Here is a 72,089-nt window from a genome sequence, read left to right as displayed (position 1 = left end):
TAATGGAAGTTGCAGGGCAAGAAATTCAAGATCAGGTTAATGATTCTCAAGACAATTTGTGGACAGGGAGCAAGCGAGTTATTCTTCCTGACACAAGCATCATAAAACACAGAGTCAGGCAACACACACCAAGATGTTTTAAGACAACAAACACACACCCTGCTCTTACAGACTTTTTTCCTCCATGTGTGAATACCACTCTTGAAGGACAGTTAAGAGATATGGGCATTATCCTTATGTAAGCCTTAAAGGTCCCTTTAAACCATAGCCACATAAGTGCTTTCCATGTTGACAAAGTTTAGCTTTACAGTAAATGTCCTCTCGGTGTTCAAGACATTCCACTTGAGCAAACAAAAAATGTCTTATTTTATTTACTGCACTGCTATAACAAATTTCAACCTCTGGACATTCAAAATAAGATCTGATATGTCAGTGGCATTTTGTATGGAAGAGTGAATGTTTCTGCAAAGGCTACAACTGTAAATCGGAAAGAGCAAGAAGAACATGATGGACACTGTGCTCTCTTGGTAGGTTGCAGGTCCCACTCTCTCTGTTCCTCATTGGGCGTTTACCAGACAATCATATGACCACCAACATTGAGATGTGTCACATGACCAGGGCGTGCAGCCACATGTCTGTTATGTGTGTTAAGGGCGAACACATAGTGTGTGTGTGTGTGTGTGTGTGTGTGTGTGTGTGTGTGTGTGTGTGTGTGTGTGTGTGTGTGTGTGTGTGTGTGTGTGTGTGTGTGTGTGTGTGTGTGTGTGTGTCTGTGTGTGTGTGTGTGTGTGTGTGTGTGTTTATGTGTTTATGTGTTTGTGAGGGAGTCAATATATCCGAAGATGGTTTTGGTGAATAGTAGTGTGTGTAGTACGTGCATGCGTGTTTTGTGTTTGTGTTTGTGTGTGTCTCTCCCTCTCCCTCTCTCTCTCTCTCTCTCTCTCTCTCTCTCTCTCTCTCTCTCTCTCTCTCTCTCTCTCTCTCTCTGTGTCTATGCCTGCCCTGCTGCTACCTGTGTTTTCATACTTTCAGGAAATCTCAGATGCTTTCTCAAAACTGGACTACTGTATGCATCAACATGATGTTTATCTGGGAATGCCATTAATAACTACTGGTTACACTTCTAATGTCCATTAACTAAGAAGGTGCTACAGCTGTCAAAACTCAGTTGTTTCAACTTGTTTTGATAAACTTTATCTGGTGAAGAGAATATTTTCATCTATCTTCACCATGCCAATGGTCTGTTACTGCATCTACACATTCACCAATTAAATGACACAAAATGACCATTTGTTGCTGCATAGCGCCCTCTAGAGTTGCAGCAAACCAGTACAAAAAACTGCGATGCGCACGATGCTACATTAAGTCTGATTATCCATCACATTCTCGTTTGGTGCAGGCACAACCAGCCACAACTAACCATGACTGACTTACAAATACTAAAGATGTCAATTGCAACAGCTGAATGATATGAATTTCATGAAATCAAACCATGATGAATTGAAAGGCACACTTCCGATTTTTACAAAAGTGTGTTCTATAGGACTAAAAAAGTTTCAATTCAAATGTAAAATTGAACAGACAATAATGCTACATTTCCACACGAAGAGTGTGGACAATAAAGTCAGTGCTCATCCTCTCAATTAATCTGAAGATCAGTGTGCAGTTATTCTCCGCCATCAAACACCAATGAGCAGCAAATGTTATGCAGAAATGTATAAACCATTGACCATTATAAACCATTTTTACTTTGCAGTCAGAGACGGGCAGAAGACAAAGTCCATCTGTTACGCAGTTATTACATTATCCATCACATGATTTGGTTAACAGTAACACCTTCTTTTAGAAGTAACCATAGCATTTTACAGAGAAACACCCTGAATGATTATAACTTCGGAGATCTCATCTTTTAAGTCGGCCTGTAAGCTTGTTTTTAGGCCGAGATCTCCCTCAAGATATATGTTTCGAAGAAGAGACCAATCTGATCTAATATTAACAACTGCTAACTTTTACACAACCTTCCTAAATAATAAACACGAGAGATGTGGAGTGGACACTGGACATAGCCAAGGTCGGCAGGGATAGCTTTCTTCAAGAGTCACATTGCAATAACCCTTCACAGTCAAAGCAACTGACTGAACCTGTGTTGCAGAAGTACATATGCATCCCTGAATTTCTTTGAATTTCTTTCTAGGGTACAGTAGGCTAGGTTCTAGATATGGGTATGGCGGGGGTAAGTTTCCACTACAGAGGCCCTCTGACGTTGCCTGCCTATCTGCCTCTGCAATTGCAATGATGCAGAGGTAGGCTATGTAGCGTGAATTTGTTTTTGTTTGTTTGTTTTGTGTCATCATAATGACTGGTCTGTTTTTCTTTTCAATCAAAGATATGTCCCAGTTTATGCACTGAATAGTAGGCCGATAATTCAGTTCATTGTGCTCGCTTTTTTGTGACTATCGTGACGTAAAGGAGCCGTGACGCGCTTCTCTCGCTCCATACCTGATCTGTTTTTATTTTTTATCTCAGCGCGCAAGGTTGGCGTCGAGGTGGACATGTCATGATCTCATCACTTTGTTGCCTTTATGGGCGAGAAAATGAAATGTTTCCATTCACAAAACACAACCAAAACACGTTGATGTTTTCTCTATTAGGTAAGATATAACAACAGCTACAGTGGCCTTTTTAATGCAATCTTGTCACTGAAAGACAGTAAGATATAGGCTAGGCTATACTATACGTCAAAGAATGAACAATTGGGGTCGTCCCATAGAAAATAAATGTAACCAACCGGCCACCTTGGTATTTCAATATAGTTTCCCCATGCTAAGTGGTTGGATAATGCGACTTCAGTCATGAAAATGACAGGAGACCCGGTTTCCTGGTTTTCACCACGAGTCGCGGCCAAAAGGTTATGTTGGTCAGTTCTTACATTCTCAGGTAACTGACTATTCGAATGAAAGCAATGACCTACATTTTCGCTTGGTTTGCTATAGTTTCATTTACATTATGGTCACTTGCTCTGCGGAAATTACTCATTTAATTACTCAAGTATTTTCAGCCAGACCTCTTGTAGAGCATCCCCTCCAGTTCCCTCTAGGGACGTGTAGCACACAGGGGACTACAGGCAGACTCCAGGCAGACTCCAAGAATGCTGCTGTGCAGGCTACGGCTACTCCTACGCTCCCGTAGAGTGGCATTACCTCACCTCTGTTGTTTCCGCAAATCAGGGAAAAGTTGTCACTTTTCTTTCAGTTTCCTGTTGTCAGTTACACCAACCACAGAAACAATGGGAGTCATGAGCTAGGTAAGCATGGGCATCCGTCTATATAAGGGGACACCAGGGCTTACCTGCAACGTGGCCACAGCTCCGTCTCTGATAACAATATTAATAATAAACAAATTACCAACTGCAAGATAATTTGAAAAGGTCCTTGATATGGCTAGAATCCTTTGTTTTGTTGTGGCTTTGTGCCTTTGGCAAATGTGTGACGGACTGTCAACAAACTTGACAGAAAAGACTTGGATCCGTTACACAGTGAGCGCGTTAGAAAGACTGAAATACCAGGTGAGTGCCATGCACATCTTTAAGTAATTGGTTCTTTGCCATGCAGGACCATGTTTACTCAGTAGGCTACATGTTGTCAACATGCCTTCTAACAATTATTTTTTTTCTCAGGGAAAAGAACTAGAAGGATGTTCAAAGTCAATGCCTGATATTTCAGTGATTACGCTCAGTAATGGACAGGTAAGTTCACTAAAACTTACACAACCTTTATGATCCATTTAAAGAACTATTATATGTTTTGATAGTGAATTGAAATGATAAAACTCTCTTCAATTTTCCTTTTGCAGCTAAACGATTCCATGATAGAATTGACATTTCGCCTGGCATTAAACCTTTTCAAGAAAAACGTCACCCATTCTAAATGGGACATTAACGTGTTGGAGGGTGTGCTGGTACTTCTTAAACAGAAGACTGACATTTCTGTGAGTTCCACTCTAGAAGCTTGATGGGCTACATATCATAGATAGGCTATATAAAGCACTGCATTGTTTTGCATTTTGCACTGCATTGTTTTTACAGGCTATTAAAGGTTGAATGATTTGACGAATATTTTTTTAAATGTTCTAAATTGTAGGATCCCACTAGTCTACACACTATAAAGATGGTCCAGACCCATTTTACGCAACTTGAGGATCTTCTCTCACATGAGGTATGCTGTGTTAATGATCGTGACGTACCCATCAACTCTGAAGATCGAAGCGATTTTAATGTTATACTGCATAATTCGCAAGTTAACGCGGCAATGTGATCTCTTCCAGAACTTCAGTATGTGTGCCTGGGAGACTGTGCGGGAGCAGGTGAAGATGACTTTTCACAGATTCCTCATTCATATCCGTCAGCGCAAAAGGAAACACAACTAAACACACATCTAACTAGGCCTATATGGAAAATCGTGTGTGTGGCATATGGTCATTTTATTTTTCCAAGAGGACAAAAATAAAAATCAGCTGTGGAGACCAAAAGCCAATATTAACTTACCAGGTCTTCCTTTGCCTATGTTTTGTCGTTCGTTGTTCTTGTAATCTAATTGAATTCAAACTGTGCAAAAGAGTTTGTTTTATTTGTCTTTATATTAATTTAATATTTATCTATTATTTATATTGGCCTAATAAAGTCGATTATTTGTTACCGTTTGTGCCTTTTTGTGTTAATAGAAATAAGTGGTTTTAAATGGTGGACAACTCATTCTCATTCTCATCATCATTGAGAAAAATGACTGCAAATTATTAAATAATCAGTAGTGGACCACATTGGCCATGTTCACCATTTCCCAGCAGCCAAAATTAAGAAGATGTGACTCTTAAATATGGCATGGCAGTTAGAACAGAATTAGAATTAGAACAGCTCCATACTCCACAATTAGGCATGGCAATATCTGTCTGAGCAGACAAGGCAAAGTGATATGAAGATGGTAGCTCAGTGTGGCCATTAGAAAGTCCACCATAATCTCCATGTTACGATTACAAATCAAGATGCCACAACTTTGAGCTAGCAAACACATGCTTTCAGATTAAACAATCATTTTAGAGCCTTGTTGAATCGGTGAATCAGTGTGTCCTGTATAATCCTGTAAAAAATGTGAGTTTTCCTGTCAAAAATGTTTTAGCTCACAACTATCCTCATAAGCAGCCTGCCTCCTCTTGACTTGATCCGATGGTGGAATAACCTGCCAACACTCTAAAAACAGATTGGTTAAAAAAAAAAAAACGACTAATCTTGTTGGTTAAGCACATATTGGTTAATTTAACTAAGACAACTTTTGTCAACTAATGAAGATTGGTTAAATTTTCAACCAATCTTTTTAACCAATATGTTATTCGGACACATATTACACGATCTAATGGTTAAAATAACCTAGTTAGATTGGTTATTTTGTCAACTAATGAAGATTGGTTACATTTTCAACCAATCTTTTTAACCAATATGTTATTCGGACACATATTACACGATCTAATGGTTAAAACAACCTAGTTAGATTGGTTGATTTGTCAACTAATGAAGATTAGTTAAACATTTAACTAATAAGATTAGTCAATTTGACTAATGTGTTAGTGGGACACATGTTACCCAATCTAATGAAAATTGGTTGAAAGTTCAACTAAAGTCTAATTGATCAATTCAACTAATAAGTTATTCGGACACATATTACACGATCACATTGGTTAAATTTGACTCTTTTCATGGTTATTTCAACTAATCTGTTTTTAGAGTGAAGCTCCATCGGAGCAGGGGCGTCCCTCTCTATCTCCAAAAAACTCTTGAAAACACAACTCCTCCAAAAATACCTCCTCTCCTCGCACTACTAACTTGTGTAACCTGAATGCAATCAGATTTAAAAGTGGCCTGCGACATGGATTAGCAGTGGAAAGGGAGATGTGCAAAAGATTTTTAAAACTGTATCAATGTATAAACATCAAAGCATTAAGGCATAAACCTTTGCTAGATGCCATGGCTTGCAGGAACAAATCTCACAGCTTGTGAAACCTTTGACTTTTAAAAGACACACACACACACACACACACACACACACACACACACACACACACACACACACACACACACACACACTTGTACTTGTACTCTGCAAAATGACAATAAAGTTGAATCTAATCTAATCTAATCTAATCTAATCAAATGCAGTGCCATCCGCTTTCAGATAAACAGATGGGTTGGAGCATGCATCAGCAATAGTTATGGTGATAGAAATACCATGCGATGCATTCAAACATATTCAGTGACACATGCCTATGCGCCTAAGGTCTATGATGTTGTTACAAACACTTAATTATTTTACTTAAGTCAAAATATAGATACATTTTAAAAATGAAAAATAAAAATCACTGCACACTGATCACTATTTGTTTTAGATTTATCTGGAGCGAACTCAAAGTGGATACATTTTGGATACAAAGAGGAAGCATTTGCTTTTAAAAATACTCAAGTATTCATAAAGTATTTTCAATATATTGTAGTGTAATATTTATTTTATCAATAAGGCGTGTATCCTTGGTTGACTTAAAAGCTCTTTACATCCATTTCCATTAGCACTTTACCTATTTATGGCTACTTTGTAACTGTCAAAATGAATGCAATAATACTGTATGTACTAAGTTTCCAAAAACAGAAATAGGCGATTCAAGTAAAGAACAGATAGGCCTAGGCCTACTCGAAAAGTAGCTTAAGTCAAGTAAATTCACTGTCCAACTACTCTGCAAGCTTGTGTTAGACTATTTGGTAGCAAGAAGTAGGCCAACCCATCACACAAACAGCAGCAGCAACCAAATCACCAATTATTTGTATTGTTGTTATGATGGAAACAGTCATTTCACCTCACTTTCACTATTCCAGTGTGTATTGTGGTATGACATTCCAAATAGCCTATATTCAATTTTGCATCATTTTAGACTGACGTCATTCAAACGAAAGCGAGAAAGTGAAAGTGGCGCGCCCAATGAAATATACCCGACCTAGCTTCCTTCACTTTTCATTTACGACGTCAGCGCAGTGGGGACATGCAACGCTTCGCTACGCCACGCCACTTGGCAATGTTTCGAAATCGACGAGAATGGCAAAACAACTAAAAAGGAGACTTTAATGTCAATCAACATGGCGCTATTGGATTGGTTTTCTGATTTAACAACGACCTCTAAGATGATTCCTTCACTATGTGCTACATAGTCGAAAGCAAGTAGCTTAACACGAAGACGAGGAAATTGTGGACAAGCAGAAGGAAGTACAGAAGGTAAGATACAACATGTCACTTGTCAGCGAAATGTAGCGACAGAGTAGCCTAAGCTAAACTAATTCACATTGTAAAAATTATAATAAACTGTTTAGCTATAGTTTGAAGATATAGTCGGCCACATAGGCTATTCGTGGCGTTGAGCGGGGCAGGGCTTCGAAAGGGAAAGTGAAGTCCCGAATATCCTTGCTTCTGGAGTAGTGGGGAATTCTGCCGTTTCCCTTTCCATACTTCTCCTATTAAAGTCGCCAACTCAATTGCAAGATGTTTTACTCAAAGAAGTCCTCAGATCCTTTGCAACGAAGCATTTACTCTTCCTCAGCAAAATGCATATCAAATATACATGGATTTGTGTTTTGCTTCTTAGCTTCACTGAAAGCGCGCACTCTGTCTGTGGATGGCTCAAAATGTACGAACGCTATAATGATGAGTGCTTCAAACTTTTGAAAGGCATGGTAAGTGTGCGTTATATACCGCTATGTTCTGTCACTTGTTACTTGGTTAAACGTATGGCATTTTGCGTGTTGCCATGCAATTAGTCAACGTGCAGTCCTAATTAATTAGCACTGCCTGTATTCCTGGTGGACAATTAAATTTTTTTTGGAAAAGTTTACATAGTGGTAACAGATATTTTACTATGAAGATTTGTGAAACATGTTGCAAATAGAGCATCACATGCTTCTGTTTAATATTTGAGAGTAGAGTCGATTGACTTGGATTGTTATACATATAAATGTGTATAAATGTGTTTATTTTTCTGTCTTTGTCTTACATGAAGGGAGGACATTTCAAATCAGATGGAGTGCCCAGAATTCCAAATACCCAGAGGGTTTCAGCCCTATACCTCTCTGCGAACAGTGCCTCGGTAAGACCTTTTTCCTTCTTTACTCCCGTTGCAATATCCCCATGTGCTTCTCCTGCGATCTTGTAAACCTACATTTAGCTGCAAAAAGGATAGACAGCATATCAAATGTTGAAAGACATTTTACTAATTTATAGTAAATATAAACTCATTGTACTGCATTAGAAACCTGAGTCTGTGAATAAAATTAAAAAATAAAAAGTCTGTAAAACAGTTTATGCTCCATCCAAAACTGCTGGTTGGTTAAAACACCACCATACAGAGAATATCCTATTTAGACATGATCTAGAAATAGCACTGTAAAATGGCATGAGGTATTGGAAAACTGTCTTGTGATTAGGCTACATCAATCAAAATGTGTAGGCCTAAATGATTTTAGACATGATGGACTTTGCATCCTCTGGCCTAAAGAGGGGAGGGTCCATGCAACATTAGCACACAGTTCAAAAGCAAGCATCTGTGATGGTATGGGGATGTATTGTCTTTGGCATTGGCAGCTTGTACATCTGGAAAGGCATAATTGACACTCACGGATGTATACAGTTTTTCAGAAAAACAATGGCAAACTGCATTGATTTTACATACATATTACAACAGTTAAGTTCCATAGTAGAAGTGTCTGGGTGCTTAACATGGCCTGTCTGCGGTGCACACCTGTCACAAATAAGGTTGACATGATTTGCAAATCATAGCCTTCTTCTGCTTGTATTTACATTTCACACAACATCCCACGTTTCTTGAAAATGGGGTTGTAAGATAATTATTTGGCCTTCACATCATGATGTACAAACGTGTACTTTTGTCTACATAATGTAATACAATCACAAGAAGCTCTTCAAGTTAAACATGCTCCCTTAAATAGCCATGGCAAAGAGCTACGGGGAAGGCCTTTCCTTATTCATCACTAATCACTTACCAACAAGTGTTGTTGTTGTTGTTGTTGTTGTTGTTGTTGTCATCGTATTAATAATTTGAATCATGTCTTTTTCTTTGTCGTTTTAGGCTGATGAGAAGATCACATTCCTGCACGAGGCCACAAAGCAGATAGTGAACCTGTTGAACAATCCAAATGTGACAGACACTTGGGATAAGACAAAACTGGACAACCTGCTCAACGTTCTCTACCAGCAGTCTACCAACCTTGGGCATTGTGTGAGTTTACTTAATTGCTTAAGATGAACAGCCAAAGAGTCATGATGCATGAACCATTCATTTTGTTTCAAAGAAATACTTTATTGAAGTACTTTATTCTGTTTTCAATATTTATAGGCTACACAAGTGCCGACAAGAATGTCTAAATACAGAAAACCACTGAAGAAACACTTCCGTAACCTGAGAAAGTTCCTGAACAAAATGGTAAATAGTATTTCTTCGCTCTCGTTTTAATCATTCTTCATTATGCAATGAGTGATGAACATGTGTTTGAAGGACAGAAAATTAGGAATCTGTCATGAAGCTTACAAGCTGTGAGTGAAGAATCCAGTCCAAACTCATATTGACCCAGTTATGGATTAGTATAGGTGTGAACACTGAACGCTTGTTGATTGACATACTAATGAACTAGATCCTGCCTCTGTAAAGAGCCTTTAGTAGAAAACATATATGGCTTAAATGTTGAGTCAGGATAAACAGATTCTCTGTGGACTCAATGTGTCCACCACTTCTATACGGAACATTGTGCACTCTGCTGAATAACAACTTTTCTTTGTCTTGTTTCAGAAATACAGCACGCAGTCATGGGAGCAGGTCAGGGAAGAAGTTGAACGTCATCTACGCAGACTTCTGTTCCTAGTCCACACCATGTCCTAGGAGGACTGAGGAGGCGACGGCACACACTGGATTTAGAATTTTCATTTGATTTGGGGACACTTAACTCCCCACACGACGACATGGTGGTGGTCCATCACGGTTGACAATGAATATTCACTGTTGACGCCTTGTATCATTCCGAACATTCGACCGAGCCATCAATGGACAATTAGCTTATATGGTTCTTAGACCATGCCTTGAGAGCAAACTATTTATTGTATTTATTTTATATTATTATTTTATAATGTTTATTTATTGACTGAAAGCTGTATTTATTTTTTGTACTTGAGAAATGCCTGTTTAATGTAGATCATTAAACTCTTTATGATGTGATTCTGTATTTTGTACTTAACTCCATAATAAGCAAGTAGTGGGTTACCGATGACACAAATCATCACACATAAAACTGATAATATAGATGAGCTGTATTCACTAAGCTGATACCTGATAGCCTGACTCTCGCCAGACCCTTGTAGTTCCGCCATGCTCCACCAGAGGCGTTTCGCTGAGCTCCACACAAGGGTCTGGACGCGAGGGCAATCCAAACTCGTTCCAGTGATCAAAAAATGATCAACCAATCAGGAGCGCCGAAGCGAGTGTTTGATTCAAATAACAATGGCGGCACGCAGCGAGGAGTCTTGTGCTGACATTGATTCTGCTATTTCAACCGTTTTGTGGAATCTATCGAGTATTCATTCTTTAAAAGATTAACAGAAAATAGTTTCGAAGACATTTATTGGTGGCAAGGATGTTTTTACTCTTCTTCCGACCGGGTTTGGCAAGAGCTTGAAGAAGCCTAGCACGTCATTCAAGATAACAGGCAAGTGGTTTGTCAAATCACATGCGAGGATGTTTTACAAGGACCCGCCTTCATAAATACATCTCCTATCGAGAAGTCCCAGATCCTTGTGTGAAGCAGACAGCGAACTACAGGATCTGGCGAAAGTCAGGTTAGATACCTGAGCCTAAAATTAGGATATTCTGCCAATGTACATTTTAACAAAAATATTATTATCTGAACAATGAGTCATACGATACTAAAATTGAAAATATACTGTAGATGAGCTGTATTCATTAAGGTGATATCTCAGCCTAAAATTAGGATATTCTACCAGAAATTTACATTTTTAACAAAAATGATTATTATCATACGAAGGACATGTTTGACTATAAGAAACACCTATTGTGCCACGCCAGGATATTTGTATGCTTGACCAATATTTTAGACCCTTATTAGTACTGTATATCACTGACATTATATTGCCAAACGTTTTGGGTCATCTGCCTTGACTCATATGAACCTCAAAGACATCCTATTCTTGATAACAATAGTTTAATATGATATCGGTCCACCCTTTGCAGCTATAATAGCTAAAACTCTTTTGAGAAGATTTTCCACAAGGTTCAGGAGTGTGTTTATGGACATTTTTGACCATTCTTCCAGAAGCCCATTTGTGAGGTCACACACTAATGCTGGACGGGGAGACTGGTCATCCCAAAGGTGTTCTATTGGGTTAAGGTCAGGACTCTATGCAGGCCAGTCAAATACATCCACACCAAATTCTGTCATCCATGTCTTTATGCTTTGTGCACTGCACAGTCATGTTGAAACAGGAAGGGGCCATCCCAGAGCTGAGCTTGGCCCCTTAGTCCCAGTAAAAGGAACCCTGAATGCTTCATCATTAACCAAGAGATTTCGGACAATTCCATGCTCCCAACTTTGTGGGAACAGTTTGGGGATGACCCCTTCCTGCTCTACCATGATTGTGCACCAATGCACAAAGCAAGGTGGATGATATGGATGACAGAGAATATAACACCTCTGGGATGAATGAGAGCGGAGACTGAGAGCCAGTTTCCTCGTCCAACATCAGTGTGTGACCTGACAAACACACCTCTGTAAGAATGGTAAAAAAAATCCTAGAAACACTCTCCTGAACCTTTTGGAAAGCCTTCCTAGAACAATTGAAGCTTTTGTAGCTGCAAAGGTGGACCAACATAATATTAAACCCTATAGATTAAGAATGGGATGTCACTTAAGTTCATATGTGAGTCAAGGCAAGTAACCCAATACTTTTGGCAATATGTTGGAATGAATTTCTGTGACACAAGTTCTTATTGATCACATGTCCCTGATTATATCTAACATAGTCTTGTAATTCCCATGACAAATATGAACAATATTACTGACAAGCTGTGGATGATAAGCACATAGTAACCATCAGGCACTCCTATCATTGCAAATGAATTGAATTGTACAAAGGAGACCTTTTATTACCTGCATGTACTGTGTTTGGTTAGCGTCTGAAGTTCAGTCCAAAAAGTTAAATCTTAGTCTCCAAAAAGGTCAATCTTAGTTTCATCTGATAAAAAAAAAAAAAACGTTTTCCACATGGTAGCAAAATATTCCAGATGTGTTTTTGCACTGAACTCCAAGCACTATGTTTGCCAAAACCAAACACACCACCCAAAACACACCATACCTATACTGTGAAGCATGGTGGGGGGCAACATTATGTTGTGGGGATGTATCTCTTCAGCGGGGACTGGGCAATTGGTCAGGATAGAAGGGAAAATGGATGCTGCCAAGTACACCCAAATTCTTGAGGAAAACCTGTGTCCCTCTGCTAGACAGCTGAAGATGGACAGGTCCAACACGACAATCTTTAACATACTGCCAAAAAACAAAAAACTACAAATACATTTTTCATGAGCAAATATATATATATATATATATATATATATATATATATATATTTGCTCATTCATATTCAGCTTAATTATTCCATTGCTGTAAGTCACTTTGGTGACCACTAAATGAATGAGTGTAATGTAAATGTATCACTTCTCATCATCCCCCTCCTCCCACTTAATGTCCCTCTGAGCTGGGTTTTGTTTAATCTTTTGCATAATTGCATTTACATCACTGGCTGACTTCATGCTCATTTCAAATGCGAGTGGAATTAAAGGTTCAGTATTTGTCTAGAGGAACAATAGGCACACGTTTTCAAAATATTAATACTGATTAATAAAGATGAAATACTCAAAAATCAACCCAAGTATAGTAGTCAAGTAAATGTTCCGTCCAGCCCTTGTGTTAGCCTATCTGGTAGCAGTAGCCTAGGCCAACCCATCACACAATCAGCAGCAGCAGCAGCAGCAGCAAAATCATCAATTATTTATTGTTATTATTATGATGGAAGCAGTTTTTCACTTCACTTTCAACCATGTGTTGTGGTATGCCATTCCAGTGTGTATTGTGGTATGTCATTCATATAAATAACCTATATGCAATTTTGCACCATTTTAGGCTGACGTCATTCAAATGAAAGTAGGAAAGTGAAAGTGGCGCGCCCAACTAATAAACCGAAATATACCCGCTCCCTTTCATTTTTACATCAGCGCGCATTGCAGACATGCAACGCTTCGCTACGCCACTTGACAATAGTTCGAAATCGTCGAGAATGACAAAACAACTAAATAGAGACATGAGCGAATGTCAGTCAACATGCCGCTATTGGATTGTTTTTTTTCCACTTTACAACGACCATTACGATTCCTTCACTATGGACTACGTAGTCAAAACAAGTAGGCTAACTCGAAGATTGAAGACAAGCAGGGGGATGTACGGTAAGGTAAGATAGGCCCTACAGCATGTCACTTGCGAAATGTGACGACAAAGTAGCCTAAGCTATAGCCTACTAATTCACGTTGTAAAAAATGTAATAAACTTTATAGCTTTAGTCTGAAGATACTGTCGATCATATAGGCTATTCATTGCGTTGAGTGGGGTAAGGCGTGGAAAGGGAAAGCGCGTCCTTGCTTCTGGAGTATTGGGGAATTCTGCTCTGTCGTTTTCCCTTTTCATACTTCTCAGACTTAGGCTATTAAAGTCACCAACTCAGCTGCAAGATGTTATACTCAAAGAAGTCTTCGGATCCGTTCCAACGAAGGATTTACTGTTCCTCAGCAAAATGCAGGTCACATTTACATGGAATTGTTTTTTGCTTCTTAGCGTCACTGGAAGCGCGCACTGTGCCTGTAGATGGCTCCAAATGTACGAACGCTATAATGCGGAGTGCTTCAGACTTTTGAAAGACATGGTAAGAGTGCGTTATCGCTATTTTCTATGCAAATCAAACATGCTATATAACTGGTTAACACAAAGTCGCTTCATCGTAGTAGCTGACATTTTGCTTTTAGACTGTAGCCTACTGTCAATAAAATTAGTCAAGGTGCAATCCTAATTAATTAGCCCTGCTTGTATATTCCTGGTGCACAATTATTATTATTATTATTAATAATGTATATTTTAAAATGTTAACAGAGTTAACTGGTCACAGATATTATACTATGAAGCTTTGTGAGACATGTTGCAAATAGAGCACCACATGCTTCTGTTGGTTTAGTGTTTGACTGTAGAATCAATTGACTTTGACTGTTGTGCAAGTGTGAAAATAAGTTTTTTTCTTTCTCTTTCTTACATAAAGGGAGGAGATTTCAAATCAGACGTACCCAGAATTCCAAATTCCTATATTTCAGGCCTATACCTCCCTGTGAACAATGCCACGGTAAGACCCTTTTCCCTCTTAGTTTACTGTTTACTCCCATTGCAGTATCCCCATTTGCTACTCTTGCGACTTGCCTTGTGCACACATAGGGTTGCTTTCTGGAGTCACACTATTGACGTCCTGATCGACAGAAAAGTCCTGAGCTGCCATCCAAAGTTTTAGAGAGTAGAAGTTAGATCGAGTGGACTTAAAGGTATCAGGCATGGGTCAAGCCATTTAGAATTTGATAATTAAATATAACAGCTTTGTATATCAACTGATCGTTTCAGGCGCAGGCAGAGCCAAAGAAAATTGACTTTTGATTTACATTTTACACAGCATATAATAGCTTATTCTGCAAATCTTGTAATCCTACAGTACATTTAGCTGCAGAAAGGACAGACATCCTATGTTGAAACAAATCTTACAATTTCACAGTAAATATAAACTCATTTTAGGTTGAGAAGAAAGAGAAACAATTCTCTATGACCAAGGCACTCCATAAAGTTTAAAAAGTCTTTAATCTGAAGTAGACATGTCCAACAAGGACCTAAAAATGCCCACGCGTAGCGGCTGGGGCCTTCTTGAAGAAGAGCCTATTCACAGAAGAACCTATTTAGACATAGCACTGTAAAATGGGCCAAGGTAAAGAGGAAAACTGTCTTTTGATTACACCAATCAAAATGTGTCAGTGATTTTGGATATCATGGACTTTGCATCCTCCGGCTTAAAGATTAGCACACAGTTCAAAAGCAAGCTATGATAGTATGGGGATGCATTGGCTTTGGCATCGGCAGCTTGCACATACATATTAGTCAAGTTCCATAGTAAAAGAGTCTGTGCTAAACATGGCCTGTCTGCAGTCCAGACCTGTCACAAATATAAGGTTGACATGATTTGCAGATCATAGAATTCTGCTTGTATTTACATCGCACACAACATTCCAAGTTCTTTGGAAATGGGGTTGTCATTTGGTCTTCACATCATGATGTATACAAATGTGTACTTTCCTCTACATAATACACTCACAAGAAGCTCTTGTGGCTATTAGAGTTGCTCACTTAGAAATAGCCATGGCAAGGAGCTACTGGGAAGGCCTTTCCTTCACTTACCAATCACATCACTTACCAACAAATGGTGTTGTTGTTGTTGTTGTTGTTGTATGAATCATTTGGATCATGTCTCTTTCTTTGTCATTTTAGGCTGATGAGAAGATCACATTCCTGCATGAGGCTACAAAGCAGATAGTGAAGCTGTTGAACAATTCAGATGTGACAGACACTTGGGATAAGACAAAACTGGACAACCTGCTCAACGTTCTCAACCAGCAGTCTACCAACCTTGGGCATTGTGTGAGTTTACTTAAAATTACTTGAGATGAACTGCCAGAGTCATGATGCATGAACCATTTTGTTTCAAAGAAATACTTTTTAATTTAATTATGTTTTCTATATTTACAGGCTGAACAAGTGCCAACAAGAATGTATAAATACAGAAAATCACTGAAGAAACTTAAGAAACACTTCCATATTCTAAAGAATTTCCTGGACAAATTGGTAAATAGTACTTTATTTTAACTCACTCTTGTTTAGATCATTCTCCATTATGCAGTGATTGATGGACATGCTGTATATTTGAATGACAGAAAATTAGGAATCTGTCATGAAGCTTACAAGCTGTGGTTGAAGAATCCATTCTTATATGTGAACACTGAACACTTATTGATTGACATACTAATGAACTAGTCAGTGTAACTAGTGTAAATAATCTTACTTCTGTAAAAAGCCTTTAGTAGAAAACATATGGCTTAAATGTTGACTCAGGATGAACAGATTCTGTGTGGACTCATTGTGTCCAGTGCTTCTACAGTATACGAAACATTGTGCACTCTGCTGAATAACACAATTTCCTTTGTCTTGTTTTAGAAGTACAGCAAACAATCATGGGAGCAGGTCAGGAAAGAAGTTGAACATCATCTACACAGGCTGCTGTTCCTTGTCCACACCATGTCCAGGGAGTACTGAGGGGGCGATGGCACACACTGGATTTAGTATTTTCATTTGGTTTGGGGATACTTAACTGCCCACACGACACCATGGTGGTTGTCCATCATGGTTGATAACGACTGTTCCCTGTCGACACCCTGCATTTGGCATCAAACATTCACATTTTGAATTCCCAACATACGACCAAGCCATCAATGGACTATTAGCTTGTATGCTTCTTAGACCATGCCTTGAGAACAAACTATTTATTGTATTTATTTATTTATTTTTATTTGATCATTTATTTATTGATGAGCTGTATTTATTTTTGTACTTGAGAAATGTCTGTTTAATGTAGATCATTAAACTCTTAATAATGTGATTCTGTACTTTGTAGCCTATACTCTACTCCATAATAAGAAGATAGTGGATTACTGATGATATAAATCATAAAAAAAATACTAAAACTGAAAATATAGATGAGTTGTATTAATTAAGAATCATATGGGACATGTTTAACTATGAGAAACACCTATTGTGCCACATCAGGATATTTTTATGCTTGAATAATATTGTAGACCCTTAAAATGTCACAGACATAAGTTGGAATGATTTCCGAATGAATTTATGTGACACAAATAGGATTTTCCTATTGATCACATGTTCCTGATTGTATCTTACAGTCTTGTAATTCCAATAACAAACAAACAATTTTACTGGCAAACTGTGGATGATTAGCACATAATAACCATTGGGCACAATGCAAACAAAATAACATTGGTCAGGCCATGGCCCAAGGTTATCAGGGTCTGGGCCTGACTTTTTAGGTTGTCCTAAAATTGAATAATAATAATAATAATAATAATAATAATAGTAATAAAAAAATAACTTTTTGAAATGTATAGCCTGAATAATCACTTGCATACTTAACTAGGATACTAGGATTACTAGGATACTTATAGCCTAGTAATTTTATTTGGGGTTTTGTGAATTGTTTTGGTATTGCTTGTATATTTATTAATTTGTGAATTGTCCTTGGGTGTATTGAAAGGTGCTTTATGAATAGAATGAATAATAATTTTATTTTTAAATATTTTGTTTATTTATACAACTTAATGACAGAACTCAACAGAATAAATTCCTAAATCATATAGGATTGTTGCTATCGGAATTCTGCAGGATTTTGGTTCCAAAATCAGATTGGAATCCTATAGGACTTTTTTGATACGGGTAGCATCTGTGGTATGCTTTCCAAGGTTATTTGGGATTTATGCTGTTTCTCTTAGAGGGAGCCGCCTCATAATTTAAAGGGGTTCAGGTCAAACTTGGAGATATGCAACAGATGTCTGTTGTTAAGGGATACAGTCTTGTGTGGTCAATGTTAACTAGTTGGGTGATGTGGTCATTGAATGATTGACATACCACAAATAGAGATGTCATCTTTGTCAAGCTGTATAAGAAGTGTAACTTTGTATTGTATAGTCAGACTGCGTCTGTTAGCAACACAACATACTGTAAGTCTCCGGCACCATGAATAAAGCTCTCTGAGATATCTGACTGACTGCTGACTCTGCCTAAAGACTTCTTGAACGAATCCAGAATTGTGCACTGCATATGGATAAACCACTTCACATTTAATGTACAGAACATCATATACATTCTCATAGATGCTTGCAGGCAGGCATGTGTACACACACACACACACACACACACACACACACACACATTCATAAAGGCCTCTCAACCACCGGCATCTAGCTTACTTGAGAAAACCTTCTACAGTGGGTTTCAAAAGTGTTCGTCCCTAAGAATATACGGTTTCAGAATGTCAAGAGAATCACCCCAGACTCCCAAGGGGGGTTGACCTTGGAGGTCACAGCGAAGGGGGAAAAAAAAGAACTGAACATTCTTTTAACATCTACATTCAAGTGTAGCCAGTTGGACAACAACAACCCAAGGAGACATTTAGCAGCTTAAGATGCTGTCTAGTTACTGGAAACTTCCCTACAACAGTATGCCCTGATGAAGGCCAATATGGCCATAACGCGTAGGCCCATGTGCTTTTAAATTATCCTTGCCATGAACTATTAAAGGCTTTTTATATTTATAAAAATCTCGGAGTGCCTCTGCTAACCCTTTTTTCCTTTGGATTCTAACCTCACCTGTAGCAGAAGAGCACCTGAGTAGATTTATAGACTCCTGAGCGCCCTAAGCCCTTTTGTGTCTTCTTCCCTACAACAGTTTTTGATAATTCACTAAGCCTATAGTAATCTGAAAGTTTGTTATGTGCAGAATGTTGTTAGTTTATCTGTGCATTTATTGAAATAAATACAAATATATATATTTGATTGCAATACTATAGGCCTACATCAGATTTTCCTCGTCCACCCCCTGGGGCAGGAGTAATATATAAGGGGAATAGCAATTATTATCTCTGATTTATCCTCTGACAGGAGCTATATCAACAGCAGATGGCTCCAAAGACACCAATGGCTCCACATTTTGAACTTTAATTGTTAAGGCCTTTCATCCTCGTCAGCTTTTTTAATGTTCACACAATGCATGCACACACAATGACCTGATGCATGCACAAATGAAAATGGGTTAAGCTTTATGTGCAGCACAATCAAGGAGAGTAAGAATTTCACACCCAGAACATTCTTGGTGGTCGTCATTACAATGTTTAAAATCACCAAAACGTATCCTAGTCTATTACTTCCAAATAGGAACAGAATAAGGTCAGGGTCAATAAATCAAGACTCTGAGACCGTCACAAAAGTCTCAGCACTCCGATAGTAGGCCTACATTATCTCAGTGCTCCGATAGAGCATATTGGATAATAGGGTATAGCCTATAGCCTAATAGTATCACTAGAGGGCACAGTACTTATGAATTTACAAGGTGGATGACTCCAGTTCAACTTGGACTGAAAAACACCTGCCCATTCTTAACTGCTAAAAATGATGTCCAACTTGTTTCGTGGGTGAAACTTGTGCTAATGGATTCTAAACAAAAACAGAACAAACCTCATGATTATGAACATGCCGATGATTCATAATCAGAGAGATGAGCCGGGAATGATATATAGAATGGAATGCAGGGAGGCACCGAAAGGCGCCATAAATAGTGCCCAAGGACGCGCTTTGGTCCCATTACGAGATGATAATGCACTGAATGGGTGCTACAGTACAAAATAAGCCGACAAAACCAGCATAACTAACAAAGCCAACAGAAGGACCTTTCGGATGTTGTAGACGAGCATAATGTATCCTTTGGGTTTGAGATATGTTTTGTGCTTCACATTTTGTTTCGCAATTGGATGCAGGTGGAAAGACGGCCGTCTCAGATATCTAAACGAACAAAGCCTGCAACTTCTCTGGGAAATGGTAAGCTCTATCGGGAGGTTCACGGTGCTACAGACAGCAGGGGATGGGGCGGGCATGTCCATCTCGTTTCTGGTGATCCCTTACCTGCTATAGGTTGACATTATATGATTGGACAAAATGTCTGCATGTTTGCCCTGGAACCAACTTTTTGATATGATACCGCAGGGGGGTCATTTCCCTTTTCAGTGCTTGGAGGAGAAGTCCAACCAACATCTGGTCCTCAGGAATGCCATTTTTGAACATTACAAGCAACTGGACGTGAGTCAGAATGTTGTGTCATTAGAACATCAAACAAGTTACTTTCTTTTCTTCTATGGAATGTCTGATACACAACCAGGGTACACATGGCGGGTGTATTATGCACTTGGAGGGGTAGTGGAATTTGATAGATTCATACAGTACCCCAAATACTTAGCCTAGAAATCTAGACGCCCCCAGCAGCAGCAAATCTAATTTGCTGCCCGGGGTAGTCTAGCAACTCTCCATAGAGCTTGGGAGCTGGGCTTTGGCAGAAGTGGGACAACCTTTTGTTAGAGACTCTTTCACACAAGCACACAGGTATTTATTGGCGTTTTGGGGAGATAGACGGTAACACGCCATGCTGTTGGAGATGCAAACAAAGGAGCTGGTTTAATGGTTAGAAAGTATTTGATCATGTTCCTTAGTAATGAAAGCACCGTTGTTACATCCATCCATGTGAGTTTACTTCTGGCACCTTGGCTAACAATAACTATGGACTATTTTTTATCTTAAGAAACATATCGGCGGTGTCAAATGTTGACTTAATCTAGATTTTGTTTTATTCTATTTGAGTCACTTCTATGATGTATTGCTATTGTCTATCCAAACTTGACTGCCTGTTTCTGGGTTAACTAATGTCAAATCAACCAAAACTCAGATATTGTTTGCACCTCCAAGTGACCTGACATAATAGGCCTAAGCTTGGAAGAATAGGCCTAAAATAAAGTGCAGAATATTGTGTTCACACATCTTGTTATGCATAATGCTGACGATGACCAATAAAAATGCAATATTTCCCAGCACAGGAGGACGTGATACTGATCTCCTATGTGGTTCTGAGCCAAGTGAGAAAGATTTTTGCCAAGCCCCACCAACCGTGCTCTTGGAACAAGCGACACATGGACGCCTTCGCCAATATCGTATTCAGGCAAACCATAAACCTATCTGGATGCGTAGGTTTCTTTACTTATGCATAAGGTTTCTTTAATACAGGTGTTGTGGATTTGAATGGGATGCATGTAAAGCCTGATAAAAGAAAGTAGATGTCCGCACACAGTGTGCGGACATCTACATGTACTTTCTTTTATCACTACTACATTTTTTGTGTCCTGCACCTGGTCCCATTGAGGTGGGATGTGCATGCACCTACTCTACCAAATGCATGTAAAGCCTACCTTACACTGACAGACTTTGACAAGATATGGGAAAGACTCTTGAAAGATGGTAGTCTTTTGAGTAAAGCTTGAATGAGGGGCATTAGTAAGAAGACTACAAACGTTCAAGAATCTTTCCCAAATCTTGTCAAAGTCTGTCAGTGTAAGGTAGGGTAATAAACAATTGGCACGTCATCACGGACAGGCGTCTTTCCTTTTCTCCTGCAGATGTGACTGATTCGACAAATAGCCTACCTCTATCCCAACTTTACATAGTAGGACAAGGTCGCATTTTATACAAGATCAAAGTAATCTTCTTGTGTCTTGACCAAGTATTAGCGTGTCTGATCAGTGCTTGAAGTGGGAAAAAATAAGTGCAGGAACTCTAATTTTCCGACATTTGACATTTGTGCGGTGAAAAAAAATCAAGTCTTTAGATGGTGTTGGTTGAAAAACTTTTTTAATTTAATATTTTTTTCAAGCAATAACCTATAGGCCTAATTGACTTTTTTCTAATTCACAAATGGAATATGAAAACCATTAAAACAACACGAACCAGACCAGTTTGATAGCCACCTGTAGGCCTAACAATAGACTGGGCTAAGGGCCCTAGAACCAGAAACCTTTGGGCTAAAGGCCCAGAAGAAGAAAACTGTGAAATAGGCTGTAGGTACTTGTTACATTGATTTAATTAACAATAACTGGCCAAGAACAGAGATTAGGTCAAAAGTCAGAACAAGTGGGTAAATGTGACTGTAAGTGTTCTTTCTATTGCTATTTTGGGTCCTGAAATGGCATTTCAAGCATCTGCCATGGCTATATGACAAACAGGGATCTGAATACAACTTCTGATATGAAAAATAAATTATTTTGAAGTGGGGATATAGAGAGATATGAAACAATGCAGAAATTTGATGTGATTTCCAAAAAGGATTTCTCGTGATTGCTAATTACACAGAGCATTGGAATCAGTAGGATCTCCTGTTTATTTTGATATGTAGTTTGCCATAGGGCAGTAACGAAATCGTCAGATATTTCACAGAGAAGAATGGGTATGACGCAGAACTAAATGTTTGTAGGTAACTGTAGCCTACTTTTCAACGCTAATTATCTCGCGAACCGTTCATCATAGAAACTAGCGGCTAATGCCATTGGAAAGGTCAGGTTCTGCAGTTTCATGTGATATGCCTGTTATTTCGGTGCGATCTTGTAGCGCAGCAATATGACCGAGAAGAATGGGTGCGGCCGCGGCCGCATAGGTGCGTCTCGAAGAGGGCAGAGAGGGTTTGCCGGCGGCCCGATGGTGATCTTCTCGCGGCCCGGTAGATTGAGAAACACTGTGATAGGGCACTGTTGTGGCTCGTGGGTAATGTAGTCTTTCATCGGTCTTGTGATGTTGTCTATTCTCGGGCCACTGTGACTGTCACTGCGTCGGATCAGTTTCAGTAAGTACCGGAACGCAGAAAAAAGTGGCGGAACTCAAAAGACGAAAATACAGAAGTTCCGGAACTGCATTCCGCTGCGTTCCGGCCCACTTCAAGCACTGTGTCTGATAGCATGTCAGGGTCTTAGCGGGCTATGCAAACTCGAATCAAGGAATAGTCAGGGTCTCTCTTCTTTGCAAAGGTTCATGCTATTAGGCCTGACATGTTTTGACTATGTCGTTTAATTTATCATGGACACAAATAAAGGGAACAATTTCATACTACCCACATTTCCTGATTGCGCAGAAGTTGGTCCAATCGGCTCACCACAAAGTTGGGTTAACGTTACCATTTTTCGAATCGGAGTCACGTCTGCAGTAAATCTTGTCGCTCGTGGCGATGTGCTAATTGTTTATCCCCAGTTAACATGCATCCCACTAAGCTCCGTAAAACCGCCTTTCCTGCACATGCCACCACAGTCATCTCTGGTTTTCACTATAGCTAGCGGAAGGACACCTTCATGCGAGTCTGGAAGCATTGCACTGTGGTGGGCTTCATAAAACGAAACACTATTTTAAACAACTGAAACACCTTCTGAAACAAAAGGTAGGCTGATTGATAGAAATTAAAAGCAGTAATTCAAATTATATGCAACTCAGTGTTGGTACAATTAATCAATGTCTAGATATTTATGTTTCAGAGCTACAGCTTCTGTGCCTGGGAGACAGTCAGACATGAAATTCACAGCGCATTAACGTGCTTGAACTCTCTAATCATAAAATCAGAAGGCAAAGCGCTGAGGACCGAGGATGAAGGATGGAATGAACACGTGCAATGAAGTAGTTCCGTGACAGTATAAACAAACGACTTCTCGGGCATCAGTGACGTGCAGAGAAATGCATTTCGTCACCTCTGCGTGCCTGCTGGCCATTTCAGGGACTTCCCTCAAGAGCCCTTCAGTGGAATCTCGTAGACAAAAACTGAAAGTTGTGACAGGTAAAGTTGTGACTCAGCCGCAACAATTTATCGTTCAACCCCATCCAAGAAACAGCAGCATTTCGGAAACAAATTGCATCGCAATAACGAGTATGTATCAATTGAGCCTGTTAAAACGTAAGGCTATAGCCGATATAAATACAATAAAAGTCTCATAACATTTTGGATAAAGTTTTGGATTGACTGGGTTCAATATTCGAATGAACATGTCTACAAGTTCCCTGATATGCATGCTGCCTATAATTAAAAAATCATATTCAGGTGCCAAGATGGTAAATAACGTGGAATAACAATGCGACAATAAATATTATAATTATAGGCCTATATTTGATAAATAACATTTGTAACAGGTATTTTTGCTTGAAAACATGTTTTGTTATGTGGAAACGACAGTTGAAGAATAACTTTAACGATATCAGCTGAAGTGATGGGGTCAGGTTGTGGGCACTCCAAAGTGGGGAATGGAGGGACAACTTGGGGGAGGCTACCATTGGTAAATACAGTGTTGACCGAGGGCTACATTTCAGATTAGCCCTTTAGGCCTAAACAATCTTCTAAATTATAGGCTACCAAATGCGACCTATTAGTAGTCTGTCACACTTACTTATCAGAGACGGGCAACCCGGTTTCAGACAGTTTAAATCCAACTATTGACTCTACCTGTGCATACATGTAAAGCAGGTGATTTCACTAATTAGCTAATCTGCCTGGCTGAAGAGGTGAGCCAGTCAATCAGCTGTTTGGACTGAGGCACCCATATTCCCCTTATTATGTTAGAGAACGGTAACAACTGCACTGCATTGAATGACGAGTGTTACTCGGCACACATTAGGCTAATTATAGGCTAATGAAATATTATAGTATTCAGATACAGCATTCATTATTAAAGCTTAGCAGGAATATGCATGTAATTTAGCTATACGGGCTTATACAGGAAATTGAATATGTTTGAACGGGTACTATACTAATGCTTTTAATGCACGCTATACTTCTAAAACACACCTTTCCAAATGGCTCAACAAGTCAATGATGTCAATGTTTATATTCAAGGAGGAGAACAATCCTAAATAAAGACTTAGAAGTGAAAATGTACGTGTCTAATGCAAAAACGTGTAACCTATTTTGATGTGGCAGGTCCTGATTCTTTAGCTCGGCTTCCTAATAAAACTCAATGACAGAATAATCAGATGTGCAACTGTCACCTTTGCCAGGTGATTAGTTCCTCTGAAAGGTAGGCTATATTGGAGACTTGTATGTGTCTTTTCGTGAAAACTTGTCAGGACATGACGACTAATAGGCCTAGTTCTAAAATAATACTTGGCTAATAATACTACTAATAATAATAAAGTGTAGTTTATATAGCTTCAGATGGGCTTGCACTCTGGTAAGGAAAGGAGCATTCAATGCGCTCAATAAGGTAGGCTAAGTGGAAACTGAAAGTGGAAATCGAAATTGAAAGCGGAAATCGAAACTGAAACTACCATTGATATATTGTAGGCTAATGGTTCCCCAACTTGCGTCATGCAGTAATTCGGTAGCCTATAGCCCATAGGCCTGCATTGTGGCACGTGTGATTTGGTAAAGAACAATATTTTTTTGAGGGATCATTGTCCGCTTTTCACCAAAGGTTGAATTTATTTTCGCGTTTTTATTCAGCATAGTGTCAATGCAGAGTAAAGCGCAAAGATGACGGGGGTGAGGAAAAAACCGATCGCGAGGCTCTGGTCCCTGCAAAGATTTGCGATTTCCAAAATGTCGGCTGTCTGCACAAAGTCAACGTTCTGAAATAGGATCTACATAGGCGACATCAAAGGCAAAACGAAACAACATATATTTTGCATATTTATTTCATTTGCAAAAATACTTTGAATAAATACAATTTTGACATAGGTGTTTCAAATAATTTAAAACAAATATAGATGGCCTATCAATCAAATTACAGCTAGGCTTATCAAGTTACAGTGCAAAAATAGACCTAATACATAGATCATTATATAGATAGATAGATCGATAGATAGATAGAGGGAAGGAGAGAGGGATTGTGTACAATAACAAATAAATAAATAAATAAATACATACATACATGAATAATAAACAAGTTAAATAAATAAAATAAATAAGGGAAAATAGGCACAACAAAACATGTTAACACAGCTTTTGGCCTATAAAAGGTAGTCGGAGCTCTGGAGAATAAATCTGAGTGTGGATAATATCTGTTGTCGAACCACCTCCCACGCACAAATACTGGATTCCTGGAAAGAAACATAATAATTATTGATACTATAGCCTATAGGCTATTATGCGACAAAGAAGAGAATATTGCTGAACGTTTCTTGGTGCTCACCTTCTCTTTCAAAATGTTTGCTATTTTGTCAAAGAACGTTTTCAGTGCAGTATTTCTATCCTGGAAATCATTCAGGGACGATTGCGTTTTGCTCATAATCTGTTTAAGAGGAAATATAACATTCAGATTAAAGAAAACACTTCAAATTAATTGTTTTTGTAATCACTGTCTCGTCTGTTTCACTCACACATCTGCTTTCCTCAATCTGACGATAAATTAAACTCTGAAAATCCTCCAGGTTGTTCCAGCTGGTCGGCATAGAGTCATTCGCAAACAAAGTGTCGATTAATTTGAGAGTTTCATAAGCCATCTTCTCTGCACCAGCATTCTGTAAATTGGGAAGACATGCTGGTATTGAGTTACTGTATCCACTGTACCTACAAAAAATAGGCTATTTCAAGTAGTTCACTTACGTCTGTAGCCTCAGAGGTGTTAAATGCAGATGATGGGAGCGTAATCTTAACATAGTGATCAAGACACTCCACAGGAAACCGACCACCCTGCGAAATAAAGCGGAATGACATCGTCACTGCCTGATTGGCCCACTGAATACATTAAAGCCTTGCTCATGGGCTTCACTTTAATTTACCATGCTTTCCAGAAGGCTGTGAGATTGGTCCATCAATCTTCTCTGAAGTCCGCATGTAGGCGTAATGGGTACGGCATTGATATGCACAAAGCATAACATGACTGTCAACCATGCTCTGATGCTCTGAAGTGCCATTCTGTTTGTAGGTCAACGACGTTTCAACTGAAAAGGAACACACTTATCATACTACCACTGCACATTTCAGAAATGTAATAGCTTATAAGCCTAGCTTTTTTTCATTTTTTTATCACGGTTCTGCGTGGCCATACCTGCTGATTCCGTAGTTGTAGATTCAGTCGATCTTCTTGTGGTTTGTCCCCCATCTCCACCAATGTGGTTTTATAGAAGGATTCGAATAAGAAGTGAAAGAGGGAGGACACCGTTTATCAAACATACGAATTAAATCAGGGAAACTTTTCTAAAACGCAGCTGGACATCCTGAGCATTTTCCATTTGGCGCTGTTTTTCCATTTTGAAAATGGTTTGTTTCAAAGTGTTTCCCAACTTTCCCTCTCTCCCATACTTTATTAAATACCTTAGGCTATATTGTGTGTAAAATTGATGCCACTGGTAGACTTATTTGCTCCTTTATAGTTTTCTATTTTAATTTGTGTTCCCTTATTAAGCAAACTGTGCATTGCCAAATCGTCTATAGACATCCTTATTTTACATAGGCCTAGAATGTATGAGGTATATATGTGATATATGAGGTATATAGGTGATCTATATAGGTGATTTTTGTAATAATGATCACCTGCTGCTCTTCAGTCTGGGTCATGAAATGTCCTGAAGCTGTCCTAAAATTAATCCATTATTAGCCCACGTAGGTTATACAGAAGATGAATAAACTTGTTGATAAACCTGTAGAGACAGTTTAAATTCCATCTATAGACTTTATAAATCACAAGTTGCACCCAGCTGTAATTTTTGCGGTCATCTTTTTTTTTTTGGCTTTTGGGGTCTTTGCCGCACCACCACCGTAGCCGCTGAGGAGGCCACAAAAGCGGAACAGTGACATTTGAGTTCGGAAACATTCTCCTGTGGTTTCCAGACTCCTTCATGCGCACCGAAGGTTCACTTTTCATACATCTATTGACCCAGGAGACTTAAATTCAGAACATGGGTCTAGGACATACACAACCACAAACCAGCCTACCTTTACGACTACCTACTGAAAACAGGTAAGGACGCACCACCTTCGATAACCTCAACTACATCTTAATCGTGAAAAAAATTGAAGATTTGTTTGAATGAATCACTGAAGAAGTTATTAATAGAAGTCACTTCGGTTGCAGCCTTCGCTTTGGAGAGCTACTGACAGAATGGCACCTCAAACCTTCGCTCTGCTGGGTATTATCCTGTGCGCTGCCCATGTCTACACAGTGCCCGTTACTTGTCGGTTACAAGGGGCACTGATCAAGACAGTACATGACCTTCTTGAGAACATGGTAGGCTAATAGACATTCAAAAGATCCCGTATACCTTGCCATAAGTGATATGAATGATACTAATTGAGTGCGTTTAAACGTGTGCCTGTATGGTTGGTCTGTTTCAGGGAGGGCGTTTTCCATTGGAGTGCCTTGATCACAACGTTCAGCTGACATTCCCTGCTTCTGCTTTCAACAGGACTGCACAGGTGAGGACAGTTTTTATCCATTTGGTGCACATAAACAAGATTATATACGACTAGAAGAACCATTACAACATTTATTTTCGCCGCAGGTAAACGTTGGCATGGAGAAAGCTACTCATGAAGTGCTCAGACACATCGACATTGTGTTTGAGAATGACACTATGCCACTCATTTGGGATCAAAGGAAACTCGATGGTTTCCGTAACATAGTATACCGACTGGTCGAGGAGAGCGAGTGTGTAAGTGGCAGCAAACATTTCACATTACATCAACAATAACATCATCCATAATCATCCATAATAAACAACTTTATTGTTATTCAAGGTTTTAAACAAATCTCAGCCGATACAAGAGGATGACTTTACTGACAGAAAAATCGCACTGGATGCATATTTTAAAGACATATCAGACAACCTCCAACAAAAGGTAGGTTATATCGTATTTATAAATAAAGCCTGTTACAAAAATCCAATTGATGAACTGAATCAACTAGGCTATGTGTACATTTTTGGAGCCTGATATTCTCCCACCTTTGTTGTGCCTCCAGGAATTCAGCGTCTGCGCGTGGGAGGTCGCGAGAAAGGAGATCTTGCGGACGCTTGGGTTCATTCTGCGGCTTCTCTGATCACATGTTCTGCACTAAAAGACATGAGAGTTATCGTCGTAGATGAAACAGTTTATCATCCCACTGCTCACCTTTCCGCCAGTGTAATCAACTTGATGACGTGTTTATTTATTTGTACATATGATACTGTATTTACTTATTTATTGCCATGAGGCGTATGTCCTAAATTATTGTTGTTTTAGTAAAAGCTGTTTTCAAAGAATACTTCTTAGTTGAGTTTTTCCAAATTCAAAAGAAAAATCGAAATTATAGGCTAAACCCATTGGATAGCCTATTGCTTTTACTCGTGTTGACTTTTGTGAAAGACTGAAACTTGAGAAATGCCACAACATGAGTAGGCCTACTATCAACTCTGTCAATGCGTAGACTATTAAGCGTCTATTGTTGATCAAACTGAAATATTTGGCAACTGCAGAACAAGACAAAACATGTTGTTGCTTGGTTACACCAGCTCTCTGTTAGCCCTGTGTAGCAATTATTTATATAGGCCTACAGTACAGCAGTAGACATATCAAATGGGAGTATATTCAGTGACAGCAAAAGAAAGACAACCTGTTTAAAACGCTCACATTTTCTAAATTCCATGCAAACATAAACATTAACATTCATTTCAACGCCTGGGGGGTAGGGAGGAGAGTGGTTTAGTGACAAAAGTTAACTCAGAGGTAAACCTCTTACAAGAGTCCCATGGCATTGTATTCTTTTGAGAATGAAGCCATACAGCCCTTGCATTAGGAGGTTTCATCTTCCTCTACAATGTGCACAAAATCTTTGTCGTTGTGTTCAATTGCTGAAAATAATTTAAAGCATGAATGCAGCTCATCATCACTTGAAGCCATTGACAGCGGTCATTATACTTTGCGCAGTAATTATATAGATTTAATGCCCATTCATGTGAAGGGAACTTTCTGAGAGCCGTGTAATAAACATTATTTAAAATATAAATGCAGTTCATCATCACTTGAACTCTAATTAAAGGGAAATAATTGTTGTAATTAACCTCGTCTATGTGAGGGCAGCTGAAAAGAAAAAAGTTACTGTGTGGATAAGCTTGTTGTACATCAAGCTTTAAAACCACAATAGCCTACTTTCAGAGAAACAACAATAGTTCAGTGAAACATGCCCTGAATGGACATTCCTGAAAAGTGCCACAGACTCAATCATGTTTAAGGGCAACATGTTGTAACTACCTGCAAGCTAAACATATTGTACCAACTACACCAATACTGGAAAAACAATGCTTCAATTATCAGTTGTTAAAGTTGCTAACTGATTCACTTATTAATGTAACTAGGCCTGTTTTAATTAAATCACTGAAATCATGCATCAGGGAAGTCTCCTCTGTCTGATAAAAGGAAAGAACTGAATGGCATCCTCATAAGCTGTTACCTCTTCAAAACATGCAGGTCTGGCATTATTCAGCTGCTTTTGGTTAACCACTGGTTTCTTCCCTATAACATTTCACATCCTAACTGGTTTCTCCTTTGAGTTCCGACTCACAAACCTTCGTGAGGCTGCTTCTCAGGCTGCCGCACCGAGGCATCCCTTGTGTCCACAATCACAAGGTAGAGTGAAGGTCACACAGGAATTTGAATATACTGTAAACCACAGAACCTCATGCCGGAAGACAGTCAGATAGACGATAGACACAGACGCAAATTTATGTAACTGCTCGAAAGCGATCCAAGTGTAAACAGAATGACTCACCCTCTGAATTGTTTATGCCCTACAGGGGCAATACAAGTGCCCTATATCAAGACAAACCTGTTATTTGTGTCAGTTGGTCTCTGGGATGGGATGAGGGGTGAGAGAGGGATGTTAATCACCTTTTGTCCTGTTATGAGCTCCAGTTGAATCATACCCTGGACACATATGTCTTAGTCACACACGTTTGGGATAATAATTTGGGATGATGAATGTGCTGCACGTAGCATTTCTTGGCTATAGACATGCAAATGTTTGTCTGCTGAGTTGGATGTGTAATAGACAAAGACATACAGTAAATAGATAGAAATGGTGTCTTAAGGATCTCCATTTCCCAAAATCAAAACTACTGACAACAGCTATTACACTGTAAAATGTAATTTGGTGACTTCGGTTAAAACAAAAATTAGAAAACTGATTGCCTCAAAATTTCCATGCAGAAAAGATCATTCATTTAAAGCTGAACATAACTGTGTATACAGCTCGTGTCATAACAGCAAACTTAACTACTTGTAACTCAAAATCATAATGTCAGTTTAGACAACCTCAATATCTGAGTTCAGTAAGCAGCATTCATTAAAACAAGTCGCTCTTGGCTTTGTTTTCACATCACTGTAAAAAAGCTTCTTCACAGAATGCCACAGCCTCAGTCCACATATACTTAAAGAGATCATATATCAATCCTAACTGAAATGCAATCTTGAAATAAAACACATAGGCAGTCTCAGTGACAGTAAAGACTATATACTGTTGTTGTCATGTCTGTTGTTGTGATTATTTGTTGGTGCCATGTTGGTAGAGGACCATCCACAGCAGCTTAATCTTGTACAAGGCTGAAAGTATTGATCGTGTTGGATGCAGGAACATTTACTGGTGCACTGTTGACATAAATAAAAACATTTACAACTATTAGTTGAGTTGCTACAGCTTTTAAATCCGTAGTTAACATATGAAGTCCAAGAATCTTCACCTAATAGAGCGAAGTAAATCAACTACCAATTACACTTGAATATTAATTCGCCAATGTGAATGTGCGGCGTCAGGTCCTTATTACCACTTCGAACGTGCATTATTTTCCTATAAACGCACGGCGCGTCGTTGATTATCCCTTACTTATACCCCCATAGATATGTAAAGGTTTATATATCTATGTATACCACCAGAGATGACCTTATTACCACTTCGAACATGCATTATTTTCCTATAAACGCACGGCGCGTCGTTGATTATTCCTTACGTATCAGACTGAGACTACAAAGAATCTTTGGGTTCTTTTGATTCAGTCCAATTTTCAAAGGTTTTCACAAGTGAGACGACTAGACAACAATACAGATGCAGCTCATCTTAGAGTCAGACCAATCCAAATACTATAAATAATGCTGGCGAGACAGCTGATTGGCAGAGGAAGTGAGCACTCCACCAGGGGTGAGCGAGAAAGAGTGGTGTCGAATGACACACATACGTGCTTGCCAACTTTTGAGCCCTCAGGGAAGTCTTACCACACCTCTAAACACATCTAATCATGACAATTTATGACTCACACATAGTAACAAGGTCACCAAGGTTAACTAAAATAAACAATACAAATGTGCATAGCATAGGCCTTCTCCTTCCTCTTCTAAAGTCAAGCTAAAGAACAGTTAGCCTACAAAGTCCCAAATATATTCAAGATAGGTACTCCTAACTCAAGCAAATTTCTGTTTGATGTGTCATTATTTCATGATTCTAGTTACAGGTATTTGTAATCAGTTCAGCAAGGAACAGAGTTGTTGCCTATTGTCTTCTTAAAGGTTATAATTAGGGGGGGAAATACACTATTCAGACATGCAGACATAAGTAATCTCTCTGTCCAAATATTCACTTCAGGCACCCTCACCTTGTACACTTTACATGTAATACACTTTAATATCAGTAGCTTCCACATCTTTCAGTGATTCAGTGATCTTTCAGCGAACTATAGATTCTTTGCATTGAATTCTAGAAGGAACTTGGAAAATAATTCACTCCTCAACAGGTTAAATTTCTTTTTAACCACTAGTGTAAGTAATGGTAAGTAAGGGATATGTAAGTAGGCCTACTTCTGTTGGCCTGTGCTTTAAACAACTTTTCTAAAAGCATCCATTCTCACAAAAAAGTCCATTCCATGCACACTGTCCATTTCTAAAGTAAAGATATTAAGTGCACTGACCAAAGGCTGCCTTACACTATCAACATGTTATTAAAGTTTTGGCAATGCTGTCTTTTATCACTTTTACCAACATGGTTTACTCATGGATTTAATAAACATTTTCTGTCACTACAACTTCTCTCAGTTCAAGTGTTCCTTTATTTTATGACTATAGTCTGGGTGACAGACCTGTAAGTTCTCTTCACTTACAGTAGATCTATATCAGTTAAACTTGTCGAAAGATGAACAGGTGAGTTGATGTCAGCATTACATTTTCATTCCCAGCAGAGTGTGGGCAAACCTCCACATAAAATACTGTTCAATAGAGGGACTTGCCCAATAGATCTTACCATAGAAGTTTACTGACCGGTAGGCTATGAAAGGGAAAGTCACAACATCTTCAGTTTTACTAGCCAAAGTGAGAGTGATGAGCTTTTCCAAATTAGAGACCAACTTCCACAAATGCTGTGGAATTATGTTATGTACTGTTTGTAATGTCCTGTCTTTCATGTATCCCTGTACTGTATTGGTGAAACCGAAGGCAAATTTTCACAATCTGTGGACAATAAAGTTTTCGTATTCGTATTCGTATTCGTAATGCATAACCATCCAAATCTAACCCATACAGATTTTTTTTTATGTATTTAAAATATTTATTTTTTTAGTGTAAAAATATATATTTGTGGGCCAATTTCGAATATTTAGCCTAGGCCTACAGATATTTTAAAAATATAGCCTACATTGTGATATGATATAGCCTAGTATGTAAATATGTTTCAAATATATATATATTTTTGTTGTGTATGGGCATACAGAACAAAAATATAGCCTCTATGTAGCCTACATAAATGGGCATGCAGAAAAAATAAATGTGAATGTATTTTAAGTGTCAAAAATATGTTTTGGGACAATTTGGAATATTCAAGATACATACATGTATACTGTATGTCAAAATATATTGTGAACATATACTAATTTGTTTTGTGAGTATGGGAAAAAACCACACTGAGGGTGTTTGTGAGCTCATTGCTCTGAATATAAAGCAAAGGGAACAAACGGATAGCCGCCATAGTTCATATGAGCTTTTGGTATGAAAAGATTTAGTCTAGTAAACTAGCATTATCCCCAAACTCATTCATTTACCATCGATGTCGTCACCTTAATGATCACTGCATTTACACTGAAGTTTCGAGTCAACGACCATTTTCTTCACTTCTTTGGGATTCCCCGCAAGAGTCGACTGATGTTTTTTTAGATGAAAAATAGAAAGTGCCCAGTGTCAGCGTCATTTCCTTTTTCTGAAACCGCCATTCATAAAAATGATGTAACATAATGGCATATGAGATTGGTTAACAACCAATATTTACGCAAAATAAAAATAATAGCCTATACAAAACGTAGGCTATAATGTAATAAAACACGGTGCTGTAGCCTATATCTCAGGGACTCACTGAGTAGCTACAATTTCGTAATTACCACCATAAAATAGACCTATTAGGCATATAGGCCTAATGACAATTCTCTCACCTACAGTAGCCTAGCCTACCTGAAAGCCGTTTTAAATGAGGACAACGAATGCGTCAGGTGCATCATTTTGGAACACATATTCTCGTCACTTTTTGAAGACCATGGATATGATCTTGATTTGAACATTTGTATCGTATCCTAATCAAAACATCTGAGACTTACATGCCCTCTATAGTGCAAGGCCAATGGTTTTCTACATGAATGGCAACACATTCACTTTTTTTTTTAAAATAAAAATATTATTATTAAAAACCAACGCAAAACTGATGTCCACTGTGAGCAAGGGCCCATAGGCCTATTATCTACACATGGCTTAACATCTCAAATGTCCAGATTTGTTGTAGTTGTAACCTAGGCTAGTAGGCTAAGCCTAGTAGGCTAATAGGAAACAATATACCCCAGTGGTAGATTTCCGTTTATATTTACAATTGTAAGCTAAGCCACAGCTCTTAAGGAAATGAAATAGAAATGGTGTCAGCCCTACCACAGTCGCCACAACGTAGAAAGCGAAAGAAATGGGCATCTTTAAAAGTCTTAGAGGTATGGCGAATTCTTCAGTTCAACTTGACACATCAAAGATCAATTTGACGTTCTTAGTTTGAGTTCTTAGGTCACTTAAAAATGACTCCTACGAGTTTTTTTCTGTTCTGTTTTATTGTGTTCTTCGGCGACAGTGTTATGTCGGAAGGGTGCAGGTGGACGCAATTTCAGCTTGGCAGTAAGAACGAAGAGAGCGTGCTGCTTCTGACAAAGATGGTGAGAATAATAATCAGATGGTGCATATCATTTTCCTTTTTTGCAACATTCATGTATCAAGTAACTTAAACATGAAAATGTCATCTCATGCAGGGCGGTAACTTTCCTTTGGCATGCTTAAAAGAAAAGGGAGAAGGGCCGCGTCTTTTCCCAGCGGAGGCGTACACGGAGGCACAGGTAAGGTTGGGGATACTCCTGCTTCGGCCTTCTTTTAAAGCAATGTGGCTTTTCCTTCACATAGGCCTAACACAAAGTAGCCCATGGTTTTGTGACAACCATGGCACAACAGATGTGCCTAGGCTAACAATGTTAAAACTCGATGGGCCTATTGTTTTTTTTCATAGGCAGCTATTCCTCTTCCGATTCAGGTTCAAGTAACATGTTCATAAGCCTATCGAGATCCAGTGTTGAAGGCTGTTATATGTCTGCTAAACTTTCACTGAGGGGGCGCCTCATAGAATCAATAGCCTTTACTCAGGCCTACACTGATGTTTTAACAGAACGAAGATGTTGCCAGACTTGCGCTGGAGGTCCTCGGATATACTAATGAAATCTTCCAGAAAGACCTGAGCAAAGTTGAGTCCACGTGGAATCCTGACCAGCTGGAACTGTTTCGGAACATCTTACACCGTCAGATCGAGAAACTGAGAGGATGCGTAAGTCTAAAACGGTAGACAATAGTGTTTCAGATGTCTTTGTACCTGCACGAATATGGAAACAAGTGTATTATTTTCTGCAGGTGGGAAATAAGAGCCAACATGCCAGCCCAGCTCTGAAGTCATATTTTGAGAAACTTCATTCCATTCTTACAGAGAAGGTAAGACCGGATTTTTGTTGTCAGAAGAAGTTAAAACAGTAGTACCACTTGTGATACTCTTCCCAATTCCAAAGGTTTTTTTTTTTGTGATCTACCAAAATGTGTCCAAATTGACGGACTTCACCCTATGCTTTTACTTCTTTGCCTTGTTAGTTGATGGTTGGCCCTTGAAGTGTTGGTTTCAGCTGAAGTTTGTCTCACATTTTGTCTTTCAGGAATTCAGCATGTGTGCATGGGAGATTGTTAGGGATGAAGTTCACTACAACCTTGTTCAGTTCCATGCTTTTCTGGAGAGCAAAAAGAAATAATTCAAAAAAGAAAGAGAGAAATTGAGATTATTTATTTATTAATGAATTAATTTATGTATGTATTTATTTATTTATTTATTTATTTATTTATGCATTTGTCTGTTTGTTTATTTATGATGTTTCCTCAACATATTTATATTTATTGTGAGATTGAAATAAAGTTTTCTATAATAAATCATGTCTTCTGCGTATAGCCTACTTTATGAATGATAAAGCAGCCTTATGCCAAGGGAGAGATACATCAGCCTAAGGCTAATGCCATACCATAAAAGCATCAGCACCATGGAGAGTTCCACCACAGGTGTGCTGTATCACAATAAAACATTATGTACGCATACATATAAGGTAGGATATACTATGGTCACTTAAAAATGCCCTCGTTTTGAATGAAAACCTATAAGCGATTATACAGTAACACCAATCAGACAGTGTAAACATTGCGTGTTTATGTTTATGTTTATGGTTCTTAGTGGATGCTTTTGTCCAAAGCGACTTAGGGCCTTAAGATGACATCAATAAACATTGAAAATCAGTTTATATTTTTATAGCTCATATGGCCTACATAGCCTCAAAATAGCTGCCAATTATTGATAGATTAAATAGACATAGAACAGATGCATTTAAAAAATCTGAATATCATAGAGAAGTTAGGCCTAGATATTTTCCATAATTAATTTCAAAAAGTGAAACTTGTAGATTCATTACACTAAGTGACACATTTTAAGCCTTCTTTTTCTGATGATGATGATGATGATGATTAGATCTTAAATATCATGGGAATAAAAAATCCAGTATTGCCAGAGAAATTCCACAGAGACTTTAATTTGTGTTTACGGGACAGGCTGACCCTTTGTTATAGTTTCCAGTTTTTAAACTACAGCGACCGCATTTTTAACAGTGAAATCACAGAATGGATAGCTAGTGGCCGCTAGGAGATGATTGCTGAATGTGACGAAAAATGTATGGGCTTGAAATCACGTAAAGTCCCTTACTGCACCTGTAATTTATGCACACAATACTTGGTCAGGGCTCCTTTTGCATGAATTAACGCACCAATGCGTTGTGGCCCAATCAAGCACAGAAATACCATGGTCAGCAAACTAGTTACGAGTAGATTCTGTGCCTCTGCACTCTTCCTCCAGACTCATGATTGGACTGTGATTTCTTTTAATCTGGAAAAAAGGGACTTTGGAACCACTGAGCAACAACCCATTTATTTTTCTCCTTAGTCCAGGTAAGATGCTTCTAATGTTGTCTCTGGTTCATGAGTGGCTTGACTCTAGGAATGCAACACTTGTAGCCCTGTGGCCCCTGTGGCCCTTGTAGCCCACACGTCTGTGGCTCTTGATGCACTGACTGCAGCCTCAGTCCACTCTGTTCCCCTAAACTTCTTCAATCAGCTTTGCTTGACATTCCTCTCAAAGCTGTGGCCATCAATGTTACTTGTACATCTCTTACTAAAACACTTTTCTCTTCCAGTCAACTTTCCAAGAATGTATTTTGAAACAGCACTCTGTGAACAGCCAGCTCTGTCAGCAATGGCCTTCTGTTCTCTTCGTTGTTGTCAGTCAGTGTCTTCTGGAAAACTGTAAAGCCAGCAGTCTTTTTCAGGCTTGTAGTTGTGTGTACTGAACCAGATTGAGCGATTAAAGACTCAGGAAGCAGACATCTGGTTTATTCTATTCTAATATTTTGAGATACTGGATTTCTGACTTTCATGACCTGTGAGCCATAGCCACCCAGAGTAAAAGAAAAAAAAACCTTCAAATGTGTTACTTCATGTGTAATGAATAACAGTTCAAAAAAAAAAAAAAGGAAAAAAAACTTTGGAGGGAGGCAGGAGTAAGAGTAAAAGCTTAGTAATATTTTAAAATATCATACATTTATTTGAATTTGGACACAATTATAGGCATTGAGCAATAAATACATCCATAAATAGATTAATAAATACATAAATACTTATAAATGTAGAAAATATTTTAGAAAATAAATCAGTGCTCTGTTAGTTTGCATTCGTACAAAATATTGTTGTGTTAATGCAGGGAAATGTAAACATGGAATTGGAATAACAGTAAATACAGCAAAAAAAATAAACGTCAATAATGCAGTGACATTTCTTTCTCTATATAAAGTTGACGGAGTCGTTTTGAAGTATAAACTGGAAGGTAGACAAGAGTTCTTTTCGAACCACTTCCCAACCGCACACACCTCGCTCCTGAAAAAAAATGAAACAGTATTAGGCCTATATCATACAAAACAGTAGGCTAATAGGCTAACCATAAACAGTATGAGCTATGTCAAGAGGAAGTATTAAAATAAGAAGCTCTCACCTTTAGTTTATCCACTTGAGTGAGGTACGCCTTCAGCGCTCTGAGGTGGAAATCATCTTGCAACGTTCTTGATTTGAACTGTACATTTGATTGAATAAAGGCACGCAGTTAAAATCTGGTTTGAATTTAACGAAAGGCGCTGCCGTTATAAATAGTGCTTGACTTACGCATTTGCTCTCCACGATCTGACGGTAAATTATGTTCTGAAAAGCATCTAGGTTTTCTGTGTTCCAGGTAGTCGGTGGAGAATTGTTCTCAAACAGGTTGTCAATAAATTGTAGAGTTTCATAAACTACTCTTTCTACCCCAAGGGTCTGTAAAAGGGAAGGACGTGAGAGTAATCTCTCATGAATAACCTTTACCATAGTAGGCCTACACAGTATTGGTCGCAATTAATAATGAAATGTTTTCACATTGATACCACAAAAATACCCATCTCACCTCTGTAGCGTTGCCAGTCTGAAAGGCACTGGTCGGAAATTCGATAGCCAAATTATGCGGAAGACACTCCAATGGAAAACGACCACCCTGTATCACAGGTAAGACAGTTACATTGATAGTTATACATATTGATGTAATTAGTAACCTTTAGATCATAGCCTACATGCATTTTACCATGTTCTCCAGGAGTCTGTGGGAGTTCTCCAACAATGTCCTTTGCAGTCCGCAGGTAATAGGTGCTGAATGGACATGCGCAATGTGTATCATGTGCAATATAACGCTGAACAAGGCAACGCTCTGTGATGCCATTATCACAAGTCGGAGAAAATTCGCAGTATTGTACAGTATTGTTGGGTTTAAAATACAATGCTATTATAATATGTATATTTGATATGGGCCTTATATGCCTCTTCAGCCTGCCTGATACAAATGATGGCAAACCAGCCGATATACTAATCCAGTGCCCATGTCTGAGGTTTTATACAGGGATTTGAATGAAAAAGTGAAACAATGACGATAGCATCAATTAAATTGCAGGGGGTGCTACACTTCTTCAAAATGATTTCCGTTTTCTGTTTGGGCTTTCTGAATGAAAGTCCACTCTTGGCTGCGTAAAGCTCGTCTGCTTGGCACAGTTCGCTGTTAGTCAGCACTGTTCATTTTGGGTGGTTAGTGATGATACATAATTCTCCATCTGATTGAACCCAGGTGTGTGTGTGTTTGAATGTTAACCCTGGGATCGTCTCTAATGGACACGTTGATGGTGACAACCGCAATCCTTGATTTGCTTATAATTCAAGGCATGCTATTTATTAACCTATAGCGGAAATTACAGCCATGCTGTTATGTTGTTATTTATAATTGCTCATTGTAATAAAGCCTAAAACAAAGTTTTTTTCAGGTCTGCAAGTGCACAATTGAGCCACTGGCGTCGCACAATATAATAGCATAGCCTAAACATTTTCTTTCTCCTTTAAATAATTGTGGAAGTCCTATAGTAAGATTCAGAATAGGCTTCGTCTCTCAATTCAGTAAATAGGCTAACTTTATTTTTCTTGTCACTGTAGCCTACCCGCAGAATATTTAAATACCGGTATGTTTCTAAATAGTAGCCTACTTATGATTACATACCCCTAGGCTATGCACAGTCCGTTTTTTCCATTTGCCCTGATCTTGTCGAGGGTGTCTGAGGGAGCGAAAGAGGAACAATTAGTGCAAAATCCGAAACTTTTCCTGCGGTTTTTCTGACTTTCTTTGAGTCACGCGTCAGGGTCTTTGCGCAGGCTCTTTTCATTTTTCAAACATCTAAAGTTCTACGCATAGAGAACCATATGGGTGTTTAAGGTAAAAAAAAAAAACAACCTATGGTCCGAGTAGGCCTAATCACCAGAATTAGAAGATTATAGCTCAATAAAGATACAGAACAAGGGGAAACGTTCTAAGGCTATCTCTTATAATGTTCCAAGTAGCCTATACCGCTGTGCTTGGTCGTTGTGCTGTCCATTGGCTGTCTTGATCTGATTAAAAAAAACCTTTCGCTTGATCAAAAACAATATCAAGGTAGCCTTTAGGCTTAGTCAAATTCGGGATTCCTCTATTTACTAGCATATTTCCCAATCAGTTTTTAGACATTTTCCATAAAATAGCATATTGCTGAACAGTTAACGATGTAGTCTAATACCTGGATAAATAGCCTATGTTAATTAATGATCAAGCAGCACTCATGATTGGGACGGAAGATTACATTTTCATTTATTTAGACACTTTTATCCACTCACACATGGCAATTAGGTTGTTTTTAAAAATAAGTTTTTAGTTTAACACACTCTACTACTGGTCGAAATCAGTCATCCCAGTGCCAAAGAGCAGTGTTTGAGTGACTCATCAAGAACATCATCTCAGCCTTCATCACCAGCACTACTGATCCTCTACAGTTCACCTACCATATGAACAGATTTACTTAGACGCCACCTCCCAGGTTTTGCACACCACCCACAGCCATGTGGACAAGAAAAATGGGAGCTGTGTGAGAGTGTTGTTCATCGGTTACAGCTCAGCCTTCAAGTTCAACACAACACACCCCAGAGACTTTCCACCAAGGTGAGGGACCTGGGGTCTGAGGTCTGGGTGCATGGGTCTTGGACCTCCTCACAGGCAGATCCCACTGGTAGTGAGAATTGGCAGACAAGTCTACAGCTTCATCGTTCTCAACTCCGGAGCTCCACTGCTCTGCTCCCTGTACATGTATGACCGCAAAGCCACTCACAGCTCCAATTCCATCAACAAAAACTGTTGATGGCACAGTAGTGGTGGGGTCCACTTCCAACAACAAAGAGACAGCCTACTTGGAGTAGGTAGAGAGCCTGGGATCCAGCTAAACATCAGCGAAACAAAGGAACTAGTGGTGGACTTCCACAATTATTCATGGTTTTTATTAGGTCCCTTTCCACAGGTGTATAAAATCATTACATGTAATTATAAATCATTCATATCTATTATTAATAACCTTTGGAAAAGGGCCTGATGACACCCATGAATATAGAACCTCCTGCCTCTGTACATGAAACAGGTGGGTTCAGGAACCACCCTTTAACAGCTTCAACTCCTCTGGGAAGGCTTTCCACATTTTTTAGAAGTGTGTTTATGGGAATTTTCTGATCATTCTTTCAGAGGCACATTTGTGAAGTCACACACTGATATATATGCCACACACACATATACCTGTATGCCTCCGCTCTAATTCATCCCAAAGATGTTGAGTTGAGTTGAGTTGAGGTCGGCTTCTGCAGGTCAGTCAAGTTCATCCAACTTTGTCATTCATGTCTGTATGGACCTTGCTTTGATCATTGATGCACAGTCATGTGTTAATTATCATTATTATTATTATTATTATTATTATTATTATTATTATTATTATAGGCTCTGGATGATTACAAACATTTAAGGGGTCTCTCTTATGCATGATTGTTTTAAACAAATGTATCAATTGTGTGACAAATACAGTAAATAATCTTGAATCTTGCTAACCGTGGAAGCTGGGAATTGAAACCACATCCTTTTTTGGCTAGTGCATGCTAGTCCAGTTCCTTAACCACAATGCCACCGCTGAAAGAAGGCACTAAAACAGAAAACACTGACACATCCTCAATGTTCCCCTATAGCTGCCCCTATAGTGTCACATGTTCCATGAATGGTATTTAGGCCGTAACTATATCCTCGCATGTGGATAAAATCAACAGAATGTGTAGAAAAGCAATACAAACCTATTTTGAGATGAATAGACCTGTGCAAATTCATAAATGAGGAGGCTCGGACATTGAATATCAAAGTCAGGTTAAACCTACGCGGCTGCTTATGACAGCAGGCCATACTATACTGTCATTACAGTCCCCACAATAAGTGGAGTGTGTGGATCCCCTGCTATGAGAACCACTTTAGTGAATAGTTTCTTTCTTGTCAACAAGCAAGGGCATGTAGTAGATTAAGTCTTGACCGTTTCAGCACCTGTGTGAAGCACCCAATATAAGTTAGTTTTTTTTTCCATAAAGAATGTTGGTAATGAGTACCACAGAACAATCTTGTTATTTTGAGACATGGATACAGTCATCTCCACTTTTTAAGTTGAGTGTGAAAACACAGACAGCTGAAAGCAGTGACAGTAAGAGTCTGTAGAAGATAAAAAGACATCTTGGTGTTGGCGGTTATTAGGCCTAAAAATACTATCGGCGAGACTACCAAGGCTTCAGGGGAAGGGAAGTGAAAATCCAGCCAACAGTCAGAGAGAGAGAGAGAGAGAGAGAGAGAGAGAGAGAGAGAGAGAGAGAGAAAGAGAGAGATAGAGAGAGAGAGAGAGAGAGAGAGAGAAATATGTAGTGTTAAGCATGAAATGATTCAGGGAAATACACACACAGACACACACACATACTGCCAACTCTGCCTGAGGAGCTATCACCACACCTCTGTCTAATCATATAATTGGCCTATTTATGCCAACACACATCCAATTCCAACTTCAGCAGATGAGTTGAATACAAATAGGCCCACAGGTAAGTTGACAAGGACAACTCCCAAAACCATCTCAGAAAGACAGTCAAACTCAAACATAAAATTGTAATGAATTAGCTCTAACTTGTGGGCCTATACAGCTCAATTTATATCATTAAATAGATGAGATTGGTTGTAATGTAGCCTACACTAATATCCAAAGATTCAAGGGGAATCAATTCTTAGTCAGGGCAATGTTTGACAAGCATACCATAGAGGAAGTCATAGCCTATACAACCCAACATTCACCATTACATGATGATCAGGCCCCAAAATAGAATATGCATCTGAGGATACATGGGGAACCCGTTCTAGGCTGAAAAGCAGTTTCATTATGCAGAACATTTTCGGTTTCCACCACAGTTGCCTCAATACATCATGCCGGATATTTGACCAAGACTGCCATCTTATGGATATATTAAACATTACAAGTCTGGATGTATGCTAGTAATGCATATAATAAATATGAAAAAATGTCTTAAAAATCTTTTGATAATTGATAAATTGATAAAAAATCTTTTGTCTGAAGAACAAATTTAAGAATACCAGATAACATTAATCTAACTGGGAGACAGCGGTTATGGGTACGACTGGCAACCATAACCGGATGTAGGATAATTATGAGGCATTGGAAGTCATCTGATTTTTGTTGTTTTAAGGAATGGATTGAACTAATGACTAAAATGGCTTTATATGAGCGCGTAACTTTCAGTGTCAAGGGGAGAGAGGATCTCTTCAATCAGGTCTGGGGTCCCTTTTTGAATTATCTAGAGGACATGTCTGTTTAGATAAATAACTACACTGGTATATTGTCTGTATATTGTCTGTAACTGACTGGTATACTCAGCGATCTATGTTATGTTAATTTAAGTTAGTAGGCACTTTGTTCTTTGTTTGTTTGTCTTTCTTTAGTGTGTGTGCTGTTGTTTCTATGCCTTATTACATTGTTTATGTCTGCCAAAAATACAAAAGAAATATGAATAATAAAATAAATAAAGATTTGATATTTATGAATAAAGTTCTCATGTGTTTTTTCTATCTTCTTAAGATGTTTCCAAAGAAAAAAACTTGGGCTAACAAATTACATTTTTGAATACAAAGATCTAAAATGTAGCCTATTCTGGATTTTCTTTGCAACTTTAAGACAACCCTGCACCTTAAAAAATGTTACAGTGTAAAGTCAGCTTAAGAGTCATTGCATGAGAAAACCAGGCAGAGGTCGGAAGATGGGGGTCGGCCAAATTGGCTCATATTGTATATGTGATAAGTATGTGAAGCTATGAACAGCCATATAATTAAAACCCACCAGCTTTGTTTTGTTATGGAGTTCTGGGACCCCGCTCAGAGACCCTCAAAAATCCAACAATTCATGGCTGAAATTGCAATGGCTACACTGATTATCCTGATAAAGAAATGAACATAAGCTTTATATTTCCATAGAGCCTAGCACAGTTTTAAAGACCAAAAGGTGCACTGGGGGGTTATCTACACCACTGAAAGCAGAATTTTCATCCCTCTAAATTTCGGTCATTTTTAAGAGGTATTATCTCGTATTCGCAGTGGCTTTGGTGGATGGTTTTACTGTTGCTGGAGAGAGGAACATCTACCGATTCAAAAACAGTTGTCGTCTAATTGGGCCACACATAATGTGCACTAGTGATGCGCGGGTGGGCTTTTTTTAAAACCCGCCCCAACCCGACTTTTCAGGAGATCCAAACCGCCCCGCCCAATCCGCAAAAATATGTTCGAATTGTGACCCAAATCCGACCCGACCCGCGGAAAGGAAAAAACGCATTTAACGTCTTTCCTAGCCTAATTAGCCCACATGAGGACAACAGCGGGTTACAATGATCGGTCATTTTGACAATCTGCGCTCCTCCACACCATTCATAATCTGCAGCCTAGACATAGCTAGTGTTAAATCTCATCTTCATAACAAGTTTCCATTCATATTTCCCCTTGCGACTTCATAGGCTAGCCTACTTTTGCGTTTAACACTGCCAAGCATTTAACAAGCACAGCTGTTTATTCGTGTAGCCTATGACAGAAGCGAGGTGTTCTCGCATTGTGCACAACCTTCGATATCCCAGATCATTAGGCTCCATGTCCATAAAGTAGCGAATGCGCGATTGACTTTTTCAGTCAGTCACGCATGGCGCAATTGGGTGCTGAATTTAGGAGAAATTAGGCTATGTTTTGCGCTCGACCACACCTCCTGTATTGCAGGCGCATCGCCACCTAATATGTCGGAAGTTAACAAGTGAGAAATGTGCATTTTTACTTTTTTGACCCGACCCACCCGCAATATTTAGAAAAAACTATTAGGCCTACCCAAATCCGCCCGACCCGCGGGTAAACCCGCGGATATGGCTATGGCTATGGCTATGGCTATGGCTATGGCTATGGCTATGGCTATGGCTATGGTTATTTAGCAGACGCCTTTGTCCAAAGCGACATACAAATAAATAACAATACAAATTAAATTAACAGTGAACAATTACAAACTAGGGAGAATAGTAATATTATCAGTAGAACAATAATTTTAAGCACTAACCTAATGAGAAATAAAACAGTGAAATGAGAATAGCAATCAAATAAGTCACTCAGTTAATTATATATGATAATAATAACTAAAGCAAGGTATGGCTAAATTTAAGGACAATAGCAAAATAAATTTCAAATTCTATCAATAGACAAATTATAACAAAACAATACTATTATACAAACCATAACACATCACAAACTCAAAGGACTAAGTGCATATTAAATAAATATGCCTTAAGACCCCTCTTAAAAGATCCAAAGCTGTTGCTGGAACGGAGAGCACTGGGCAACTCATTCCACCAACATGAAACCACTGAAGAATAGGATCTACAATTTGACCTAGCATGTATGGTTGGTCGACATAACAGACGCTCCTCAGAAGATCGCAATGGGCGGTTGGGAATGTACATCGTGATTAAAGAACTGAAGTAGCTGGGAGCAGATCCAGTCAGTGTCCTATAGGCCAGAGTGAGAGATTTAAATTTAATTCTGGCTACTATAGGGAGCCAGTGGAGAGTAACTAGGAGAGGGGTTACATGTGTCCTCTTTGGCTGATTGAAGACCAGTCGTGCTGCAGCATTCTGAATCAACTGTAGTGGTCTTAATACACAAGCAGGTAGGCCAGCTAACAGAGAATTACAGTAGTCCAGCTTCCGCGGGTAATGGGCTGAACCGCGCATCACTAATGTGCACCGTACCAGGAGGAGGGTCTTTATGGGGGAGAGAGAGAATATGTTAGTATAAACCTTACTGTAAGTGAAGCCTATGTATGAGTGTTCATGTAAGACTTAAAACACTATGAGAATCAAACATTAGTAGGTCTGATGTTAAATGTTGAAACTGAATATTGAATAGGCCTATATTGAACATTCATGACTGTTTACTCATGTGTTACACTTTAAATCATGAGAGGCAATTATAATCAAACAAAAAAAAACATAGGACATTTATAGGCCTACATACATTTTCAAGTAGGCAAAAATGCTTGATTACTGTTCTGTTGCACTGTAGCAATTGAGTGTTTTAAGAGACTAACTTGCCATTAAGCACAATGACCTTGTACTGCATACTTATGTGTAATTGGAGTATTAACTTCCTAATAGCAAACCTCAGGTGGTATGAGCCGGGGTAACCACACCTCATCATTCCTTACCCTCCACATAGGGACACTGCAGGGCTGCGTTCTGAGTTCTGTACTCTGAGTTCTCTGTGTTGTTAAATACACTGAAAGAAGTTAATAGACTTACACCCTGGTGTCAGGATAAATGCTACCAACCTCTGAATGGTTCTCAGGCGAAGGGGGTCCAGATATCTTGGTGTCCATTGAGACTTTGTGTTGTGCCTCCTTATTCTTTAGGAAGGAAGGACAGCAGTGAACAATGAATAAAAAAACACCATTCTAAAACGTCAACATAGCCTACAACAAACACATGACTTTCATTCTCATGGCCTTGGCCTGACCTGTGCGAAAGAGTGTTTGTTATTAGAATGTGACATTATTATTTTAAGAAAGAGTTCAAGCAGAGAGGGCTAAAGCGGAGCTTTGGTTCAAGTGCACTAATCAAGTGTCAGCTATTGAACGAACATATCAGTGACTACATAAATTGCAAGGATGCGAGAATATACACTATAATAGTAGTAGGCCTAGGCCTAGTAGAAATAAAAACTCAGAGATTAAAAAAACACTCATTGACCCTTACGGGACTCCGTACGAACGCGACAGTGTGGCTGTGGCGCGGGAAATTCACGTTGAAGTAAAGAGTTGCGGAAGTAGCTTACGCTACACAGAAACGCTCTCAAAACAAGCATGGATAGTGCTGTTGTACACTGGTTAAAAGGCTTTACAGCTGCCAGGCAGTCTAGTTAGGGTTAGGCTACAACTAGGATATATAGACCTACGTTCAAGAATGGAAATAGAGGTCGATATTATTGAATTTCGAGTACCAACAGAGAACAACAAAACTCTCTTTGTATGGGATATCCTCCCGGATCATTCTGAAGCCCATGTTTATGTAAGTGTACCTCACATAAGAATAAGAACTGCGGTATATTATCATGTCTGCTGTTCCCCGTTCATATACCTATTTCTCAAGAAGAAAGAAGAGCTGACAGTTCTCTGTTTTTAAACGCACAGGAAGCTATTTGGAATGTCTTCTCCGCCTTCGGAGCTCTTTACCTCGTGAAGGTGTGTCCTAACGCCGCATTGGCTAAACCAGGATTCTATGCCATGGTGAAGTTCTACTCCGCAGCGCAAGCATCTAAAGCGCTGAAAGCCACAGACAAGACGTGCCTCTTCCAGCGCTCACCTGTTAAAGTAATTTTTATCTGGTACCATTATTATTTACCCTAGGTTAGGCTACTCGGTTATTTACCGATTTACGGCTTCCATTGACTTCCATTCAACACATCAGAACAGTGCTTCAATTATGTGCTCAAATAACGCCTCTAGCAACAATTTCACTTTGATATTCTGGTAGCCTACAAGATATTAAGCAAGTCAAGTTCAGTCCAGTCATTTTATTTGTAAAATGACTTTTTACAAATGTAACATGCACGGAGTGCAACCCATAGGGCTTTACACATAAGGCATTGAATTGATAAGAATAACTGAATTTTGCTAAAGCAAGGTGGATAAATCTTGGGCGGAGGAAAATTGCTTTACATCCTTTAGCCTACATGTCAGGGTAATTGCATCTTTATATTATGCCACAATTTCTAAAGCAACGAAGTTTGAAAAGAAAAATACAATATATGAGGTAGAATACACGAATGATTAGTAAGGAAAACCATAATATATTGATTGAAGCTCTTGCGCTGCATGGCCAGCAGATGACGCTGCGCCATGTCGCCATCTGGTGGCCATTACAATTTTAGTGTTGCCCATTTTATTTGGTAGAGAAGAAGCGGCCGTCGAATAATCTACTTCGTTATCAATTATTTGTGTAATCCATTTATAACATTATACAAATATCGTTTTTGTTTACTCGTCATCGTTCATTTATACATTGTGGTGTATCACAAAGGTACGTTTTTGCATATAATTATTCAAACATGTACATTTATACATTTAAATACAATTGCACAAGATTTCTCCACATTACTTAAAGCAAATTATATTATTCTTGCTCTATATATCTGGTACCAAAATGTAGTTTTGTTTTTAGGAAGAACAGCGCGCACCTGTTTTTTTCAAGGTGCTGGTCGCGGGATAAAGTCGATGAGGATGAAGGAGGAGACTGCACGTGCACACTCTTATTCTGAAAATGAAGACTCAGGATAAGAGTGTGCAGTCTCCTCCTTCATCTCACCCAAATGTAGTTTATCATGAAATGATTGCTGGCTTTAGTTTGAGCACATATTGTTTTGATATTGTTTTTGTTTGAAGTAATGTTTTGATGTAGCCATCAGGAGTGCCTCAATTCTTCTGGGTTTTTTTCATAAGCTACCTTAATGAAGAGCATCCCGAAGGGAAAAGAACTTTGACCCAGAGAAGTGTTCCTTTCTCCCTTTTTTCCTATTGTTTTGCTGTGTTGAGTGGAAGCCGCAAATTAAGAATATTTCTCCAGATAGCGTGACAGTAGTTTGTTGTAGGCCTACTGTTATGTAGCTGAACAGATGTCAGGCTTAATTCCCCTTTTACATCAATTTGCTTCTAACAACATATCAGTGCATTTGCCTACATGACAGATTTTATTTATGCTTCCCTTGAGATTTTTTATTCATTTGACATCTGAATGTTGATTGTTGTTGCCTGTTTTTTTTTTCTTCGATGCTTGTGTTTCAGGTCCGACTGAGCACCAGGGAGAATTCAGCTTACCAACTCAGTGTCAAGCCTCTTAGCCATGCCAGATGCCAGGAACTAGCCAATCACTACCTGGGGTTCAATGGGTGGTCCACACATATCCTTACAGTAAGGAACAAGTTTCGTCCTCAGTTTTGTGGGCAGATGGGCCATTTCAGTAGCCTAGAAATCTAGATGCAGAACAACCATAGAGAACGACGAAGATGGATGATTGGTCACAAGTGCTGGCCTATTACGTGCAGAGGCTCTCCTTATGACTGAGGCTTGTTGCTTTTTTGGGTTAGATGAAGGACTTCTCCAGTTGTAGCAGACCTGGTACTGGCATTGATGGCTTGCCAGAGGGTGGCAGTGGTAGCCAGGAGTCGTTCCTGAAATACGGCTGCATGGTGGAGGTGACCTTTCCCCAACACGGCACAAGCTGCAGGGGCATCGGCGTCACCGAGGAGCCCCTGGATGGAGATGAACGTGAGTGTTTGGATACATGGACCTCAGACCCTGGGACCACCCCATGACTTTCATGCTATTTGCACTTTTGGAAATGCTTGTGTTTTCTGTGTAGAAATGGAAAACAGCAGCAGCAGCAACATCAACAACAAAAAACAGAGACGAGCCATATTATTGCACAGAATCAATGGGAGCAGTGTCTCAGTGGAGCAGTTATCTTAACTGTTATAGCTCATGTTAGAAAATACATAGACGTATAGCTTTTGAACACTGATTCTCACTGCTGCGGTTGGACCGCTATCTTGTTCAGGCCTTGAGGAGGTGCTTCGGAAGAGGGGGAAACTCAAGAAGTGGGCTAGAGACAAAGCAGTGGTCAATGCCTTTGAGAGAGTCCTTCTCCTTGTTTTGGGTGAGTTATTTTTGTCCTATCAGCGCTTAGTGGTATTCAGATTGCTGAAGGTTTGCACTGCATGCATGATATTCTGAGGGCTAATGGTGGTCATATACAGTGAGGAGCACATGTATTTGATACAATGCTAAAACAGGAATATAAAATCATCATTTGACAATTGATCTTAATGCCTTAATTCAAAAAATGAGTAAAAATCAAACCGCCAAGGACACCAATTTTCTTTGTGATTGAAGAATGTATCGTAAATAGATAAATGTTTTCCTTAAATGCTAGGGGAAGGAAGTATTTGACCCCCTATGTAACCCTATGGGAATTTAACACATAGGGGCAGGCAGATTTTTATTTTTAAAGGCCAGCTATTTCATGGATCTAGGATATTATGCATCCCGATAAATTTCCCTTGGCCTTTGGAATTAAAATAGCCCCACATCATCACATTCCCTTGACCATAGCTAGAGATTGGCATGGTGCTTTTTCCAGTAGGCCTATTAGCCTGTTTGATTTGCATTGAGCTCAATGAGCATCAAACAGGCTAATAGGCCTACTGGAAAAAGCACCATGGCAATCTCTAGTTATGGTGAAAGGTGTATAATGATGTGGGGCTATTTTAATTCAAACGGCCAAGGGAACTTTATCAGGATGCACAATATCCTGAATCCATGAAATAGCTGGCCTTAAAAAATAAAAATGTGCCTGCCCCTATGTTAACCCTATGTGTTAAATTCCCATATGGTTACATTGGGGGTCAAATACTTCCTTCCCCCTAGCATTTAGGAAGAACATTTATTTATTTACGAAACATTCTTCGATCACAAAGAAAATTGGGGTACTTAGCGGTTTTATTTTTACTCAGTTTTTGAATTAAGAAATTAAGATCAATTGTCAAATGATGATTTTATATTCCTCTTTTTAGGCAACTTTAGCATGGTATCAAATACATTTTCTCCTCACTGTACATTCTCACAAAATGTTGGGATATCTGTCGCTTTGGACAAAGGTGCCTGTCAAATCACATAACCGTAACCATAACCGTAACCATCTGGCTGTAAGGTGAACTGTTGGACTTGCGCATTCAACATTTTAGAGAAGGTCGCATTAAGGTCACCTGTTAACTTTATGGTGGATTTTAGGTCCATCCTGAAATTTCACCTGAAAGCATTTTTGTGAGCAGTATATGTCGTGCATGATGTTTTTATGTGTTTGTTAATAAGCAACTTGACTTGACCAGATCTGTGTGTCTCTTCCTGTTCTCATATACTGTATATTATCATAATTCTAGACATTTTCAAGAGCATGTCCTTGGTCTGAGGTAGTCTAGAACTGACACTGTGTGAGCCTTAGTTACGGTTATGCCATGTTGAAAATAACATGCTATCATGGATTAGAAGTATAATCTTATATTCATTCAACTGTAACTCCAAAACGAAGCTCTAACAACGTATAGCGAACCCGGAGTTTATTACAGAAGACTGTTAAGAACACTTACCAACTGTCCCCGTACCAGTCCAGCTCGTTTTATTATTGGCTCATCTTATTCATGGCCCATCATACACTTAAGGTGAAGACTTTGAAGACTTCAGACTTGCAGTTAATTGACTCATTGGGTGTTCGTTGATAATGAAGAATGCTATTAAAATTGCCTCCTTCATTCCAAATGGAGGCACCGAGTTGACTGAATAGATCCAATGTAGGTAAGAGCAGGGAAAACTTGAGGCTGGCTTGTGAAAGAATAGTTCTTCACGCGCAGCACCAACATGCAATGTTACTAACGCAAGTCTAGGTAACAAAGAAAACCAGAATGGTGATATTGGTGGCTAATTATAATGCCCTAATAGACATTCACGTCTGGGGTCAAATTAGAAGGGTGGGGGGAACGGGTAGTGGTATGGCCTCACTGGGAAGATTAAACTAAGATATCTTTTATGGAGGAACGATTAATTAGGTGCGCCATTTGCTGATGTAAGGCGACAACACTGTCTGTTTGCAATAAATGTCCTGTTCCTGCCATTTTTATGATGTTTAAAAAAGACCCAAAGAATGACCTACAGAAAAACCACTGAAATCTAACAACAAGGAATGAGTATTTGTAAAGCACTACTGTATGTCATTTTGTTCTTATGTGTCTGAAGGCAATGGGAAAGTGGCGGTTGAGTGTAAAATTGATCCTGATGAAATTCTCCCTGATGATGACATGGAAGGAATCATAAAGGTATGAAGCACCTCTTTTAAGATATGTATGGTTCAGGTGGTACTGGATAGGTGACAATTTTCTTAAAAAAAAAAAAAAAAAAAAAAAAAAAAATATTCTCAAAACAGTGTGGTTAAAAATAAATTCATTTTTGGAACTCTAGCATCAAGAGGTATTTTTGTGTTTGTTCTGTTGTGTGTTGTCATGTAGTGCTCATTTTAGTTTCCTGTTGTACAGTATGTTGAAGTTAGCTGTACCATTGAGCATGTCTTTTCATGTCATCTTTCATGCTGCTTCACTGAAATCCATGTACAATATCAGTGATCACCTTGAAAATGAGCTATGATCTGTGCCCTGTGGTAATGGTAGCTCTAAGTCGTCTGTTTTTCCTTTTCCCTTTATGGGAGACCTAATGTGTGTTTTCTCTCTCTGCCAGGTGAATGATATACCGTGGAGTGAGTATGAGAAAGATGGAGTGGATGAGGAGGACATCTCTTGGGACTTCAGTCTGCATGTGGCTGATTAGCACAGGAATGTTGAAGACATGGAGCCTCACCATCAACCGTGGATCCCTACCCAGAGCCTTAGCTGAAGGGGCCAGAGAGAGAGAGAGTGGCTCTCTACTTGCGGGGTGTTTTCCTAGCTCATTCAGTGAATGAATGGTAATATTGAATGTGTTGGCAATTTGTTTGTTTGTTTATTTATTTATTTGTCATTGTTAGAGTGTACCGGTAATCTACATAATGTTTTCTGACGTGTGTATCACAATGTCAAGAATAATAATAATGATTTAAAAAAAACTTTCAATTACTGAGAGTATGACCAACTTGAGTATTGGTTGCATATTTTGATGTATATGTTTATTGTAATTGTAATATTAAAAATCGAAAATCAAATTGTTCCATGTCATCCTTATGGGGATACATGCCTCCAAGTTTCCTGCAGCCCAGTCTTTCATTATCACAGGAATCATTGTGGCACACAATTACTGAAAAAGAATGAGAAAGAGAGAGAGGTGGACAAGGAGGAAACTGGAACCCGGGTCCCTGTGGACCCAAATGGTAAGCTGTGCCAGAGTGTACCCCCGTAAATATACAATTCAACTATATCAAAATAACCTGTTTCCTGACCTTCAAAATTATATAATTGATTTATGGTCATGTAGCTGTATTGTGAACAGTGATGCCAGTAACGCGTTACTGTATTTTGACCACTTTTTTCGGTAACGAGTAATCTAACACGCTATTTCCAAACCAGTAATCGGATTAAAGTTACTCATCCAAGTCTCCGTGCGTTACTATTTTTGTCATTTTCATTTTGCTTTCTTCTTGTCGTGTAGGGCAGGCTATGTTCACGTTTTCAGCATGAGGTCAACTCATGTGTAGGCAGTAGGCTCCACGCAGCGACACAAACGTAAACAATAATGCAGGGAGGAGAGAGGCGCGTTTCCTAGATGAAAATACAGTCAGTAGGCATATTTTGAATTTGAGTCATCTACACATGACAACATTAAGGTACGTTGTACACTCTGTGTTTGCGACAAAGTGCTAGGCCTATCTAGCTAAACATCCCGAGTTCGCATATAGGCCTAGCTGCTCCCTGACGCAACGGAGAGGGAGAGAGAGGGTGCTGTGTGTGCCCGACGCGCATCCAAAACAGAGCACCCTGACTTGGCTGTTTCGCTATATCTATTGGTTTTTAATAATGAGCAGTCTTCTTGTCATTGCACATGTGACAGGTAGCTCCAGAGTCCACAATCCAGCTATTCATTTTTCCAGATTTCACTGATAATGCATGACTCACTAGACCTACACATTCACTGTCTTCATTGTCATTTGCTCTTTTCACTTCAGCCTTGTTTAATTGTTGCTTTGAACCTTTTTGGCTTTGCTTATCTCCATTTTGTTCATTTTTAATCAAACCTCTGCAATTTCGTTTGATGTGGCCAAACTTTCCACAGTGGTGACATTTTGGACTTTTTCCTTTAAATTTCTGCTTACTCGTCATTGCTTTCGCATCACCGTTTGCATCTGCATCACGGTGCTTCCTTCATCTTGCGCTCCTCATTCAGCAAACGTTCAGTCCCAACGTAGCCTGACGAGCCAGACCCACATCAAGATGTAGGGTCTGGACACTCACCGTAGACAGGGCTCAATCGGAAGGGTGGGATAAACAGTTGTCTTTCAAATACCCTCCCCACAATAGGATAACGCTAAACTAATCATCTTCTTGTTTTCAAGTAGCAGGATGCGTAACCTTCCCTCTCCACGCAATAGGATAACGCTAAACGAATCATCTTCTTGTTTTCAAATAACAGGATGCGTTACCGTCGCAACTTCTGGTCGCATGTCAGTCACCATTATGTTAAGCCCGCCCACCGACTTTATACACGCTGTGATTGGATCGCTGGTGCTTCGGGTTCTCAGCTCCCTGGCTCAATGGATCGTGCCTAGACTGCCCCGCCAGCCCAATTACATTTGCTGCCGCTAGGGGCGTCTAGATTTCTAGGCTAGTCCCAACGTCCATTTTCGGCACATCCACACTTGCGTCTAGCGCTGTCACTATCATGTTAAATGACTCAGGCAGACTTGCGGTCAGATACACTACTATCTTCATCTATCGGATCTCCAATAATTGACAATGCATCAAACGTTTCAATCATAGTCTTAATATGATCTTGAACAGACTCACCATCTTTCAGGCATAGAGCATGAAGTTTGCGCCTCAGTGCCAGTCTGTTTGCCCACGTTCTTGCTTGGAACTAATCCGCGAGCTTGCGCCAGCCCACGGAGGAATCCGTTGGCTCTCCAATTAGATAAAGGATAGTTCAATCGAAAGCACAATTAAAGCATGATCTCTCTTCGAAATAAATTTTGCAAATTCTTCTTTTTCTGATCGACCAGGACTGTCCACATTGCCTTTCACAATTCCCCACAGGCCCTCTCTCACTAAAGCCATCTGACATGATTGCACTCTCCACGTCGGGTAGTTAGAGCCGTTCAGCGGAATAATTGAAACCTTCAATTCCGACTTCTTTCACTCAAAGTTTTCGCAAAGAATTAACAACTTCTTTTCTGCATGTCCTGGGCCCATAACCTATTGGTTTTAATAATGAGCAGAGTCTTGTGTAAGATCAAATGGCGAGAAGCCCCTTTACTTCAAACTCACTCCTGCACACTCATACATCCAACGGAAAAGAGACGGTTAACTTAATTGGATATTCAAATTAAAAATTAAAGCTCAACTGACTGATTACGTCATACTTAACAGAAAATCCACAACGAACATTTGAATTACATTCGACATAAAAGTGTTTTTCCAACAATATCAACCGATTTTCAGTGTAGGCAGACTTTTATCTCTTTTCTCCCGAACTAAATGAATCAGTTCAATATGCCTAGGCTACAGTAGTGTCAGTCAGTACCCCCAAAAAATAACAAGACCGCATCTAACACCAGACTAGCCTACACAAATATGTAGCCTACGAAATAATGATAGTCTAGCACACTGCACTGTTAGCAACAGTGATTTTAGCATCGCCCATGGTGGACTAAATGATTGCTAAAGACTTGTCGAGGTGAGTTTAACAAGTGTAATTTCATTGGCATATTCTATAAATGGCTACAGTAGAAGGATACATGAAAAGCCCAAACTACCAACATCTTCATATTTTATTACCACAGTTTCTATCTATAGGCCTTCCTTATTTAGTATACTGACTAGACATTATTGAATATATAAGTAAGGGATAATGTATAGAACGCCGGTCATTATCGGAAAATAATTCCCGACAGGATGAACTGAACCCCGACGCGCAGCGTCGCTTATTATACGGCTACTTGCCAAAACGAGAAGAAACGTAGGCTACCACAATGTGTCTTTAGCAATGACTTAGCTACCGTTTCGTGCCTTCCGCTAACAAAATAAATAGTTCGCCACACAGATAGAACGTGACTGTTGCCATTGACAGCGGTCATTATTTTTTTCAGAGGTCCTCTATCAAGAAATAATGACCGGTAGAACGTTGGGAAATCCCATTCAAGTCAATGGGGCGTTCTACTTGCATTGTGAGGAGCCGTATAATAATATAATATAATATATTATATTCATCTGTAGGCTATTTCAGTATCTCTGTTATCTCGGTTATAATATTTTTTATATACCTCCGTGAAATTACATTTTGCAGGTTGTGATGTCTATATTGTTGATGTTACTGTAAAAATGCACTTCAAATAAAGTGAGTATGGGCAAAACCGAGGCGGCGGGGGGCTTGGTTTAAAAAGTAACAAAGTAATCTAACTTAGTTACTTTCAAAATCAAGTAATCAGTAAAGTAATAAAGTTACTTTAAAAAGGAGTAATCCGATTACTTGTAAAGTAACTGCTTTAACACTGTTTTAAGCCCTCAACGTCATCTTCCAGGCAGCGCTGCCATTGTACTGTAACCGTACAGTTTAGCAGCGAAATACAGCTTTTGACATCTTTCATCAGGGATTCACGAAATCCCGGAAGTACTTTTTCAGATACCTCACAACTGTGTGTGCATAATATAACACAATAGTGACATTTGAATTTCACTGCTAAACTTGCCATAGAATATCGTTGAAGACCAGTAACCACTCGGTGAGCTGCACATTTTTAAATACAAACGTTTAGGGTGTTTTAAGGACTGAATAGACCATGCACAAAGCAAGCAATGTTAAGCCATACAGAGATCCATTCTAAAGCTACCAGATTCCACAAACAGGCTCAATCGTCAAAATCTCGGTGTCAAACACTCGTTTTCATGCTAGGCAAAACAGAAAGCGGGCTTAAAGTGTAAAATACCGAATTATTCCTTTAACACAGACCACTTTCCATTCAATTCAACTTTCCATTTCCACTTTCTCTCCATCCATTTACTTCCAACTATTCATTCCTCTATTAAACTGTCCTCCTATCAACATCAATTAATCTACCTATTAAAACGTCTATTCATCTAGCCGTACACCTTGACCTAAGGATGCTAGGAACGTTAAGGCCTAACTTTCCCTAACACAACCACGATAATACCTGACCCTATTCTAAGACATACAAACATAAACACTCTCACCGTGAACCATACAGTACCGACCAAAATGTCACCCACACATCACAACCTTTGCCGTATGACCAGAGCCCCTTCCCTCAGGCCAACAGGGAAGGAGCCGAGAACAACCTTTGACTTACCCCACTTTCCTCCGGATACGCAGGCACTCACGAACTAGAGCGCACCGGCCCGACAACTGATCCCTCACGGGTCACCTCTAATCTCCCTTGGAAAGAGTAGGGCTACTTCATGCACACCGGGGGGGAAAGAACCCCTTAAGATGGAGACTCGGACCAAAAAGATGTCTTTCTCTTCCCCACTGGAAGCGGTTTTATTAGTTTTTTTGGTTCCAATAAATGTAATAGTAAAGTAAAAATCCAATAAAAGTAAAAGCTAAAAAGGTATAAAAATAAGACTGGAATACAAAATAAAAGAACAAAGAAAAACCTACTGACTAAAGGTTAACATCCCAATCACCATGCAGGTTCAAAAGCAACGACCAAAAACACAAAAATTCAACAGGAAAAATGGTTAAAATAAATGTTATACAAAAGTATTTCTGTCTTCTTCCCAATGTTAACTAAGAAGCGACCCTGCGTGACCACCCCCCACCAGGTCCCAGCAGCCCGCTTCCTCTGTCGCTACATCTCGGAAAAGCGCAAAAACCAAAAAGCAAAAGCCTCGAACTTATCTTGTTCTCTCTTTTTATACTCCTTTCCCTAAGACTCCAACACTTCCCCCGATTCTGGTGTAAACCAGTTTATTTGACAGTCAGATGATTTACCTTGCTATGACCCCTACACCACATTGACGTGTGCTTTTCTGGGTATTGTTCCACTCAGATATCTCTGAGCACCTTGTGTTCTTTTGTGGTTTGTCTTGAGTGAGCTTAGCAGACAGCCTACCCTCGTGTGGTTATATGAACATCCTGTGCACCTGCAGTCACCACATACCTTACACAGGCTTACATTTAAAAATGATTACATTTCAAACATAAAAATGTGAAATACTTCAAAGTTATATCATTGGCCAAAACTCCCTAACCATTCCTTGTGCTTGGGCATCTCTCACATTTTATTCACACAAGGTTTGGTTCACAAATTTAATTTCTTTTTTGTTTTCAAAGTCTCTCGGCAGCATGTTTCGTTCCAAATTTGATACATTTATTTTACACTATACACATCCATTAAACTGTCTATCTCTACACATCCCTATTATTTTTGTTAACTACAAATTATATTTTACATTTCATTTTTGGCATTTTCATGCACTGGTAATTCCTTGGAAATGCTTTTCTAGTTTCATTATGAAATTATTGTTTTTTCTGAAAATTTGAGCTGAACTGTTCTGAACCATTCTGTACATTTTACAGTCATTGAATATGTCTAGTGTTTGTCATTTAAAAACTGCCCTTGATATTGTGGACTATGGAAAACTACATGAAAGGTTCCAAGAAGTATTTCACAGGGTAATCGTCAGAGTCTATGCCCAACATCTGGGAAGCCAAAATGATCTTATTGATGGCATCTTCTCTCTTCTTACTGAAACTTGACAGGTTAAGGGTGGCAACAGGTGCAGTGACATCCTTGATATCAGTTATCATGCTGGATTTCACAAGACCTTTGTTGATCAAACTACTCAGAACGACATCAAATTCCGGTGTCTTCTCCTTGGCAAGATAGTGCTGTTTTATCGGACTAGATATGCCAACAAAGTGTCCTCTTGGCTGAGGTGTCCACACCTGAGGCTGTATGTTGCAGGCAATCATGAAAGCAACTGTGAAGATATCAACACCATACACTTCTTTTATCCAAGTGGGAAGGAAGTTCCCCCCAGTGCGTGGATTGATTTCTATGAGTTTGGGCCCATGGTCTGTGAGTTTGAGGTCAACATTGTAGACTCCATTCTCCAGACCACAGTGGAGACAGCTCTGATAGGCAGCAGCCACCATCTGGGCCTCCTTCTCCTGGCTGATCCCAGAGGGCATAAGGTGGGAGGAGCTGACGAAGTACGGCAAGACGGGAGGACCACACTGGGACACCAAGGCCAAGAGCAGCCTTCCTTTGAAGATTGCCAGGTCCACCACATACCTGTCACCTTCAAGGTATTCCATTATCATTGGATTGGATCCAAACCCACCACTAGGATCCCAGGCTGTCAGGGCCATACTATCTTGGACATACTCCTCACACTGGCGAGGATTTTCCACCAGTTTCACAGAAACAGAACCAGATCCATACTCTTGCTTCACCACGGCAGGGAATCCAAAAGATTTGGCAGTTCTGGTAAGATCAGTCAGGTCCTCAAAGTTTTCAGAACGGACAGTATACTGCCTAGGGGCAGGTAGGTGACACCAGCCCTGATCTATGGCAGCCAGATGCCTCTGGGTGTGGCTCTTCCTCTTGGCGATAGAGATGGCCTCCACTGTATCTCCTGGCAGGCCCAGTTTGGCCCTCACCAAAGCACAGAGAATTGTCCTTTCGCAAATGAATGTCAAACAGCCATGAACTTGCAGACCCTTCTTTTCCAGCAGGGACACAATGTTCTCAGCGTGGACTTCATCTTGTCTGTGATCCATGAAGTCGTAGATCAAATATTCTGATACAAACTTTTGTGCTGGATGATCTTCTTCAAAGCTGACCAGGATACTCTATGATAAGATTAGAGGTATGAAGAATAAAAGATTGAAAAATGCTTCATTAAATGCATTAACATTGAGACTTGATTTGAATATGTTTTACCTTTATTCCATACTGCTTCGCTGTTACAAAGACTCCGAGTTTTTTTGTTTCCCCTGCTCCAATAAACAGCAGAGTCTTTCCAGCCAGGATGGAGCAGTGTGAGTGATGACATATGGTCTGTAGCAGGGGTTCGATAGCTGAGGTTGACAGCTGAGGTTGGAGAAGGTCATTTGGAGTGCTAAATATTCCCCTTGAAGCATTGTTTATGCCAAGGAGGAAAGGCTGCAGCTCACCATCTACTTCCCCCAAGGAAAACCTAACTCCTAGAGGAAAAATAAGACATGAAAAAAAAAGCACATGAAATATAACGTAAAATATAAATATTACAATACATGCATAATCAGTACTGGTAGAGGTAATGGCATGTTCTTTCTTGTGAGTTGATGTGTAAAAGATGTGTAAATGATACTAACAGCTGTTTGCTTTGCAAATTCAGTGACAATGTCATGTTTAAAAAGTGAAAGGTTTATCACACAGAAATTATGCGCTTATGAAGCATGTACCAATGAAATCTGTTATTGCGTGAAATCCTCCTTTTTCTGTGTCTGCTAACTCTGTCTGGTGGTCCATAATAGCCTGCAGGGTTGTTTTCGCCCATTTGTTAAGGGAAGAAATGATGTCATCAGGCTGAGACAAGCCCCAGTCTCTTAAAGTTTCCTCCAGGCTCTGCAGTCTGCTGGGACCAGCTCTCGGGTGGGTCTCTGCTCTGTCAACCCAACACAACATCTTGGGGAAATGATGGGAGAGGAACAAAGGAAGGTGAGGTCTGAATTTAGTTTAGTTTAGTTTATTTGAATTTCAGCCATTATTGCAGGTTCATAAGGACATACAAACAGCTGTCATCATAAACACTGAATTACAATATGCTGTTACAATAAATACATTCATTAAAAAACATTATATACACAAGCTAAAATATGTCAAATAGGCGACATCTGCAATCCATTGTCATTTTAGAGTCCATTTAAGAGTCCACACATGTATGGGATTGATGATTTTTTGTATCTCTCGGTTCTGCATGTAGGAATGGACAGTTTATTTGAATTTCTTGTTTTCCGATCAGCTTAGCTTGGTAGTAAACCAAACCCTGGACTCTTTCAGATTAAGGGTCTGGCTACGAATAATGAAAATGGCCTAACTCGAGGGGCGGAACCAAGCATGCATTTGAAAATCTCACTGCACGCAATTGGATAACACTACGACCAATGTTTACTCTGACTGATTCTGGACTCTGTCGTCATCAGTTTAGCTCGCGCACACCTTTTTTTGGTTGCCCCAGATGGTTGGGGTAAACGTAGTGTGCATTATTGCTCGTGGCCAGAGTATCTTGCAGACACAATTCAAATTGTGCTCTCGCGAGAACTCTGGATTTCCTGGGTACTTCTGAATGGTGTTTGACCAAAACTTATATCCCAGCACACTCTTTGATCTTAATATGCATCCCGGAAATCTGGCACACTAGTTACTAACAAATACCTGAATCACTTGAGGCTGGTCATCTAGTGTTCGACACACTGTAGCACTGATACGAAGGAACAACTTTTCCTTCCTTACGGTGGGTTCTAAATAAAAGAGATAAATAATTTAAAAAGACATGAAGGAGAAGTATTCATTTTAGGCTTGGACATGACATGAGCATGTTAGTCTTACCTTTGAATAGTGAGTTCTTAACCTTAGTTCTTTGGAGAGGTTGAATGGAGGGGTAGCAGGCTGTCAGCAGAATGGCCTCTCCCTCTCTCATCTGTGGTACCAGGGCAGCAGCAGCTCTCAGCAAACCCTCCCTGTCCTCTCGACTCAACACAGCAGCACTCTCCTGGGAGCCCCAGCCAGAGGTGGAGAGCTGCACCAACACCTGAGACAGACAGTAAGGTCCACAATTCTAAATGTAGTTCACTGTATGTAATTCAATACAACAAAATATTGACTTGTCTTGCTTAAGCATCTCATAGCATTATCTCTTGTTAAAGGAAGCTTACTCTGTCAGAACCTTGTACCTCCGGCCGTTGAAGAAAGTCACTGATGACCTTCTCCATAGATTCCTGTAGGTCTTCCTTTTCTTGTGTAGGGTGGAGCATGAGGGAAGGGTGAGAGGAGACTAACCCCTCTGGAGGGCGATAGGAGAGGGCCAGCATAGGAGGGAGAGGGACCCCCTCCCCCCCCAAGAGCTGGTAGTTCAACAGAACATCCTCAGTGAGTGTACTGAGTTGGGGAGAGCCGCAGGTCAGGCAGTCCAGCCCCTCCCCCACAGAGGGTCCCACGGAGCCATCCTCTAGGAGGTATGTGACACGACAGGGAGAACTGAAGGTATCCAGGTAAGTATAGCCCCCAGCCTCAAAGGTAACAGCCTTCAGGATAATCAGGGAGAACAGGCCTGATTGAGTGTTGGAGGGCAATCTGCACACCCATGAGGGGCACAGGCAGAGCATCATTCGACCTGAGAACAATAAAATACAATTTTTTCATTCCTGATATCCCACACTGATACCAATCTGACACCATCAGTAGAGGCAAATTGGAAATGAGGCATTCATGGAATGACATCCTCATATTATGGTTACTACATCTATCAAGAAAAGTAGCTGTGTGCACATCCCACCTTGCAGGTGCAGGACAAATGGAGTATAGCTTAGGAAAGAAATATAATGTCCGCAACACTAATAAATTGCTTCCGTTTAATGTGAAAAAGCAACGTTTCTACTGGGTCTTCATCAGGCAAAAAAGACCCAGTGAAGACCCAGTAGGGTCGAAACGTTGCTATTTCACTTTAAACGGGAGCAATTTATCAGTGTTGCGGACATTATATACTATTACATCTATGCCATGAAGGTAGCTTGTCAGTTACCTGGACATCGCATGCCACCAGCCAGCAAAAGTGAGAGGTATTTATCAGGTGATGCCATGACACAAATCACTGCGTCACACTTGCCAACATCTGCAAAAGACATTCAGATATACTCAGGAAAGGTGTTGAAATTATGGGTGCTATAAGTAAGGGATTTCCACAGTGTTTGGCCAATCGACAACCAGCCTATGTAACACTACACAGCATAACACGGGATACACTAAGAATACACAATTCGGCGGTAGGAGTGGCATGCCTTATGTTGTACCTTTGATCCATAAAGGGCTTTCTTCATGGTACAACATGTATTGTCTATAGCCTGAATGCCCAACTAAAGAATCAAACAGCACTAAAATAAAAATCATAAGCAAAGCAACCCTTTTAGGGACTGTACGATATTTAAGATAATATCGGGCTAAGTAAAATTGTTAAGCCTTAGGGGAGGGCATGGGATAATTTTTTTTGCCTGGGGGAGGGCCGAGGAAAATGTTTTTTTTTTTCCTGATTCATGATATTTCTTTCCCTGATCAATGATCCGTTTTCGATATTTTAAAAAGTTTGTAGGCCATAACATGATTCATGTCTCTTTGACAGAGTCCAAAACATTTACGTTTGTTAGGGATGGATCGACAAAGTTTGCCTCTTCTTTCAAAAGTAGCCTACTGCCAGGACGCAGAAGGTCATGAGCTGATCTAACAAGCAATGGAATAAAGGCATCAGTTAACTTCATCTATACTGACTGAGGGCCTGCCCTGGCATAACAGTGTAGTTATAGATCAATGTAGAGAAATGAATAATAAACCCCGGTAAATATCGTACCGTCCCTTATGCTGCAACAAGTAGACTTTTTCGAACAATAGACCTCTGAAGTTCGCCTACAAAAAGGATCCAAAGCTGCCATCTTTGCCCATATAAGGAGATCCGGGAGTTAATTGAAGCTAACTGCCTATGGCAAGTTGCATGGTAAGTTAGCTCTGGGGTAGCAAAGATCAAAGTGTGCCGTCTTCACCTACCGAAGATCACAGTATCCACTAGACAGCAGTGGACAAAACTGTGTAGTGAAAAACGTCTGCATTTCCAATGTCATCATCCCTGCGAGAGTTTAACAGGTGCGAAAATTGAAAATCCCCATGTTATTTTCCCATAGAAAAAATCTCAAGATACCGGATCTCCTTATTTGGGCAAAGATGGTGGCTTTTTTGTAGGCGAACTTCAGAGGTCTATTGCTTTCAAACACCTTGCAACCAGTTAAAATCATTAATACAGTTTAGAGGATGTTTGTGATGTTACAGAACTTTTTAACTTTGTGGAGAATACTCAGCTGGGTGTATAGACTGAACGGTACTTTGGGGTTAACTGTAACCATTTTTGAGGCCGTTTAAAAGGCACCAAATCAACAGGCCACCTGTTCATCATTCACCATTCAAATCAACAGGCCACCTGTGCACCATTCAACAGCCTCAGAAAATGGTTACAGTTAACCCCAAAGTACCGACTGAACATCAGCATTGCCAATGTAATGTCTCCGTTTGCCAGACAACAAACATATTGACCATCATACCCTAACTATTAGGAGAAATTTGGAGAGAGCTACTGCTGCATACAGTAGATCAATAAAGTGCTAGTGCATTTCAAAGTGCAGTGCACAATACATTGCTGGTGCACACACATTACAAATTCTAGAACACATTAAAAATGCTGGTACAGATTGAAACGATGCTGATACATGTTACAGTTCTGCTGGGGCCTCATTTATAAAACTTTCTTACGCACAGATTTGATCTAAGATCGTGCGTACGCTCAAATCCATGCCAACGCTCAGATTTATAAAGACCGTCTTTGACGTGGAAAAGTGCTTATCTCCACGTCAGGTTCCAACCTGACGTACGACCATTTCCTTGTGGTAGTGCCAGGGTACTGCAAGTAATCTGAGGTCCAAATGCGATGAATTCTCAAAATTCCAAGAAGACCAACGATCTCATGTAGTTCTCTACCATATGCATGATCAATATCAGCAGAAGTTGTAAGTAGTAAGTATAGAAGTTAAAGTTTTAACTAATTCTAAAGGTTGGAAAAGGAAAGTGAAAAAATCCTGTAATATTGTAGTGGAGGCTAAAAGTGGAGGCTAAAAGTAAGTAAACGCAGTTTATTCACCCCAGACATTTCAAAAATAGAGTTGAGATCAATAAAGTATCTATCTATCTATCTATCTATCTATCTATCTATCTATCTATCTATCTATCTATCTATCTATCTACCTATCTAGCCTATCTATCCATCTATCTATTTTATAAACACTTGATAATATCCTCTACCATAATCAAACATATTCTGAATGCGTTATGAAACGGCGCATTACCGTGATCACAGAATTCATGGGTTATACACTTCTTATTTTACTAGCCTACTACACCCGTGCCATGCCTAGGCTATATCTTATCTATTTCAAAGCATTCAAAAAAGCAGGCAGGCCATAGAGTCATCTATATATTTAATGTTCCCATCGATATTGACCATAAAGTGTCCATTTAAGCTTGTTTAGAAGAGGGAAATATGACTTGCGTTCATGATATTCCAAGCTCCACAACAGAAAGATAATATTATAATGTAGGCTATATGGACAGGTATTTTTCAGCATCTTTACATCGCAAATAGACATAATCTATAGATAGATAGACAGATAGATAGATAGATAGATAGATAGATAGATAGATAGATAGATAGATAGATAGATAGATATTTTATTGATCCCCAAGGGGAAATTCAAGAATTTGGTGTTAACATTCCATTCTCACGGTAATTGCATTGTTGCCTTTATCAAACGCACACACAGGCGCATTACCGTGATCACAGAATTCATGGGTTACCCACTTTATATAAAAATATATAAAGTATATGTATATAATATGTAAATAGACATAATCTATCCTCTGAAAAGCAGAGTTTTGCATCTTCATAATTGCGGCCGAGTTGCAATGAGTTATAGCACGCGTCTGATTGCATAGCCTCTGTCTGATGGCAGTGCCCAAGACCAGATGGCAATACGTGGATAATAACAATTAGGATAATGCAGGCTAAAATATAAAAAGATATAAAGGTAGGCCTAAAGGTCACTGGACATTCTTGAAAGTAAACAGTCGCTGACATCGATATTGCTTGGATCCCGACGCGCAGAATGAATGAAGAATGACCGGTGAACTACTTATAGGCTACTATTCGCTATAGTAAAAACATATCCATAAACGTTCGGTCTACATGACATACAGTATCTCGCTTATAATGTAGTCCGCCGTAGGCTACATGGGCAGTATCTAACCCTGGGTCATATTGGAAACGCCATACTGTACCATAACGTATAGGCCTAAATTAGTATGATGTACTGTAGGTATTTCCGTCATAAGGTAGCCTACTATGTTCTATTACCAAAGTAAACCTACTACATTTGCCACACATTGCCTACTACATTACTGCAAGCAGAAGGAATAAAAGCAAGCAGAGGACAATGGACATGGATGCATATTTCTTTCCAGAAAGCGCTGCTTGGAAAATTATTATTAATTATTCGAACTAACAGCGCATAAACATAGGTTAACATCAGATGGCATAGGCCTTTACAGTTTTCAATATATGTATTTTAGGTACAACTTAGCCATAGATTGCATTAAAGCCTATGCTAATGATATTGATGAGGGGGCGTGTACAAGGCGGAGACCTAAAATCACCCGGCTGCGCACAAATTCACGTTCATTTGCGATTTATAATGGCCACATCTGCAAGAGTGGCGTACGCACGTTTTTTTGTGCGAACGTTCGTTTCTCTGAATCACACGTACGATCATATCAGAAATGATAAGATCAAATGAACGATGGTTTCTACGCGATACTTTTATAAATGAGGCCCCTGGTGTTCACAAAAACCTCCCTTCATTTGTGCATTAAAGGGATAATCCGGAGTGAAATGCAATTTAGATCAAATTTTCGGACTATTGGGAGTAGCCTACATACGTTGAGTTGACACCAAAATCATGTCATTCGGATGTATTTTGAGAAAGTTCGAGGGACCCTCTACTCACTACCACGTAAGTGTAGTGTTGTTTGGAACAGTAGAAGAGGTATAAAAATAGTGTTCTGTAGTGGTGAAAGGACTTGCCCCGGTCACTTCCAGGCTAACGAGTTTTGGCTAAAAACGGTGAACTCGAACTTTCTCAAAATACATCCGAATGACATGATTTTGGTGTCAACTCAACGTATGTACTCCCAATAGTCCGAAAAATTGATCTAAAGTGCATTTCACTCCGGATTATCCCTTTAATGAGCTTACAGTTTTTTTTCAATCGCTAACAAGCGTTTGTCCATTCAGTTGACACATTTTCAAAACTCTAAACACAGCACAGCATCGGTCTTTTGTGGCCATACCATTCGCACATTTCATGTTGTTTTCACACAGTATGCAGTCAGTGAATACATTTTCACAATGCTTACATTTTCTTACAGTTTTTTCCAATCGTTTACACACTAAAATTAAGATTAACAGACAGTTAACAATACTTAACACTTAAGAAGCAAAACGCCTGCGCAGAGTAGTACAACAGTAAACACGAATTCAGCTTCACACTTTTTGCGAAACATTACACACAGTGAATGTCAAAACTTAAAACACATTTTCACACCTTAGACACAGATAAAGATTGTTAGGTACTTCCTTCTCATTATAAAGCCCTGGCGTGCCAATGACCACACAAATGAACAAATTGAATAATCACATCCACCAGGTGTATAAGCACACATGTGCAAAATTGAAAACGCAGCACTCAGGTGTGTTATGCTCGATCATCGAGGGGCGTTCCCACTGATCTATAACTAACACTGGATAGACTATCCCATTGTTTTCGCCCCATCATTCTTTATGTCCATCAGTGAGGATCGAGGCCAGAGGAGCGAGGGAAGACGTATAAAAGCCCAAATGAGAGGCACCCATAGCCTGTGATGTGGTGAACTCTTATGGCCTGATCCAGCTAGACAGTGAGATGATTAGAGTATTGTGTATTGTTGTTACTTGTTTGTATTGTTGCTTTAGTTTTTCTTCAGTGACTTTTTGTTTGTGTACAGATTTTTATTTTTCTACACTTTACAGTAGCAAGAATTATAATTTTGCCATTTTCTGTTGATTGACTTATCATTCTAACTGAACATATGGTACATGTGAAAGAAATAAATATTACCTGCAGCATCAGTTTTGTGCATTGCTTGATGAGGGTTCATCAAAATATTTTTCTCATCTAAATTATCCTAATGCTCTCAAACAATATGTCTGAATAAAATTTATATATTGGAAGAGGGTTTTTACAGCTGTGTTTTGAATTTATTGTGTTGGTGTGTATAAGATGGACACAGTGTAGAATCATTCAAAGAATGTGTTAGTGATATGAGAACAGTATAAGGTTTTATCAATGTGTTTATTGTTTTGACAGAAATATTCCATTTTGCTAACAATCTGTTATGTTCTGCTGATTGGGTGTGATGTTTGGCTAATTGTGTGATATGTTTTGACAAAAAGAGCCCTGTTTTCAAAATTGTGTGTAAACGATTGGAAAAAACTGTAACAGACAAACTATACTGTACATCCCAACAAAATAATGGATCGTTTTTGTATTATTTTCGAATGTTAACACACAACATCCCACAATAGTTAAAACAATATTCCAAACCTTAGATACGGTATAAAAACCTCTGCTTCTGCAATGTTATCAATTCAAAAGCAATATATCTCAGCTGATAATAAACAAACAATTGAATAATTGACACACAGATGATTTATGTTGGGTAAATTGGGCCAACCACAGCTGATTCCAGTCTATCTTAGACTCAGTGGCAGGGCATATTTCCCTCTATTACATCGACACTTACACAGTAAAAAGAGGAGGTGATGTTTTTGGAAGCAGAAACAGAAAAAGACAAATACTGTAATGTCAGGATGAGGAAGAGTAGAGTAAGGGGCCCAGGGAGAAGAGCAGGCCCAGTGAGAGATGCAGTGAGAGGTGCAGTGAGGAGCACTGAGAGGAGCAGGTGCAGAGATTAGACACAGTAGGATTGTGCTTTTTTTGTTCACCCCCTTTTTATCTGGGCTTTTTGCTGTTGTTTTTTGTTCAGAATGCTCTTGTGTTTCATGGATATTTTGTTCACTGCAATGCAGTAAAACTTTTTCTGTTCTATCATAGTCTACTGTAAACAGTATGTATACCTGCACCTCCTGTAGGCCTAGTGAACAGTAAAAACAAAACAAAACAAAAAAAAAAGATTTGCTTTTTACTGGAATGCATTTGAATGTGAACATTACATCTGGACATACAGTTCCCAACCAAGAAATTTAGTGTAAAAATGCTGGAGTGCATGTTTTGCATGCAAATACCTGTAAAACTGAAACATAAAAGTCTATGCAGTTTTTGTAGCCTAATGTCAACAGTAGCCAGTATTTTGACACCTAGTGTACTGATTGACTGCATGTATCCTGTGAAGTGAAAACAAGCTTCATTCTTTGACAAAACAACTTCATTTTGAGTCAGGTTTCCAGCGTTTTGGTAAAGTTAGTGTGTGCAGAGAAATGACGAGTTAGTGTATATGTAACAAAATGTGGTGTAACAACATGGAATGTGTTTTTGAGAGGAAAATGATCCATTTGGCCGATTGTGTTTTGTAGGTGAGAGTCTGCGTTAAGAGTTTAGAAAAAGTATCTGAAGTATGGGTAAGCGCTTGTTAGCGATCGAAAAAAAACTGTAACTGACACTGGGACAAAGGAATGATCAAATTTGACACTTAGATTACCAAACCAACTGGTTATACCGTACCGTAAGATGGACTCTCTTGCTGCCCTTTAAAAATGTAACATTATGTTTTTGCTGACACCAAACCACAGTCTGCGTAAAAAGTGGAGGCGCCGATGGATTCTGCCGCAGACAGTGGCTATACCTGTGTCTGCCAGCTCAGGTCGCTGTCAATGTGAATGCCTAGGTACTTGCATGAAGTTTGTTGATTAATGTTATTACCATGTACAGTATGGTCACAGGGCAAGTGGAGGCTAAAAGTAAGTAAACGCAGTTTATTCACCCCAGACATTTCAAAAATAGAGTTTATCAACCTCTCCAAAGACGTATTCACCTATTTCAACTTTTAACATTGAAAAAGCACACTGTATTATCTGCATTCACAATATGAACACTCATCAACACGAACCATTTAATCCACCAATCTTGAATTTCCCCTTGGGGATCAATAAAGTAGGCCTATCTATCTATCTATCTATCTATCTATCTATCTACCTATCTAGCCTATCTATCCATCTATCTATTTTATAAACACTTGATAATATCCTCTACCATAATCAAACATATTCTGAATGCGTTATGAAACGGCGCATTAACGTGATCACAGAATTCATGGGTTATACACTTCTTATTTTACTAGCCTACTACACCCGTGCCATGCCTAGGCTATATCTTATCTATTTCAAAGCATTCAAAAAAGCAGGCAGGCCATAGAGTCATCTATATATTTAATGTTCCCATCGATATTGACCATAAAGTGTCCATTTAAGCTTAGAAGAGTGAAATATGACTTGCGTTCATGATATTCCAAGCTCCACAACAGAAAGATAGTATTATAATGTAGGCTATATGGACAGGTATTTTTCAGCATCTTTACATCGCAAATAGACATAATCTATAGATAGATAGACAGATAGATAGATTGATAGATAGATAGATAGATAGATAGATAGATAGATAGATAGATAGATAGATAGATAGATAGATATTTTATTGATCCCCAAGGGGAAATTCAAGAATTTGGTGTTAACATTCCATTCTCACGGTAATTGCATTGTTGCCTTACACAGGCGCATTACCGTGATCACAGAATTCATGGGTTACCCACTTTATATAAAAATATATAAAGTATATGTATATAATATGTAAATAGACATAATCTATCCTCTGAAAAGCAGAGTTTTGCATCTTCATAATTGCGGCCGAGTTGCAATGAGTTATAGCACGCGTCTGATTGCATAGCCTCTGTCTGATGGCAGTGCCCAAGACCAGATGGCAATAGCCTACGTGGATAATAACAATTAGGATAATGCAGGCTAAAATATAAAAAGATATAAAGGTAGGCCTAAAGGTCACTGGACATTCTTGAAAGTAAACAGTCGCTGACATCGATATTGCTTGGATCCCGACGCGCAGAATGAATGAAGAATGACCGGTGAACTACTTATAGGCTACTATTCGCTATAGTAAAAACATAGCCTATCCATAAACGTTCGGTCTACATGACATACAGTATCTCGCTTATAATGTAGTCCGCCGTAGGCTACATGGGCAGTATCTAACCCTGGGTCATATTGGAAACGCCATACTGTACCATAACGTATAGGCCTAAATTAGTATGATGTACTGTAGGTATTTCCGTCATAAGGTAGCCTACTATGTTCTATTACCAAAGTAAACCTACTACATTTGCCACACATTGCCTACTACATTACTGCAAGCAGAAGGAATAAAAGCAAGCAGAGGACAATGGACATGGATGCATATTTCTTTCCAGAAAGCGCTGCTTGGAAAATTATTATTAATTATTCGAACTAACAGCGCATAAACAAAGGTTAACATCAGATGGCATAGGCTAGGCCTTTACAGTTTTCAATATATGTATTTTAGGTACAACTTAGCCATTGATTGCATTAAAGCCTATGCTAATGATATTGATGAGGGGGCGTGTACAAGGCGGAGACCTAAAATCACCCGGCTGCGCACAAATTCACGTTCATTTGCGATTTATAATGGCCACATCTGCAAGAGTGGCGTACGCACGTTTTTTTGTGCGTACGTTCGTTTCTCTGAATCACACGTACGATCATATCAGAAATGATAAGATCAAATGAACGATGGTTTCTACGCGATACTTTTATAAATGAGGCCCCTGGTGTTCACAAAAACCTCCCTTCATTTGTGCATTAAAGGGATAATCCGGAGTAAAATGCAATTTAGATCAAATGTTC

General features: G+C 39.3%; 6 protein-coding genes across 8 annotated transcripts; 5 read left to right on the top strand and 1 right to left on the bottom strand.

Annotated features, from left to right (window-relative positions):
* The first annotated feature begins 7,068 nt into the window (after positions 1-7,068).
* On the top strand, positions 7,069-10,311 carry ifnphi1 (interferon phi 1). The gene is made up of 6 exons (XM_062531610.1): positions 7,069-7,307; positions 7,675-7,762; positions 8,086-8,172; positions 9,172-9,321; positions 9,439-9,525; positions 9,889-10,311. The coding sequence occupies exons 2-6, from the start codon at positions 7,715-7,717 to the stop codon at positions 9,976-9,978; spliced, it is 462 nt and encodes a 153-aa protein (XP_062387594.1). The 5' UTR covers positions 7,069-7,307; positions 7,675-7,714; the 3' UTR covers positions 9,979-10,311.
* Positions 10,312-13,395: 3,084 nt separating this feature from the next.
* LOC134076515 (interferon a3-like) lies at positions 13,396-18,074 on the top strand. 3 transcript variants are annotated; one of them, XM_062531609.1, is made up of 6 exons: positions 13,396-13,608; positions 13,994-14,081; positions 14,469-14,549; positions 15,731-15,880; positions 15,989-16,084; positions 16,454-18,074. In XM_062531609.1, exons 2-6 carry the CDS (start codon positions 14,034-14,036, stop codon positions 16,550-16,552), a joined length of 474 nt encoding a protein of 157 aa, XP_062387593.1. In that variant the 5' UTR covers positions 13,396-13,608; positions 13,994-14,033; the 3' UTR covers positions 16,553-18,074. The 3 variants fall into 3 exon arrangements, with proteins under 3 accessions (XP_062387593.1, XP_062387592.1, XP_062387591.1); XM_062531608.1 differs by having other exon boundaries at positions 13,396-13,613; XM_062531607.1 differs by having other exon boundaries at positions 13,396-14,081.
* Positions 18,075-25,875: 7,801 nt separating this feature from the next.
* On the bottom strand, positions 25,876-26,781 carry LOC134075825 (interferon alpha-1-like). Its single transcript, XM_062530885.1, has 5 exons — positions 26,647-26,781; positions 26,471-26,557; positions 26,245-26,385; positions 26,058-26,156; positions 25,876-25,965 (listed from the first exon to the last, which is right to left on the bottom strand). The coding sequence occupies exons 1-5, from the start codon at positions 26,779-26,781 to the stop codon at positions 25,876-25,878; spliced, it is 552 nt and encodes a 183-aa protein (XP_062386869.1).
* A 1,187-nt stretch (positions 26,782-27,968) lies between these two features.
* LOC134075824 (interferon alpha-1/13-like) lies at positions 27,969-29,106 on the top strand. The gene is made up of 5 exons (XM_062530884.1): positions 27,969-28,094; positions 28,202-28,282; positions 28,369-28,518; positions 28,604-28,705; positions 28,827-29,106. The coding sequence occupies exons 1-5, from the start codon at positions 27,969-27,971 to the stop codon at positions 28,902-28,904; spliced, it is 537 nt and encodes a 178-aa protein (XP_062386868.1). The 3' UTR covers positions 28,905-29,106.
* Positions 29,107-33,017: 3,911 nt separating this feature from the next.
* Positions 33,018-36,183, top strand: LOC134075823 (interferon alpha-1-like). Its single transcript, XM_062530883.1, is given in 6 exon segments — positions 33,018-33,025; positions 34,977-35,058; positions 35,152-35,235; positions 35,559-35,755; positions 35,812-35,875; positions 36,091-36,183. Coding segments are annotated over 6 exon segments (528 nt in total).
* An 11,133-nt stretch (positions 36,184-47,316) lies between these two features.
* On the top strand, positions 47,317-53,278 carry rdm1 (RAD52 motif containing 1). Its single transcript, XM_062531063.1, has 7 exons — positions 47,317-47,554; positions 47,677-47,856; positions 49,327-49,452; positions 49,629-49,809; positions 50,099-50,197; positions 52,330-52,409; positions 52,825-53,278. Exons 1-7 carry the CDS (start codon positions 47,450-47,452, stop codon positions 52,912-52,914), a joined length of 861 nt encoding a protein of 286 aa, XP_062387047.1. The 5' UTR covers positions 47,317-47,449; the 3' UTR covers positions 52,915-53,278.
* The last annotated feature ends 18,811 nt before the right edge of the window (positions 53,279-72,089 follow it).

This window comes from Sardina pilchardus, chromosome 3 (assembly GCF_963854185.1).
Source record: "Sardina pilchardus chromosome 3, fSarPil1.1, whole genome shotgun sequence".
In the NCBI taxonomy this organism is placed as follows: domain Eukaryota; kingdom Metazoa; phylum Chordata; class Actinopteri; order Clupeiformes; family Clupeidae; genus Sardina; species Sardina pilchardus.
The sequence above is the reverse complement of the archived record's forward strand: the minus strand, read 5'-3'. Positions and strand labels throughout refer to the sequence as shown.

Coding starts and splice junctions, on each gene's coding strand:
- ifnphi1 (XM_062531610.1), top strand. CDS start 7,715: ATGTACGAACGCTATAATGATGAGTGCTTCAAACTTTTGAAAGGCATG. Junction 7,763..8,085: donor TCAAACTTTTGAAAGGCATG/GTAAGTGTGCGT, acceptor TCTTACATGAAG/GGAGGACATTTCAAATCAGA. Junction 9,526..9,888: donor GAAAGTTCCTGAACAAAATG/GTAAATAGTATT, acceptor GTCTTGTTTCAG/AAATACAGCACGCAGTCATG.
- LOC134076515 (XM_062531607.1), top strand. CDS start 13,953: ATGCAGGTCACATTTACATGGAATTGTTTTTTGCTTCTTAGCGTCACT. Junction 14,082..14,468: donor TCAGACTTTTGAAAGACATG/GTAAGAGTGCGT, acceptor TCTTACATAAAG/GGAGGAGATTTCAAATCAGA. Junction 15,881..15,988: donor CTACCAACCTTGGGCATTGT/GTGAGTTTACTT, acceptor CTATATTTACAG/GCTGAACAAGTGCCAACAAG.
- LOC134075825 (XM_062530885.1), bottom strand. CDS start 26,781: ATGGCACTTCAGAGCATCAGAGCATGGTTGACAGTCATGTTATGCTTT. Junction 26,157..26,244: donor AGATTGAGGAAAGCAGATGT/GTGAGTGAAACA, acceptor CCTCTTAAACAG/ATTATGAGCAAAACGCAATC. Junction 25,966..26,057: donor CAAACATTTTGAAAGAGAAG/GTGAGCACCAAG, acceptor GTTTCTTTCCAG/GAATCCAGTATTTGTGCGTG.
- LOC134075824 (XM_062530884.1), top strand. CDS start 27,969: ATGGCACCTCAAACCTTCGCTCTGCTGGGTATTATCCTGTGCGCTGCC. Junction 28,095..28,201: donor ATGACCTTCTTGAGAACATG/GTAGGCTAATAG, acceptor GGTCTGTTTCAG/GGAGGGCGTTTTCCATTGGA. Junction 28,283..28,368: donor CTTTCAACAGGACTGCACAG/GTGAGGACAGTT, acceptor TTTTCGCCGCAG/GTAAACGTTGGCATGGAGAA.
- rdm1 (XM_062531063.1), top strand. CDS start 47,450: ATGGAAATAGAGGTCGATATTATTGAATTTCGAGTACCAACAGAGAAC. Junction 49,810..50,098: donor GCCCCTGGATGGAGATGAAC/GTGAGTGTTTGG, acceptor TATCTTGTTCAG/GCCTTGAGGAGGTGCTTCGG. Junction 52,410..52,824: donor ACATGGAAGGAATCATAAAG/GTATGAAGCACC, acceptor TCTCTCTGCCAG/GTGAATGATATACCGTGGAG.